The sequence below is a fragment of the Sciurus carolinensis genome, chromosome 9 (genome assembly GCF_902686445.1).
Source record: "Sciurus carolinensis chromosome 9, mSciCar1.2, whole genome shotgun sequence".
In the NCBI taxonomy this organism is placed as follows: Eukaryota; Metazoa; Chordata; class Mammalia; order Rodentia; family Sciuridae; genus Sciurus; species Sciurus carolinensis.
The window spans coordinates 56,296,610-56,368,698 of record NC_062221.1 but is presented as its reverse complement, the minus strand read 5'-3'; the positions used below and the strand labels follow the sequence as shown (position 1 = coordinate 56,368,698).

At 41.1% G+C, this 72,089-nt stretch overlaps 1 protein-coding gene across 2 annotated transcripts; it reads left to right on the top strand.

The window, feature by feature from the left end:
• Positions 1-13,581: 13,581 nt before the first annotated feature.
• Positions 13,582-70,883, top strand: Etv5 (ETS variant transcription factor 5). Of its 2 annotated transcripts, none has more exons than XM_047565163.1 (13): positions 13,582-13,737; positions 16,801-16,899; positions 17,026-17,113; positions 17,247-17,294; positions 17,388-17,438; positions 40,618-40,747; positions 41,633-41,920; positions 52,047-52,306; positions 54,929-54,988; positions 60,775-60,843; positions 61,018-61,187; positions 65,954-66,055; positions 68,363-70,883. In XM_047565163.1, the coding sequence occupies exons 2-13, from the start codon at positions 16,855-16,857 to the stop codon at positions 68,582-68,584; spliced, it is 1,533 nt and encodes a 510-aa protein (XP_047421119.1). In that variant the 5' UTR covers positions 13,582-13,737; positions 16,801-16,854; the 3' UTR covers positions 68,585-70,883. The 2 variants fall into 2 exon arrangements, with proteins under 2 accessions (XP_047421119.1, XP_047421118.1); XM_047565162.1 differs by having other exon boundaries at positions 16,781-16,899.
• The last annotated feature ends 1,206 nt before the right edge of the window (positions 70,884-72,089 follow it).

Genomic DNA, 72,089 nt, shown 5'->3' with positions numbered 1-72,089 from the left:
TGAGAGAGGAATGCAATGTTTCAGTGTTCCCTTAGCCCGCGCGGGCCCTTATAAGTAGGGGCTAAAAAAACACACTGTTATGGAAAGTTGATGTGTACAAATTAAACCATGTATTAAATGCCCAAAGAGAGGTGGTTTAAGATCCCTGCCGTGGGTTCTGAAAATTTAACCCAGGATTCCCCCTTCATTTCCATGTTCTGTAAATTCAAGTCTGCATCAAACTGTCCTGAAGTCAGGAGCACCTATTTAGAATTCTAGGTTAAGAACAAGCCTCAGGGATTTGGGGGTACAATTCAGCAGTAGAGTGCTCACCCTGCAGGCTGCCATTTACTCATCCTTAGTTTGTGTTTGAATCCTCTCAACAAATTGCAGGTGAGGAATATTAGTGTCATCATCTGCTTTGTTTTTTAAATGGCGTATCTTACAAAGTGAGACTCAGGTCAAGGAAGACAGCCTGCATGTTACAAATAACATTCCTATTAGTTTGTTATTCAAAGTAACTGCCATTCTCTACCTCATTAGATACCCTATTTTTATTACATATAATTTAATTTTAAAACCACACAATACTAACCAGTCAATTCAAAAGGCTTTTTGAAAACTTTTTTTTTCCTTTGAAAATAGATTGTCTCTCAGATTCTTCCATTCCAAAGTGGAATTGCAAGACCTCTTTAATGTGTTCACAACATTACTGTGCTGAGAGTTATCCAGTCTCCCAGGAGCCAGATTAACAGTCTTTAGCTCACCCCTCCCTGTGACTGACAGCTGTCATTCACAATGGGAAAGCTACAATCCTCATCTGAATAGGCAACAGCAGTTGGCCAGTTCTCTTACAGTTGTGCTTATACTAACACACTCATACACATACATACATACACACGCACACACACACACACATTCACTCACATGAACACAAAGATATTTATTCATTGTAGCAAATTGGGAACAGCCTAATACTCAACTCCAGGAAAATGATTAAGTACATGATATTATAGCCAAAAGAAGGCATATTAGGCAAATCTTAAAAGTGGAATTTACAAAGAGTGTTTAATACCCTGGAGGCATGCCTATGATATAATGCAAGGCAAAAATTCAAAGTTATATATTAAAAAATATCTCCATTATGTAAAATAGCAAAGAAAAAAGACAGGGAGGAAATATGTTTAAATGTTAACAGTATTCATTTCCAGGATGATGGATGCTTGCTAGTTTATTTTTAATCACTTTAAAAAAATTTCCTAATTGTACACAATGGGCGTATAATGTTTTCGTAATTTGAAATGTTTTAAAAACTTTTCAAAATCCAAACTCTCCATTTGGGTAAAATAAGAAGACTGGTTTAAAACAAAACAGAAAAACCCAATTTTGGAGAAACTGCAAAAAAGTAACGTTATTAAATATCTGAAACCTCTCTGATTGGGATTAGGCCATAAATTCAAATTTTTTAAAAGTACCATGATAGATAAGCATGCCTGCCAGTTGAAAAAATAATTTTCACTTCCGATCCCACTCCCTTACAAGTACTGTACCACGTCTTCTAAAATAACAAATGTAACAGCCTGCAGGATTCTGTTACTTGCTCTGCTGTGGACTTGGACTTAGACTCAGCTTCAAAATGGCTTGAATGGATCTCTACATTTCATGTTCAGCCCTGATGAATGACTTTTGGAAGAAAATCTTGGTGGGGGTCAGGGAAAGGGTTAAGGGAGGGGCAGATATGAGCCTCCACTGCTCCCTACTCCCCCCTCATGTGAGCCACTGGCGTGGACTCTCTCAATTACGGGCTGAAGGAACTTCAAGCTTTGTTCTTTCTCCTTTCTCTGAGCCAACACACAGAAAGCAGCAGAAGAAGGGCAGGCTGGGTTGCTTCCAACCATTCTGAGGCACTCAAGAGAGTCGGTAGCCCACAGATGGCTCTTTCCATTCATTCTTCTTGTGGCCCTTGTCCTGTTCTCTGCACTTTGAGGTGCACTAGGCCAGGACAGGGAGGCATCTGAAGAAGCCTGTTTCTATTTTCCCTACGTCTGCTCTGATGGACTTCAACCTGCCCCCCATACTCATCAGATTTGTTTTTCTCAAATAGCCCCTTGACACTCCGCTACTTTAGAACTTATGAGGTTCCCTCTTGCTGGAAGAATCAGACCCAAATTCCTCAGATCTCCAAAATGCAGTCCTAGCCAACTCCCTCCATACTCACCGTCCTCTGCCCTAGCACTGCCCCACTCCCAACGCTGTCCCACTTATTCCCACACCCTACTTCCAGCCCCGCCCTCCCCATCCTGAGGCTGCACATCAGTGATCCACAGAAGTTCCATCAGCTGGAAAGAAATGTTCCCTCACTAAAAGAGAATAATGGAACCTTGTCCAAATTGTGCTCAAAGATACAATTTTGCCAATGTTAAGTTTTTCCCATCAATTTTTGTTAAACCTTTGGCACCAGCAGCTCTGCCTATCTCTTGTGAGAACCCACAGATGGCAAAGTGAAGGAACAAGTCCCTGGTGAATAATCACAGAAAAGCCTCAGGGACAGCCCATCACGTGTCCTTCCACAGCTTGTTTATTTCACAGACACGTGCTCATGGTTGTGGTTTTGTATGTGCTCATGAAATAAATTCCTATTTTCTACTAATAAAATTGTGCTTGGTTGATACAACAGAATTAAATACCATAGTCTTTTCTAAAAAAGCAAAACAAAACAAAAACAAAAAACCCTACATATGGCATTATGATTGCTATGAGAAAAGGCACTCTGGTAACCTTGCAAACAATTGTGTTAGGCACATTACACACCAGTATGTCACATACTCACACATTTGTGACTTTATGGTACCATTCTGTCCATAATCTCCATGCCTTCTTCTTTGCCAACAAATATTTTAGCATTGTGCAAGATCCCATCTTTCTGCCCTCTGTACTGAGATCTTAGAAAACTCCTTCAGTTTCATTGGAAACCAGTGAAGAAACACTAGACATCAGAGAAAAGCAGCTAAGAAGATAACACTAAGTGAAACCTATAAAAGAGGAAGCGACAAGTTGAGAAGGAAGTTATGGGAACTGCTTAATATATTGCAGAGGACATTATTGTGGATCTTATTAAAAAGGCCAGTAGTGGTCATGAAAGGTTAATACCTAGTGGCTGGATTCAACCAGAGAAAAGACGAAGGAACAAGATGTATTTTGTTCCCACCCTATGCCAGACACTCAATTTATTCTCCTCAGGAACTTTAAGGTTTACTTTATAATCCTTATTTTACAATGATAAAACTGAGGCTATGAGAAATTAAATAAATTGCTCAAGTTCATCCACTAAGCATGATGGAAACCCAGTTCCATCATCCACCCCTGCGAGGAGCTGGACATCTTTGTACAAACCACCTCACTGAACAGTCTAACAGCTCTGTGAGGCAGAAAGTATTATTCTCATTTTTTAGATAGGAGACTGACGTGCAGAGGAATAAAATGGCCTACATCAATGGTCACCTAGTAAGTAATGATGAGTTGGGATATGGAGTGGGGCTCTGGCTCAAGTTCACAGTCTGTCACATCCCAGATGCCACAAAGAAGCACAGATACAATTTAGCATCTTCAAGAGAAGGTGAGAAGTCTGGGAGACAGAGGTAACTTAACCCACTGAAAGTCTTTGAATAACTAAAGAGTTGCTTCCAGATATGAGTCTAAGGAGCTATTATCATATTACCATATGGATTACCTAGTTAACATTTACCTTTACAAGGTGTACACATAATTGTAGTTGAAATGTACTCACATTCCAGTCAGGAATGCGTGGGTTGAAACAAGTAAAACATGGATCCTGTAAGGAAAAATTACATCTTGTCATTGGAGGCAGTTTAACATATAGGGAGGAAGAGGAAGACCATATTTAGTTTTTATATTCTATTGTGGCAAAGACAGACCCTGTCAGAGCAGGCCCTGAGGTCAGCTTTCAGGTTTCAGATGAACATTCCTAAGTGGGAAGGTCCAGATGAAGCCCAGATAAATATATAAAGCAATCAGGTTATGCAACGAGGGGCAAAAAGAGTGTGGAAAGATTTCAAAGGTGGTTCAGGCCAGAGGATATATGAAATTCTCCCAACCAGGATGTTACTTGATGAAGAACATTCCTCAATAGTAAACCAGAAGAGAAAGTTTATCTTTCTCAGCTGCCTGGAGGAGCACCCCCCAGGTACACTGGGGTCTACCCCAGGAAAACCAGCAGCCCAGGGACAAGGAAGATGTTCTCCTTTTGGTCTCTGACGCTCCCTACTCTTTCCAGGCCAGAGGGAAAATGGAAATTGATCCGTTCAAACTCTTAGGCATGGCCCAGTCCCAGTGGGTGAGGGGATGCTGCTGGAGGGAGAATGGGGGACACAGGTTGAACAAGACAAGGAGGAAGCAAATCTATTCCCTCCAAACAAGGCTGGGTTTTCAAACAGGGAAGTGGGAGATTTGGGAATTTTGGTGCATTGTGAAATCCTGTTAGTGCTATGCCTTGAGTTGAGGCTTAAAATCCCATTAAGCTCCAGGCCATCCCAAATCTAGCCAAAATGAAATTCAGTGTCCCAGAACCCAGGTTCTGCTGTTAAGGAAATGCACCTGAGCTATGGCAGAGGCCAGGTTACCATTTCATTTCTCTCTTGACACACGGGAAGGGCAGGAGCTAAGTACCTATGAAACCAAGTCCAAAAAGGTTAACCCAGCTGCCCCTTTTCTCAGTCACAGTGTTTGCTGTGTAATACAAAATGCTATCATTCACATAGTTTTTCAATCTTTGGTGACTATCAGCTAAGTACCAAGTGATATGTTCAGGAATGAAGGATTCAGACACGAACCTGACAGTGTCCCTATTAGAGGAATTAGTACCATGGGTAACACAGATGCATTAAAAATGTAGTGTGTGCTTGAATCAGGAGCATCACAGAGGATAGGATAGTTGGTTGATTGTTTTTTAAGCGTCTGTGAGATGTATCCTAGGATTATACAATGTGAATGCTCATCTGTCCAATGATGGTATAAGACCCCCAATGTCCTGTCCCCAAAATTCCCATTCTAGCCCTCTCTCAGTCATGTCTCCTCCTAGTGGCAATATCCTACAGGTTAGCCACACATGAGCAAGCAATTGACATTCCCTGGACATGCCCTCTATTGCCAAGCCTGTGTGTGTTTGTTGTGCTGTTACCTCTACATGGAAAGCCCTTCTTACCTTAATCTGTTCTGCAAAGTTCCAGTAATCTATCGCTCAAGGGCTGACCCAAATATCAGCTCTGTTTCGAGTCTTCCTTGACCTCACAAAAAGTACTCACTGCTTCTTCATTTGCACTCCCAGAACCCGTCCACACACCTCTATTACAACACCTGTAAACATTGTACAATAGCTACTTGTTCCTGTGCCTTCCTCCTGCCTCCTATCAGACTGTGGGCTCTTTTCCAGGCAAGCTCCAAGCTGAGGACAGCAGCCACTCAAATATTTACGAAAGTGGAAATGAAATTTACTGCTCTGTAAACTCCCATGTGTCTTACCTTCAAAAGGACCTATAAAAAATGACAACCCAGCCCCCTCTGAAAGAAGGAAGATCCACTCACTGCCACGGCCACACACTCCTTACCCACTTATTGTTGGGATTCTGCAGTGAGGGAAAAGGGGGACCAGGAGGAGGAAATACTGAGTATAGTAAAATCCAGTTTGTGGTTTTTTAAGGGCTATAAGGTATACACTTAAATATGATTGTCTCGGCAATAGAAAATACCAAGAATGATGTATAAGAAACTATTAGTAAATTATGATTTTGGAGAATGAGTCCAGGCTAGGAGGTGACATAGGAGATTTGATTTATCATTGTACCTTTTGATAATGTTGAAATTTTTGTCATGATTCCCTACCACTTTTTGAAGAGATAAGACATTAAAATGAGTCCTGTGCCTATATGTATGCTATATGCCAATAAAAGTAAACAGCACATAAAATAGGTCAAAATTGAGATGCCTGAGCATTACCTCACACTAAGCTGATAATCCCTCTTGGGAGTTGGATGCCGACCTCTCGGCCTCCTAGACATTCAGCAATGGGACGGCCTGGAGATGGGGCTGAAATGTGGTTCCTGTTGGCTTTGTGAGCACCTGTGTTCTACCATGGGGCAGGGAGGAACAGACAAAGGATCTGAACACCTCCACGGTGCCAAGCAGCCAGGGCTGTCCTCAGATGGGACGCTGCTCTCATGTTTTGCATTTTTAGGCATTGCTTGGCTTCTCCATGGGAGAGAGTGCAGAGAAGGGAAAGAAGCAAGGAGTGGGGATAAGGAGAGATTTTCAAATGGTTCTGGTTTAAATCAAGATTGCCTTCTGCCCCAGAGTGAAGGGTCACACAGACAGATCATTAGCAACATGATGGGGAGAAGAAGGATGAGGATGTACTTGTTTTTGAACACTGTGGTGTTTGGGTTTCCAGTGGTCAGACTGCCTTGGGTTGAAAGACTAGTCTGGGGCTGGGGTTGTAGCTCAGTGGTAGAGCATTTGCCTAGGATGTGTGAGGCACTGGGTTCAATTCTCAGCACCACATATAAATAAATAAATAAAAATAAAGGTCCAACCAGGTGCAGTGGCATACGCCTGTAATCCCAGCGGCTTGGGAGGCTGAGGATCATGAGTTCAAAGCTAGCCTCAGCAAAAGCAACCTAGTGAGACCCTACCTCTAAATAAAATACAAAATAGGGCTGCGGATATGGCTCAGTGGTTGAGTTCCCCTGAATTCAATTTCCCATACCCACATGACCCCATTTTAAGACAAATGATCAAATTTACTGATGGGATATTTCATCTGAGGGTTTAACTACCAGTTGGTCACTGTTGATCTTCCCTTTGCCCAACTCAAAATAAATACGACCCCCTCCATAGGCCCAGGAGAACCTTGGTGGAGGTGGGAACTTGCAGACCAAGCCAAGAGCTGAAAGAATGGCCTGCCTTGCCAGGCTCTCTCCAGCTGCTACACTGAAGCAGGCCCACGGGGAGAGAAGCACATTCCAGCTCTACCAACCCCTTCCGGTGGGGCTGCTGGGACAGGCCAAAGCAGGGCCTTTCATAGCTCATGGAGGACAAATTCTGAATTAGCCAGCTCCTGTGTTGGAAGTAAAGCCTAAAGATGTAACAACAAAGGTTAACCCCTGGTCATATAAAACTTGCCACCAAGGGCATAAAAGGAAGCAAAAAGAGGTCCCTGAGCCATCAAAATAGATTTTGCAGCGTCTACACATTCAAGTTCCTCCACTTCCTCCTTGGAGTGAGCTCTTCAGCTCTTACTCAGAATCCACGGACTATTTCTCTAGGCCCATTTCAAACTCATCTGGCTGCTGGTTTCCAAGATGGCAGATCAGAGGCAAAAAATTATTGTGGATCTGAGGGGCTAGAGAAACCATGTTCTTAATGCACTGAGAAGTTCTGATTGACAATCCAAGATTGAAAAGAAGCAGGAAAACTCTAAAGATCAGACATGGATCCACCAACAGCCCAGAGGCCTGAGGATTCCTTATGTGAGGCAGTCAGTTCCTCATGGGCCTCAGAGGTAGAGCAGGATAGTGGCATGTGACTGGCCAGGAACAGGCAGCTCTGTCCCTGTATGACCAGCTCAAAGGTCCAGGGGGCTCTGGAGAGACTGCGGGATCAACACTCCTATCACAGAGCTGGACTCGGTTCTTAAAAAAAGGGGAAACCATGAGAAGTTTTCAGATATTTCCATCCTTTTCATTTTTGTTTGTTTGTTTGCTAAGGTTTTGGGTGTAAGGAAGAAATCCTTCAGCCATCAGGAATCCAAATTCCTCAAGCTACTCTAGGTTTTCTTGATAGTGGATGTTTCATAATCTCTAACATAATCTCTAGTTCAGACCCAAAAGAGAATATCTGAACTCAGGAAATGAACTAGGAAAGGAGTTGAGACTCCCAGATGCCCCATCCCACCCTAGGCTCTAAGGGTCAGAGGTCAAGAACATGAATTTGATGCGACTTGATCAGTCTCAGACATGTTTTTAAAACCCCAGACTTTCAACCTCAGTGTTCATATCAGCAAATTGGGTACTATCACTACCTCTGAGAGGGATTCGGAGACATTAAATAAGATATCGTATGTTAAGTGTCTAGCCCAGAACCTAGCATATAGGGGATGCTCAGTAAATGCAGTAAATGCAATTTCCATTCTCTTTCTAAAGTGGCTTTCATGAGCTGCGCATGATGTCACACACCTATAATCCCAACAACTCAGGAGGCTGAGGCAGGAGGATCACAAGTTTGAAGCCAGCCTCAGTCATTTAGCAAGATCCTGTCTCAAAATAAAAAAATAAAAAGTGGCAGGGATATAGCTAAGTGGTAAAGTGTTCCTGGGTTAAATCTCCAAAAGAAGGAAAAGAAGGAGAAGAAGGAGAAGAAGGAGAAGGAGAAGAAGAAAGAAGAAAGAAGAAAGAAGAAAGAAGAAAGAAGAAGAAGAAGAAGAAGAATAGGAGGAGGAGGAGGAGGAGGAGGAGGAAGATTACAACGACAAATCCTTTCTAGCCTGGAATAATAATCAGAAGTTTGTCTGGAGTTTCTGGAGCAAGTTTCCAAGGACACAGTCTCATCTGGAGTGGTAGGTAGCAGCCATCCCCAAAGGGATGAGACCAGGTAATGAAGTGAGAGATTATAAGGACTAAGGCAACACAATAAAGTATTAAACAGCAAGAGCTCTGTTCAGGATTTGCATTCAACTCCTGATTTCAGTTCCTCCTAGGTATGGGACCTTGGGCAAATTTCCTAACTTCTCTGTGCCTCCGTTTTCTCATCCATAAAATGGGGAAAATAAGCTTAACACAATGGTGTCCGGCTATAATCCCAGCAATTTGGGAGGCTGAGGCAGGAGGATCTTAAGTTGAAGGTCAACCTACACAACTTTGTGAGACCTTGTCTCAAACTAAAAAATATAAAGGATTGAGAATATAGCTCAGTGGTAGAACACCCCTGGGTTCAATTCCCAATACCAAAAATAATAACAAAAATAAGTAAAATGGGAATAATAATAGGATCTACATCATAGTGTTGTTAAGAGGACCAAGTAGGTTAATAAACACGAGCCCAACACAGGGCCTGGCAGAGTGAGCTGCTTGCTCTTTCAAGGCTGGCAGTTGTCATTAAGCACACACCAGACCTACTGCTACATTTCTCCTACTATGTGTTAGCTGTGTGACCTGGAGCAATTTATTGAATCTTTCTATGCCTAAGCTTTCTCACCTGTGAAAAGTGGAGGTGATAATAATAGTACCTCATTCAGAGGGCTGTTGTTGGAACTAAGTGTTCTAACACTCGTAGAGTTTAGCACAGTGTCTGACTCCTGTTAAGTTCCCAGTATGTGCCAGGCTATGAGGAACCCTGGAGGCAATGCGGCCCCTATTTATTTAGAGACTTTGAACCCGTAAGATTTTATTTTCTTCTTCCATTTTTTAGAGTATTTATTTCTGAATTTTAAAAAAGAAAACTAGAATTCTTTATCTTTCTCTTAAAGAGAAGAAAATATTTTCACACCTTTCGGGCCTATCTTCAAATCCCTTTCTCCTACGTATAAGAATGGAAAAGAACCTTGGGGGCCATATGCCTGCACGCCAGCCACTAAGTAGGCACACGCTCATTGCAACATCTCTAACAGAGGAAAAGGAGGCCTGTTCCCAATGCGAGGGACCAAGATCATGATGTGGCCACATTTCCCATCACACTGGTGACCAGCTCAAGGCAGGGTTGCTTGCCAGGCTTATACTTTAACTTGCTTTGGCATTTTAGGGGAAACTTCAAAAGCAGCCCTCTAGCTGGAAACAGAAGCTGTCAGGTTTAGGACAGGATACTTTTTCTTTTTCTTTCTATTCTTAGACATTGCTTCCCTAAAGACACAGTGTAAACTGAATGTAAACAACAAGGGTCTAGGCTGGGTGTGGTGGCACATGCCTATAGTCCCAGGGACTCAGGAGGCTGAGGCTGGAGGATTGCAAGTTTGAAGCCAGCCTTAGGGAGACCCTCAGCACCTTCATAAAACCTTATCTCAAAATACAAAATAAAAAGTACTAGGGACATAGCTCACTGGTAAACCACCCCTGGGTTAATCCAGAGTAACAACACAATAAAAACAAATAAACAAACAAACAAAAAAACAGTCTAGTTTTCTTACTGTGATTGAGTTTTGCTATGACAAAAGACAAAGGCCAGATTGACACTAGATGAATGTTCTAGAGGAGTCTTTCTTTTTGTTTTCTTTTCCAGTTCTCTCTCTGTCTTCTGGAGGAGGAGGAATAATAATTAGGACACATGCCTACAAAACCTCCAATGTAAGTAATGTTCTTAGGAAGAAAGCCTAAATGTACTAGACATAACTTTTCTAAATACTGACCCTTAACTCTCATAAGGCAAAGATAACAAGAGAAGGAGGGTGGGATGAAAACGGATATGGGAGCAGTAAATCATGAGGAGAAGGAGAAGGAGAAGAAAAGAAGGAAGAGGTGTGGAGGGAAGATAGTAAATAATAAGGGACCAATCCTGGGCCCAGGTGTTGGTCTGGAGAGATAGGTTATCATGTGCTGTACCCCCATTTCCATGCTAGAGCTAAGATGGCTGTACCAGGGCCAGACCTCCTGGTCCAATACAGGGCTCTAAATTCCCAGAATCATAGCCTTTGAGAGCAGGTACAATCTCCAGGGTTCATCTGTCCTGACCAGTGCAGTAGTAGTCCCTCCGCACTACCCCAGATTTTTCTGTGTAAATGCCTTCTTTGATGGAGACTCATTATCAGCTATGGGATTCTGTTGTTGGATCATTCTAAACAGTCCCAAGTTCTTAACACTGTTCTGAGACCCCCTACGACTTCAACAGATTTAGTCCTCTAAAACTGGTGGCCTACTGAATAACAACAAAGGGATGTGTGGACTCCAGAGTGTGACCACCTTGGTTCTTACCCAGGTTCAGCAACAAATGCACTAGCTCTGTGGCCATGAACAAATTAATCTTTCAGTACTTCAGCTTCTCATCTACAGAATGGAGATACAATAGTACTGACCACTTTGGTTCCATACTGTGAGCACAAAATTAGATGATCTGTAGAGAATTATATAGGCACAAACAGGTCATGTGTTCGTGCTCAGTAAAATGTAGCTACTGAAATTTTGCACTAGACCATGGGGTCATCCAAGACAAAAACTGGGTCTTATTTATCTCTGTAACATTTTTTTTCCCCAGCACCGGGTTGGGCTGAATATTTTATACAAAATAAATGGTTACTGGATTCTAAACAATTAATTGACAATAGCTGTATTCAAGCATAAATCCCTGTACATCATCTTGGGTCTATGACAACTTTCTTATAAAAATCTATCACTGAATTCTTCCCCTGTCCTCCATTTAGCCACTGTTTGTTGCTACTCAATCCAGAAATTTCCAACCTCTCTTCCCAAGGTGGGATAGAGAATCTTGGCTCAAGGCAAATGCCCAGGTATCAAGACCAACCCTGTAGAGAAAGTCACCGTGAAGTTCCCGCACTGTTCTCCTGCACCCAAAGTTATAAATTGGGATTGGTTTGCTCTGGCTTATGTGGTGATCACGTGTGGCCCCATGGGCTACAAGCCTTCCGGAGGCCTGGGGCCTGAGAGACTCAAAATGAAGAGAAATAAGAAAACTCTGGGAGAATCAAGATCGCAGAAGGTTGAGAGGGAATGAGGTAGGGGAGTGGAGGCAGTGGGGAATAGACAAAGCTGGAAAGCAAGAGGATCTGGACGCTAAGCGGCCCTGCATCTAAGGAGACAGAACCTGCAGGAATGTCAGCAATAAGCTGGAAGGTCCAGCCACCAGACAGAAATGGTGCTGCCTGTGGAATAAATAATAGTACTAAGAAAAAACTGGAGAAGGAAGCACAATGCTCAACCAGGAAATTAAATATCAAGGAACTGCTCCTTAAAAGTTCAGAGCACTTCCCCATACATCAGCTCCTGCCTATCCCATTCTCTCTGGCAAAGTCAACTGTTCAGTTTAGTGGCTGCTGGGCTCCCATCTCAATCCCATTCCACTTTTCCTTAGGACTCAAACATTTTAAGGGCTTTAATCAACACACTAAATGCCCACACTGATTGATATACCAGTGGAGGCAGAAAAAAAGGTGAGCAAATCTTGACTTAAAAAATAATTTACCCGCCCCCTAAAAATCCACACTGCACTCCCCACCACGGGGGATGGGGAGTGCAGTGAACTCCCTTTACTAGGGGCTCTCTCCTAACATTGGTACCTTTCTTCCCCCACCTCTGACACACGGGGTGAATGGCAGGGCACACCAACGGAACAAGAACAGAAATGCTCCCTTATAAGCCCCCAGCATCCTGGGGAAGAGGAGAGAGCTGCCCCAAGCCTTCACAGGAGGAGGTGGAGGGGGCGGGGTGGGGGGGCGGTTGTAGATTGCTTGTTTGTTTGTTTCCTGGAACACCCTGTTAAGAATCTCAGCAACTGCAGTTAGTGCCCTATCGTTTGGCAAGCAGAGCTGTTTCTCGTCGTTCCCAGCTGCACGGGATCTAATTCGCAAATACACCATCTTGCATTCAACACTTAAATGGTAAACAAGCAGCCCCGGGAGGGAGACAAGTGGTCTAACTCTGCACGCCCTTTCCGAGGGATTTGTGTTTCAAGGTCCTTTGACTAGCTGGTGCCGGTTGCAGAGAGGATTTCACAGAGCCACGATCCTCTCCTCCTGAACCCACCCCCGCGAAGGTTACGAGTTGCAATTAAGCATAAGGAGAGAACGGGATTTGGTTGGGCCTTAGGCCTTGCCAGACAAAAACGGCAGCCAAAAGCTGTGAGAGCTCAGATTTTAAAGGGAGATAAGTGCTTATTCTTCCCACTGGAAACCTGGTTAAAAGAAATTAAGGCCTGTCCTAAAGGTAACTAAGATTAGAAGGCTCGATTTCCGTTTTCGGTGTTTCTGTGGGCCGAACGCCCAGGTCGGTCAGCGAGTTTCTCCCTGTGGAATGACGAATTCCTCTCGTCTGAATTCTAAAAAGATAACTTTGCTTGGTGCTGCAGCTGCGAACGTCTGGCGCCAAGCGACCCAATCCTGGCCGTGGCGTTGCTGAGGGAGAAGTGGGGGCGAGGGGAGAAGGGGGAAGAGCCGAGCTTTGGTGAAAAGTCCAGAGAGCTGCAAGAGGGGAAGTAACGGCGTCTCCTCCCGGCCTCGGCCCCTTTAAGTGCTTCACTGACTCAGCTAAGCTTCCCCCTCAGGTCGCGTTTTTTATGAATGAAAAACGTCCTTACATTCATTATATAAACAAGCCAAAGCTGATTGGCCAATGGCCCCCGGTGCATAAATTATGTAAAACAGACCCCTGAGGGGGTGGAGAGAGACCAACCCTGGGCCAATAGGAGGTGGAGTTGATGGGGCGGCTCGGCAGGATTTGCCCGAAGACAGGGTAAACAAGCGGTGATGGACAGCCGCGGGAACGGCTTCAGGCCAATGGGAACGAGGCTGGGCTAGGGCCACAGGCCAATGGCGGCGGGCGGAGCAGCGGGCTGCTGGGGGCCGGGCCAGCGCTCCAGCCTGGTTGGCAGCTGCCTCGCAGAGTCCAGCCGCTGGTGTGCGGAGCGGTTCACCGTCTCCGGAGCGGCTCGACCCAGCCATTCGACTAGGCGCCCAGGCCCGGTGCGCGCGTGCGTGAGCGCGCCTGCGCCGCCGGGACCGCTGCAAGGGGCAGAGAGCAGCAGCCTCAGGTGAGGGGGCGTTGCAGGGGCAAAGGGGCATTATAAGGGGTGTCTTGCAATGGGTCCGAAAGGCCCAGCCGGTGAGTGCTCATGGGCCGATCTGAATTCTCAAAGTCGGGGTGCACATCTGAGGTGAACCCCGGGGACTGATCGGCCCCTCCCCCCCGCGGCCCGGTCCGGTTCGGTTTCTGGGAGGCATCGGGCGGAGGCGGCTAACGGTTCCGGAGCGCGAGCCGAGCGGGTTTCCGCATGTTGCGGGGGAGGCTCGCCTGAGCGCTAGGTGCGGGTGCGGGGCTCGGGATGGAGGTGGGGGAGCGCGGAGTTGCGGGGCTTTACATTCTCTGGAGATTTGAGAGCCCCGAGGGGACTAAGAGGCTCGCGAGAAGAGAAGCTTGGCGGAGCTTTGCAGTTAGGAGGAGGGGGCGGGAAGCAGTTCGAGGCGGAATGTTTGAGAGGTGCTGCGCCCCTCCAAATCAAGAAGGGTTAAATGACACAGGCATGTGCAGCCTGCGGGGTTGGGGGTCGGCCAGGAACTTACGCAGCTCTTGCAACTTTCAGGTTTTGGAAAGGGGACACCCAATCCCCCACTCCAACCCCTAGCAGGGTGAGGGCACCGGGCTTCGCGGCGACTCTTGAGAAAAATCCGGGAGCGCCAGAACTGCGGCCTGGGGATGGTAGGGAGAAACCCAGTGCGGAGCGGGGAAGGAGAGATGCTGGAGCCTCGCGCTGGATTAGGGGTCTGGCTGCATTTTCAGAGGGAGGGGGGAACCGAACTCCTGGTGGAGGATGGGGTGCCAAGGAGAGATGTTTGGGCTTGGAGGGGGATAAATTGGAGGCGGTGGGTAGCGCACGGCCCCGCACCTCGTTTTTATGAATGTGGGTGACTTTATGAATGAAGCGGGTTTCTTTCGTTGGCTCGCGGCTCTCTGCGGCTTTTTTTTTTTTTTTTTCTCCTCCCTTTCCCTTTTTGTGAATGAAGCATCTAGCTTTCTTCCTAAAACGCTGGGGTGAGGGGCCTGCGTCGGAGGCTGGGCGTGCGTTGGGAGTGGGGGCGGGGGCGCAGCTGAAGGAGTTTTCATGAATGGGGAAGGCTGGGAATTGGGTGGAAGTGTGTCTTGTTTTGTGAATGGGGCCCAGCGCTAGGGATCCAGTTACAGTCTCTACCTGATGTGGCGGCCGCGGCTCGCTTTCCCATTCATAAAACCAGGCCCGCTGCGCGCCACCGGGGAGGGGCCTCCATCGCGCCGCTGCACTGTGTTGAAGTTTTCCTGGGGGCACCCGGGAAGGGGGTGCACAAAGGAAGTGGTTTAAACTCCTGGATGAACTCGAGCCTTCCCTTCTGGCTTTAAAAAATACTTTGAACACGATGTTTCTAGTCCTTGAACTCTGAGGGCTGCTTTAAAGATCCTCCGTGCTGCTTTTGGATTCGCTCATGGCAGTTTCTTTTATTAGAATTTTAAAAGAAAATTTTGCTCTCAGGGTGAAATATTTCATCGTCAGACTCTGAAAATACCTCCCCATCTCCCCCTCTGCTCTTCTAATCGTTGTCTCCCTTCGCCGACAGACATTTACAGAACTCCTAATGCCACGACTTACTCAGACATATTTTCGAAGGCGACAGAGAACTCTTTTTCATGCCCATCAACTCACTGCTAAGATTTCTCAGATTTTGTATACGGGTTGGTGACATTTGAGCAAGACTTTATTCTGAACGTTTTTGCGCTGTTGGGAAAGCAAGCAGGCAGACTGGCGGCAGTGTTTTTCTAGAAGTTATGAACTGCTGTTTTGCTCCTTTCTTTCCTTTGACTTTGAAAATATCTGATTACTTGGGCCAAGTGCTGAGAAGGCTGGCTGTGAAGGGTTTTCTTGTATCCTGCTCACTTGTGAAAATTTGATAGGCTCCACATTTTGGATGGAATTGCCCATTGGGAAAAAAAAACGTTCTCCACTTAATTTGTATACAAGTTAAAAAATTATTCACTAAGTGTTGCTTAGGTCTGGGGTGAGTGAAATTAATGTTCTCTATCTTTTTGTTGACCTAACTGCATTTTTTATTTGGAGAATAAAACCAAGTAGGAAGATGGCACCTTCCTAATATTGCTACTTTATTCCTCCCAAATTAGGAAACATTCTCTCATCTTTCTTTTGACCCCAACCTTTCTCTCCAACCTCAACACTTACCAGGAATGAAATGAACTTAATGGGGGGTGGGGGTGGGGATAATGTCTGGGAAATTTGACCTCACTGTAAGAAAAAAATTTAAATTTTCTTTCTATGGATCTTTTGCTTATAATGCTTTTTAAAAGGCCTTTGGTAAAGATGCATTAAAAATATGTACAGTGAAATTGTTTCTTTATCAATTTCTTTTCATAGATATTTTATTCTTTTAGACATTGGAGATACCACAGATATCTCTATAAGTTGCCATGGAGATATTTGTGACATTACAGACATACACCTTGTTTGGACAGGAGGTTTAGGTTTTAAATAACGAGTTGTGTCTGAAGATGAGTACACTTCTGATCAATTTTTACTTGGAATTATACATAGTGTTTTTACCACTGACCTATAAAATACTTTTAGAAACACCACGTGTGTCAGATTCTTAATTGCCAATAATTTAGAATACTTAAACCCAGTTTCTCTACTTCTGTCACTGTGTTTTTAAAATCCTACTACAAATGCTCTGGAGTATCTTCTATATCAGAGAATCAGGAGATCACCTTTTTATAATGAAAATAAGGTTTGGGGTTTTTGTTTTGTTTTGTTTTTGTTTTTGTTTTGTAGAGGAAAGGGAGTACCGAATCTATAATCTTAATGATAAAAAGAAAGACAATAATGACTAGGTAAATGGATTTGGCACTGAGTACATTGTGAACTTTTGATACCATTAATCAAGCCCAAAGTTGGTCTGAAAGCTTACACATTGAGTGGGCTTTTAAAGTACTTGAGAGAAGGGTAGTGATTTTGTACAACCATAAAGAAAAGAGTAGTATAAAATTGCTTCATTACCCTCATCCCCCAGTTAAAATCTCCCAAATTCATATTACAGGAGGATCTCTTTTCCCCCAGAAATTACTCAATGCTGAAACCTTTCAAAGTGATATTAGAGACGTTGGAAGCACCATGGATGGGTTTTATGATCAGCAAGTCCCTTTTATGGTCCCAGGGGTAAGTTTATATGACTTTTAGGTTTGTTTTGTCCTCCCTCTTCAGTGAGTAGTCTTCTCATATGTTAGTGGGTCAGCTCCCTTTGGGCCTCTTTACTTAAATCTTTTGTCTGTTGGCCTCTTTCAGAAATCTCGATCAGAGGAATGTCGAGGACGGCCTGTGATTGACAGAAAGAGGAAGTTTTTGGACACAGATCTGGCTCATGATTCTGAAGGTAGTGAAGCTTCCCCTCCTTGGTTGTGACTTCCTCACGTCACTCCCAGTGACAACAGCATGTAGACTCTTCCCCCTCTTCTCCTTAGTGGAAGTAATAGCCTCATTCTGGGGTCTTCTGTTTTTAATTCCAGAGTTGTTTCAGGATCTCAGTCAACTTCAAGAGGCTTGGTTAGCTGAAGGCAAGTTTCTTGGCTGTCCTATTTTCCATATAAAACATTTTACTGTGCCTTTTAATAAAACTTAAAGATCTAAAATAAAAATCTCTTTTTCAGCACAAGTTCCTGATGATGAACAATTTGTCCCAGATTTTCAGTCTGATAACTGTAAGTACCTTTCTAGTGAAGACCCATTTGTTCTGAAATTGGTTGGTTTTGGATCATCAAAGTCTAGAATACTCTTTTTAGCCATACCAAGCCAATTTAATAATTCATGGTTAAACGGAAGCCTTTGTTCCATTTCTTATTGAAATTATTTCTGAAGTGCTTCTACTCCATCGCAGGCAAGATTTATTGAACATGATTTCATCCTAAATTTCTTTTTTTCTTTTTTTTGGGGAGAGGGGGAAGGGGAGGATACTGGGAGTTGAACTTGGGAGCTTGCACGAGTTAGGCAGACATTCTACCATTACATCACCCCCCCCCCCACAGCTTTTTTTTTTCCCCCAGCACTGGGGATTGAACCCAGGGGTACTCGATCACTGAGCCACATCCTCAATCCTTTTTTTTTTTTTATTTTTTGAGATAGATTCTCACTAAATTGCCCAGGCTAGCCTCAAATTTGCAATCCTCCTGAGTAACTGGGATTACAGAACGTGCTACTGTAAATTTACTGGCCTAAATTTCTTTTTAAGAATATTGCAAAGCTTCAATCTCAAAAATTGTAAATTAACTGACATATAAGATGCTGGGCCAAGCAATTATTAATCATCTGATTTCTTATAACCTTTTTTTTTTTTAATACATTAGGCCTTTGATGCAAATGATGATGAGTCTGGCTTTTTTTTTTCTTTTAAAGATGCAGAAGATAGTTAATGGGAAATCCCAGTTAATTGTGGTTTCACTCAACATGTTAATTTTGTTTCTGCTAAGCTATCAGAGGGTGTCACAGAGTGACCTGATTTTATTTTTCTTGCAGTTGCTGTGACTTTACCGTTCATAGACAAGTAAAACCTTTTTCTTAAAATGGTCATTAAATGCTCATTACTTGAGATAATAAAATGCAGTGTGTGGCTCCAAAGATGGCTCTAGGTGCTGACAGGAGCATGGTTAGTTTTGACCTGAAGTTTAGGGGCTGTCCTCAACAGGTTTGGGAGCTTTTATGGTCCAGGCAGAGCTATCAAGGACAAAGCTAGCTGATGAAATTTGAGCAGCACAGGGCTGCTCTAGAGAGCATTAGTCACTGGCGAATGAGCAGATTTAAGAGAGGCCTGGAGAAAATGCTGCCTCTCTCGAGAGTTGCATCATAGAAAAATTCATGTCTCTTAGTCATAGTTTATAATAGCAAGCACCTGAGCCAGGCAAGCTTTCAATTTCTCATTTTGTACCAAGATTCTTCCCACCTTTTTTATTCTTTTTGAGTGTGTGTGTGTGTGTGTGTGTGTGTGTGTGTAAAAATGCCACTGGGAGAGAGGGTATCTTTGAGTCTAAGTAAAAGCTGGGTATTCTAAATCTTTTAAATGAAAGAACAGAGGTACCAGCTAAACATTCTTTAATGATAGGCCTTATGTCCAAGGCACAATGCCATGAAACTTTAAAAGGGAATAGACTGTAATGCACAGATGCCTGGTTGCCTTAGCTTTGTTGCAGCTTGCTGTGGATGTTTTCTATACGAAAGGAAATGCTTATTAATTATTGCCCTTTGATTGCTTTCAAGTGATTGGGAAACTTGCCTCTGAAAGGCTAAACAAAGATAATCCAAATATTGTGTGTGTGTGTGTGTGTGTGTATGTGTGTGTATGTAAGATGAAAGACAGAATTTATAATCTAACTTTGTTCTGTGTTGACGGTTTGGCCCAGTCTTTCCATTTCTTGCTCAGAGCAACGTAAACTATAGTCTGTTTGGGAGGTGGCTTTCTTGGCAGAGGTTCTTTGAAACATTTTTATGACACTTTTGTTTGTTTCTCTGTAACCCAAAAGAGTTAAAAGGGAGGTAAGATGACTGCATTCAAATTGATTGCATGTGCTGAAGCAAAGGTCTGTTCATAAGAGAAAGATGTCAGCAAATAGGATTTGTTTTTGAAAAGATATTTATCTGGAGGAACAAGCCAAAGCAAAGAAATCAATAAATGTGTTTTGATTCCTTAGAATTAATTCCTGCTCAGCGAATAAAATGTGCTAAGTTCACTAATCAAAATACCATACCTTAAATGGAGGTGTTTTGGGAGATGTCCCTGCTTACCAAGTGTGATGTTTTTTACTTTCTTTGCTTTTTGCTTTAAATGTTTAAGATTGAGTTTTTCTGTATTTTAAGGATAAAATGGATGGTTGAGTAGCCTAGAAAAGCCTTTAATAATTCTTTTCCCCTCTGATTCTTATTTCTTGAGTTGGAGCTTAGGGAAGGATAGATTTAAATAGGTTTACTTGTTGAGAGGTTGGGCAAGAGTACCAGTGTGGGGCAGTGTGGCCTTGAGTTGTTCATTCAGACTGGTATGTTTGACTGTGGTTCAGACTGACACAGAACCCCAGAGCTGCCAGAGCCCACAGCCGGGCAGGGCAGAGCACAGCACCCTTACTTTTCTCTGGGAGGACTTTCCACAGCCTTGTGTGGAGGCCTCCACTCTAGTTACCCGCTGGAAGAGGCCATGATTATTATTTCCGCAGGGGAGGGAAAGAAACATATTCAAATTGAATGAAGTCTTACGAGTTAGTTTGAATCTCCCAACCAGTCAATGAATTATATAAAGCACACTTATAATTGCCAGGAAAAGCAAACCTTTTTCCTACAGCATCAGAAACATTTATAATAAATGTTCTTGCCAGTGACCACTGTTAGTGTCAGTTTCCTCTTAAAATGATATATTTCCCTTCTCGTATGAATGAAAGTGTGTGTAGGTATGAAAGAAGAAATGCTAAGTAATGTGAATAATTATTTTTTTGTTTTGGAATATCAGTACTGAAGATTATGACTTTTCGATGGGGCAAGTAAACACTATGAGCTTAACTTCTAAAGAAATTATGTTTTGTAAGTTTTCCAGATTTGGGTTCCCTGCCCATAGATATCCATCCACGAGTTATATGAATAAGTGAAACCACTGTAAGTCATATGGAAATGTCCAGTTTACCTCTAGCTATGCAGATTTTACCTCTACCTTACAGATATAGACATTAATGAAGTATCTCTTACTGGAAATTCCTAAAAGTCAAATTCAAGGAAGCAGAAAGTATAGGCAATAAGCATTCTGCCCAGTACCTTCCATTGTCCCTTGGTCCTGCCTGAGAAGTAAACCTAAAAATCCTGAACTGTTCGAGCTGGAAATCCCTTGTAGAGATCATCTTGTTTCACCCTCCCATTTTACAGAGGAGATAATATAAGGTCCAGATAGCTGGAGAGACTGACCAGTGGTTTGGAGGCAAATAGAAAGAGTTAGGTGAAATGAGAAAAAAAATCTATAATTATATTCTTTAAGAAGCTCTCACAAAGCTGCAGAATCAGGCTACTAGCATGCTCAGTGGATTTAAGAGTCTCCCTCACCATTCAGATACCTGAGATGACTCTCAGGAAAGCCTTAGGGAGATTGTCAGCCATTCAGTCCAACACCTCAGTTCTCTTCCATGATCCTGAGAAAACCATTATAAATTTTAGTGCTTCAAGTTTTTCCATTTAGGATTTGGAAGAGAGCCAGAAATTATGAAACAAAACAATATTAAAACTGATATGTTTCCTTAAAGACATACTGATGTGTATATAGATAAAAATTCATGTTTATATGCCCTGTTTATAAATAAACATGCACACATACACAAGCACGTGTTAGTATATCCATATATACACATTTTACAACACATTTTTACAGAATTAACAAATCAAAGTCATAGATAAGATTGGTTTTCAAGAGCCCTTCAGTGTAGGTGTGGGGTACATGTTACATTCATTTTTTCTGAATTGACTCCTTAGGTATTTAAGGGGATAATACTAGATTTAGGCATATATAAATAGTTTTTAAAAATGCAGACTTCAGTTCTGATTTTTTAAAATATCACTCATTTATTTCAATGATGGTATTGTGAATACCACCATTAGTATCTTGAATAGCTAAAATATTTAATGCTGAGGAGAGGGCATGATAAAATCTTACTTTAAAATCATAGCCTCAATACCAAATACAATTTAGAGATTTGTTCTAAAATTCAAATGACTCTATTTTCCCCTTGAAGTGTTCTTTTTAGACCTGTATTTCAAAAAGAATGGAACTACTGAAGGAAGTACAAGTAATTTCCTAAGGACTGACTAATTAACTGATAAGATCAACTTTTCATAAATACATTGGAGTAGATGACTAGGGAAATAGGATTAACTGTTACGCCAACCCTTGAGTCTAAAACACATTGATCTTAATCCTGTGTCACTGTGAGATTATTCTACAGAACTTTTTTTTTTTCTTTTAAAATGGGAGGCAAATATAGTAGAAATAATCAGTTCCTTTCTTTTGGGCAAGACACATCTTTCTGACCCAGATGGGGTGTAGCAAAGCTCCACATTTACTTGCTGTGTGGTCTAGGCCATTTCCATTTGAAAGGATCCTCCTAAAGTCTTTTTAACATTTTTCGAAGATAAGAAAGAGAACAGCAGGCACTTTACAAAGGAGAGGCGTAAGGAAGTCAAGGCTATTGGTTTTTACTTTTCAGGAGCCAGTAGTTCTGAAGGTAGGGAAAAGGAAGAAAAGAATGCTGAAGAAAGCATGAGGAAAACTTAGAGGAGAGATGATTTCGATTTTACAGTGTGACTTTCAAAGTCTTTGTTAGGCAGCCCACTACCTTGCCTCCGGAGAGGGTGCTAAATGATTTGAAATCCTTCCTGTTCTGAGAGCCTCTAACTCTTAAGGACCCAAGACCTAAAGTACCTATTGATCTAAAAGAGCCATAAGTTTAACAAAGTCTGCTTTCTTCTAACTTCGATTCAGTTAGGCTTATTTAAAACAATGGAATCTTCTACTTTCTATGTCTCTCTTCTCTTGGTCCTCTAATAAAACCAGGTGAGGAAGACTTGGAGAGATAATCTCTATCAGGCAGATCACCTGTGCAGGTGGCCAAAGCAACAAAGTCCTGGCATCCATCAAGAAGCCACCATTCATCCCTTTCTCCTTTAGCAGTCTTAAGTTTTACAAGATTAAGATATAGGTAGTGTGATAAAGCCAAAGATTTGTATTAACTGCTATTTCTACTATGTAAGAGTAGTGTTATGATTTCAGTTACTGGGAGTGGGGTGGGTTTGGGTGCCTGATTACTTACCTAGAGACTGTTTCCTCCAGCATTTTGGGGTTTTAATGATGGTGAAGCATATCCAGCCTCAGAGACTGACAGCCCCCTCTCAGGCATACGGCTGCCCTTGAGGCAGCTTGGGCCCCATCTGTACCCTGGCACACAGTGCTTCTCTACTTGGATTCCAAGGAGCTCAGAGTCTTGTCATGTTGCAGCTCCCAGCTCTTGGATGAGTGCCAGGCATGCTGATGCCATTACCGGATTAGGTTGCTTTTTTAAAAATTCATTTTGTGAACTCATCAAACTCATTTAACAGAGGCTTTGGTAGTCAGTTTCTATCATTGTCCTAGTCCTCTAGGCTCTGCTAAAAGGAGTGACAGGATACCAAGATACTAGGCCCCTAGTTGTGTGTGTGTGTGTGTGTGTGTGTGTGTGTGTGTGTAAATCATAACTATAATGTGTGTACACCTTTGGGCCTGGTGGGTAGATGACAATGGACTAGTAACTCCGATGTTAAAGGAAGAAGAGCCCCACATGAAGGGAACCTGCCTAGCAAATAAAGGAGGTTCTCCTGATTAGAAGGAACAAGCCTGTAAGGAAAATTGCAGCAGAGGATGAAAGATTCCAAGGAGCAGGCTTAAATCTAGGTATTAAAAAGCCAGGAGTTTGAGGTTGGTCTGCTGAACCACCAAGGAATGGAGTAGGGATTCTGGTCAGAAAGACCTCAGAAATGTGGACAGGCAGGGAAAAGACATAAACATCAGACATTTGAAAAATGGCCAAATGTGTTTCAAAAAAAAAAGAAAAAAAGAGAAAGAAACAATCTGTGAACACAGTTATCTCCTGGATTTGATTTTCATAAAGAAATATGCTTTTCCTTGAAATAAAGTGTGGTTGTCAAACCGGCTCCATCGACTCTCCCTTGGGGCGGTTATTAAAGGTTTGGAAAAAATCTCTAAGAAACCAAACCAGTTTTTGGCTTTGTACTTTTGGAAATCTTGGAGTAAATTTCACCCTCCAACCCCAGATTTGCACATTCTTCCCTTTTAATGTCTCCTGGGCATTCAAAGGGGTGTCCCAAACTCTTCAAAACCATGCCAAAGCCAAGAAAAGGAACTGTGAAACTGTCCTAATAGGTAGCTCACAGCCCCTTTCTCTGCAGCCAGAGAATCTGTGTCTCCAGAGTCCCTCTCCCCTGGGAGGAAGCCAGGTGGCTCCCTGTGTAGCTACTGGCAATGAATGGGAAAGAAAGTCTAGAGAGGCAGGTTTCCAGAGAGAGCCGTCTCCTAATGCAAACCAGCTCGCCCAGGGGCAGGAGAAATACCAGTGCAGTCTGTTTTTCTCAGCTGGAAGCTACACTTGGTTTCTGAACAGGGCTGCACATGATAGTTTTTCTTTTGCCTTTCCCCTTTTGCCAGAGGGCACTTCCCGACCTCACTTATAGCAGATTTGCACACCCTTGCAGATTTCAGCAATGGTCTCGGCTATTTAGATCCTAGGGAGGGTGCAGAGCAGGCAGGCGCCCCTGCAGTGTCTGAATTTCTTACATAAACACAGCGCACTGGGCGAGCAAGCGTCCCTGCCCCGACAGCTGGGCGCTGGGCACTGTTAGGTCTGCCCTAGCTAGCTGAGCTGCAGACTCCCCCTTTTGCCTGAATGGAGCATTCCAAATTGGTTGTGAATGGAGGGCGGGGCTCACTTGCAGACTTTTTCAATGAATAACCAGACCCCATTGTGCAGCCTGTGGAAAAACAACCAACTCAAACAACACTGGGACTGTTAGAAATATGCTTGTGATTGGCAGCTTGGAGAGCCTCCAAAATTAGTTTCCTTTGGCTTCCCTGCTGCTCCCTGTTCTCCAAGCCTGGGCTTAATGGAGTTTGAGTTTTCTTTTAAGTGCTGTATTTAACCCTCAAGCTGCCCTGCTGATGGCCTGAGTTTATGGGGAAGGGCTGCTCCTGCTCAGGAGACCATGAGTCCTCTCCCTTTTGGCCCCACCTTGTCTCCCTTTTTAGACTAGCTGTCTAAAGGGCAGGATAATAGAGAAGAGGGTGGTGTAGCTTCCCCTGGAGAGAGGTGTTGAGACTTGATCTGAGGATATTATCTCCTTTTATCTCCTTCCCTGGAGTTGTGGCTTTAACTCCCCGTAAAAGATTCCTGCCTGCTCTTGGGCTCTGACCTCCACTAGTCTCCACTCCAGGCCTGAAGAACTTAGGTGCTCCTGCCACATGCAGGTATTTATTGATTAGATTTATTTATTTTTATTTTAATTTTTATTTATTTTTGTGTGCGGTACTGGAGATCAAACTTGGGAGTGTTCTCTCTCTGAGTCACATCTCCAGTCCTTTTTATTTTGTTCTGAGACAGGGTCTTGCTGAGTTGCTGATGCTGGCCTCAAACTTGTGATCCTTCTGCCTCAGCCTCCCAAGTTGCTGGGATTACAGGCATGTGCCACTGTGCCTCGCTTCTTGCTTAGATTTTAACATGGGATTGACAAAGCTGTAATTATTCCTTGGCTTTCTTTCCTGTTTAATTTCCCACTGTGACTGGATAAGTGTCATTTTATGAAGACATTTCACAAACTGCTACTCAACTGTTGGAGAATCTCACTATGGCTGCAGTTCTTACACTGGGCACTAATCAAATACTTCGCCTCCCAAAATGAACATCCTAGGAAGTACCAAAAAGAACCCAGTCTCTGATCAAGCCCCAAACCAGAGTGACCTCCTCACACTGGAACCATACCAGGATCTAGGGCTACACACACCTCAGAAGCATCCACTATTAAACATCCTTCAGTATCTTCAGCTAGTTAAGACTCACAAAAAGCTGTGTGGGCTAGCCCAGGGCTGTGTGGCAGCATAAAAAGAACAGTCAGTTAAAAAGCAAAACAAAACTTAATATTAATGCAGTGATGTGTGATGCGATGCATTTTCCTCAGGATTTTACAGAGCCCTTCTTATTGCTTACTCTTCATCTTCATAATGATAATACAGCCATTTGCACTTGTGTTTTGTCATAAGGTTTTCTCCCTGAAAGATTCCCCTTGCTGTAAATTGATCTTGTAAACATGCTTTCCCTTCCTTATTATAATAAGAACGGGCCTGAGCAGTTTGTCCTTTGTGAGAGAGTTTGAAACATGCCAGGAGGTGACCCTAGATATTGGTTGTGCGGGATGAGGCTGATAGGGGGCTTCTCCTCTGGAGCTGAGGAGAACTTAGCTTACATAAACACTTTTCAGCTGAGTGCCTGGAAATGCTTTGTAATGGCCTGAAAGAGCACTTGACAAGGATGTTTTATACTTTCCCATAGAAAAATTAGAATGGAAGGGGGGATGTCTCCTGCATATAGTCACCCTTAGTGAAGAACAGATCCTAAAGCCCACCCCAAGTTTCCTAATTTGAATTTTAATAGAAAATAACTGAATGAAGGTAACTGCACTGTGCTGAGGACTATCTTAAGCCAGAAAGTTTGTTTCTCAATTTTCTTTTCATTTCTTCCTTTCCCGACCAGCCATAGAATTTTATTTCTTGAGAAACATGGAGAAAAGCACATAGGGTCTTAACACATTCTGTATCTTGATGAATATTAAATTTAGTCCCTGCTTCTAATCTCATTCCATTTCTGTTGAAATAGGGAAAAAAATGTTTCTAAGGTTCCAAGTGTCTCCAAAAGCAGAGAGGCCCTATAGTATATTTCTTTATATCTAGCTCAGCTACAGCAACCTGCTCTGCACACAGTCAATACCTACTAAATGTATTTTGCACATGACCACATCCTCTGTTCTTTCTTCCCATTCCATCTTCCAACAGGCCTAACACCAGCCTCTTCACTAGAAAGATTGCAACTTTTGGGGTCTCAAAACCTGAGTTCTAAGGGTCCTTGGGGTGACCTTGGTAAAAAATAATCTATTTCTCATTTTCCATTTCTTCTTTTGGGTGCTTACATTAGCCAGGTGCTCCTTGGTTGCATTTAAACTTTAAGCAGCTGATACTTAGGCTTCCCAGTAAAACTGCATGTGTTCAAGAACAAGCACAGTATAGGCACCCCTGCGCACATGCTGAGTTTCTGCTAGTAGGAGGACTAGAGACAGAAGGGAATGGTTTTGGAAGAAGTGATTCCTCTAGGGTTTGGATTTTCTCCTGTCAGATTTTAAGGATGAATTTTAAATTTGAAGTTGAAGATAAGATTTTTCCACAGGGTTTAAATGCTATTTCAAGTACTGTTATATTTCATTTTAGTGCCAGTTTAGAAGAGAATTGTATATTGGGAGTAAAGTGTAGAATGGATGATAAAGCTTAAGGTTTGGTTTCGCTCGTTTTTTCCTTTCAGGAAAAATGCTGTTACCCTAATCCAGGTGGTGTGTTCCACTGTGAGCAGCCCTTCATGGTCTGCCACAGCAGCAGAAGCCATGCTGTCATCTCTGACCACACTGGAGTGGGAAGACTAGGGCTCTCTAGTTGTCTATCATTGGTAAATGTTGAATATTAAAATTCTTTGAACAGCCACCCAAGGAAAAGTCGTAAGTTGGTCTGAAGGATGCTCAGATCCTCATTTTGATGTAATCAGACCAGCCACATTTTTTTGCTGTCAATGCCATATGCACAAAAGTAACCAAACTCCCCAGGTGGGAGCAGCTCTGTGGCCGAGGTCTAAAAGCCCCAGCCCATGGCAGTGGAAGGTGGTAGTGTATCAGAACCCCAGGGGAGCCTCTTATTTTTATCTTGGTTTTTCTCAGTTAGCTCTGTACACGTGGGGAAGCCATTTACTTTAAAACTATTAAATGCTTTGGTTTCTCCAAGGCCCACAAGCTCTGGGATGTGATTCTTATTTAGAAATAATCATTCTGTACAAAATATTTTTTATGGAAGAGCCCCATCCACATCTATTGACACATGAGCCCTACCTTAATCAAAATTGACCCTGTTCTTTTCTATACTCCTTTTCTGCTCTTTAATTTCTCTTATATTCAAGCCCTCGTGAGTTCCCATTTTTAGAATTCTAAAGCAACAATCCTAAATGGTTAGGACTGTTAGGACATGTGTCCTTTGAAGGAAAGGTACTGCATAGATCCAAAATGTTTCAAGTATAATGCTGTTGGAAAGAGTGTGAACTTCAAGTAAACCCGAAACTAGTTCATCTAGGTGTTAAAAAAAAAAAGAAAAGAAAAAAGTCTCTGCTACCATCGGCATTCAGTTTTCTTCCTTATTTGATAATAGTTTTTCTGTTTGGAAATGACTATTTAAAAGATGCAGTTTGTACCAAGAATGAGAAAGCACTTCAGTGCTAGACAATTATTCTTACCATCTGTGAGTCAGGACATTCCTGATTTAGTACATATGTACAAAGTGGGCTCTTCTTACTTCCAGGACCACTTCTCTGGGTGGAGGAGAGAAAGGACATTAATACAAAGAATGTTTTTCCTTCTGTTCAGCCAGACTTAGAATAGAAGCCTTTGAAAATCACCTGTCATTATTGTTAGTATTGATAGAGGTGAAAAAAGGACAAAGCCAGTGTCTCAGAATCCTCCTAGCAACCCGCCTTCCTAGATGATGCCCAAGGACATGACTTGCCAGCTTTTCTACCCTGACAAACTTGACCCTGGAATGTACATCGCCCTCGTTACGCTTTTACTCTGCAGACTTGCAGTAGATCAGTGTGTGCCTCTGTGCAGAACCCATTACCCTGAGCTCTTCCCTGGGCGTTCTCCACCTTTGGAGGGTAGAACTAGCTGCTAGCCTCAGGCATCAGGAGAGAGATAGCTTTGAGGAACACTTGTTCTTAGCCAAGCTTCCCTTCCCCATTTGTCGCACTGTCTATCCTTTAAGGCCAAGTGGATAATATTAACCTGGATAATATTTCATATCTCTGAAGTGGGAGTAAAGAGGGAGAGGTACACACCTGTAATCCTAGCAACTAGGGAGGCTGAGGCCGGAGGATTGCAAGTTTGAGGCTGACTTCAGTCACTTAATGAGGCCCTAAGCAATTTGGTAAGATCCTGTCTTAATAAAAAAATAAAAGGGCTGGGGTTGTAGCTTAGTGGCAAAGCACCCCTGGGTTCAAGCCCCAAAAATAAAATGGAAAAAAAAAAAAAGAGAGAGAGAGGTGGCAAGCAGGGAGTGGGAGAGGAGAGGAGGGAAAGGGGAAGTACTGGGGACTGAAGTAGAGCAAATTGTATTCTATGCTTGTATGATCATGTCAAAATGGACTCCAATATCAAGTATAACTATTCAATATCATGTATTATTTTTGTAAAAAGGGGAAACCTTGAGCTTCCCCTGGAGTTTGGAGTGCCCTCTACATTTTCCTGGTCAGTCTGAGTGGTACTGTTCCCCCCCTGTTTGGTTGTAGTTGTACATAATTCAGAGACATCTTAAGCTGCCTTTCATGGGAAAAATTGAGGTTCCCATCTTCTGAGTTGATAATTTGATTGAGAGGTGTCATGTGCTCCAGCTAGCTGCTACTATTGCTTGAAGAGGCCGTGAGAAATGGTGGAGGGAAAGAAGGGAATTTCTTTCTGGATGTGGTGATCCTTGAGCTGGGCCTAGCAGAAGCAACTCTCCCAACTGCCTTCCCTCCGCCCGTGTTAAATGATATCACTGAATAGTGTAGACACCGTCGTTCAGATGATACGATTCCAACAGTGTAAGAAGGCTCCCAGAGAGATTCCCGTCCTGTAGAGTACATCTCTTCCCACAAAGAAGTTGAACTGCCTTTGTGATTGCAAAGCCACCATTTTCATCTTTTCCTGCTTTGATCCCAACCAGAAAGGTTTTGTTCTAGGGTCTAATGGAAGCTACAACCTGGGGCCCCTTAAGTTTAAATTGCTGATGTGCTTTGGCACCTTCAGAGCTGGGTTTCTCCATAGTTGAATCTATCTTGCATTTCATATAGTTCACATTCCAAGGAGCAATAAGGGCATAAAATACTGTAACACTGGCCTTATACAAACAAAATTAGAAACGCCCCACTCTCTAGAACCAGCATTACACCCTGCAGTACCTATCATCAAAGCACAATTCTGTACACAGCCAGCATCTTCCCAGAGGAGTGATGTTCTACAAACCCAATACTTCATACATGTCACAGCTTAGACCCGCAGTGCTGTTGTCGGCTGAAGTCCACAGAGGAGATTAAGGGTGATCTGAGGTAAACTGGGAATGGGAGAGAGGCTTATAGAGCATGGCTTCGTGGACTTAACCTCTTCAGGGTATCAAGTATTATCTAGTTTTAAACCTAGGTGGGGGAAATTTTATCACTAACTCTAAGTTCCTTTATACTGGGAGAAATTCCACTATCTCTCAGGGGGCTTCTTGAAAAGTTAGTCCAGTTATTTTCTAAGCTCCTTTTCCTTCCTTTAATTTCTAACTCTTACATTCAGGGGCCCTGGGTTTCCTTTTTCAGAATGCTAAAGTAATCTTCCAGTGTTCCTGATTCCTGACAACTATGTGTTCCTGCCACCACATATAAAGCAAGAGTGGGTTCTCTGGAGAAACAGTCCCCACACTGTCTTTCAAGCAAAGTTCTTAGCTTTTTAAATTTTTTTGTGGTGCTGGGGATTGAACCCAGGGCCTTGTGCATGTGAGGCAAGCACTCTACCAACTGAGCTATATCCCCAACCCAGTATTTTTTTTAATAGTTCACTAATAAAATTCCTGGGCTTGTTCCCCACCCCCCAAATCCAGTTCTGGTTCTTGAATTTCCAACACGGAATGATCTCATCGACTCTTAGGTATAAGAGATGTCTCCTTACCTCACTTCTGTTCCCACTGTAGCAAGACCTGGCTCTGGTATTCCCCAGCTTTTTCATGTAGGGTCATCAAAACTTCAGAAACTTGAATCTTGATCTTAGGTTAGTCCTATTCCTATGCCAGTGTAACCCAACTCTTTCTGTTGGATCTGTCTTTTCCCTTGCCCATTTCATGATATTAAGTTCAAAGCCTTTCTCCTTGAGCTGATTATGTTACCCAAATTTCTGGGACTAAATCCTAACAATAGAGTGGTTTTTTTTGGTCCACACACCAATTATCGAAGCCTCTTTTGCTGACTAGTTTTTTTTTTTTTCACACTGCATAGGAGAAATCTGATTCCTGTAGCCAAATGTTCCAGGAACTAACTCCATTGGTTCCTAATTTGTCTCATGGGTTATTTATTGTATAGAAGGTAATATTGGCCATATAGGAAGGACTTTAACCTCATGGTTAATCCTATACTCTGGGGCCCTGAAATATACCACCAGGGTCCATTCTTTTGGTCCTCACTGAGAAATAGGACAAATTGGAAAGAATACCTGGAATAATCAACATAATAACCTCTTCCTACCACCATCGTTAATCACCAATCTAAAATCCTGAGTATTGCAGCTGTACCAATCCTGAAGCAATCTTTCTTTCTACCTACTGATTCCCTGTTGCAGAGTAGAAACATTGCTTTCTTTGTGTAGGACTTTGCCTAAGTCAAGTACATCTGTTCTTGAAATTTGAGATTGCAGAATGAACCTGTCCTGAAATCTCATGAGGTGTGTCTACCTAGTTGTTGACTATACCAGGTTTGTCATGTCTCTCATAGACATTTATTCCACCCCATAGTCCTGCTGCCATCCTTAGATCCTAAGGCATAAATGGACAAGGGATTTTCCAAGCCAGCATGCTTTCTTGAACACAATTTAGATCTTTAGCTCCATATCCCTTTCTGATTCCCCATCCTGATAAGCTAGTTTGTGCCAGTTGGAGCCTCAGAACATCTTGTACCTTTCCCGCCTAAGGCCCAGCAGCAGAAACCTAGGCCACCCAATTCAAGTTCTGTTCCTTGGCCTGGCCCTAGTTCTGTTCAGCCATTATGGACAGAAGGTGCCAAGCCTGCTGCTTAGGGGATGAGAATGAGGGAGAACCTCAAGAAAGAGCCTTCCTGCCAGCCTTCACAGTTGACGATGACTATATTTTGCTCTCCAGAGGACTCTGGAGATAAAATCTATTGCATTGTCTAGCTGTTCTGATAATGTTCTAAACTTGTGAATGTATATTCACAAAGAATGAAAAGTCTTTATTTTTTTCCCAAAAATGCTTTGTTATATATCAATAATATGTATATGGAATTACTGATAGGTGTTACTTTGGTTTGTCATTTTGTACTTACGCAGTTGTCTTTTTACCTAGTAAAGTGCTGAGGGCAGGAATTAGTCCCAGTGGGAACAGTGGCAGTTTTTGCCATCTCGAGGGTGTTTTCCTTACCCTTTCTAAGTGGGCCAAGGCCAGCAAAATATTTGAGAACCACGGGCTTAGACTTTAGAGTATGACCAACATTTATCCTTGTGTAACTTTATATTCCCAGTGCTGTATTATCCTTCCAATTTGGTTACAGGCCAAGGGTGGCTTTCTTCATGTGTGAATGCATGGGTTTGAAGTTCTTAACACTTCTACTTTTGACATGTTAGTCAACCATAAAATGAAGGATTTTTTTCCCCTTTCAGTACTTTTTCTCCATTTCTTAGAGGAAATGGAATATAATATCTGTCTTATTTGATTTATTTTTAAAGCAGACTTCTGCATTTACTTCATTGATTTCTGTATAAGTATCCTTTTTTTCCTTTTGAAATATTTGAAAGCAGATTGCAGACATTATGACATTTTACCCCCCACATACTTCAGTGTGCATCTGCAAAGATTAAGGATATTTCTTCCCTTTATCCTAAGAAAATTACATGTCATTTGGTGTAACACTCAGTATTCTCCAGTTGTCCCCAGCAGTCTTTTTTGGCTAATGTAGATATTATTTTTCTTTTTGTTTGTTTGTTTTTTTAACCTAAAATTGAATTAAGAATCACACTGCATTTATTTTATTCCTCATTTATCTTCTTTAATCTGTGATAGTCTCCCAATTTTGCCCCTATAACACTGACTTTTTAAGAGTACAGATCAGTTATTTTATAGTTGTCAAGTTTTTTAGGATACGTTTTAAAAGAATATGTAGAAATGCAAATAGCACTCAGAAATGCTGATCTCAGGCCTGGAAATCCAATATATTGTTGATTCTCTCACTTTTCACATCCACGTATGTGCTGCCCTTAAAAGAACAGAGTGAATTCCTTTAAACCCATCACAAATAATTTGAGCATATTTGGGGCGAGGGGTTTTGGGGATACTTATTAACAGTTTTTAGCATAGCTTTGTCCAATAGTTGATTCTACAATTTATGGATGATATTTCACTATATTAAATTTGAGAATTTATGCTTACAAAGGTTCACCATGTTAGATATTGAAATGGCACTTTCCCCTGTACCTTCTCCAATTCTGCTTTTAGAACTTGTACCCCCTAACTAAAATTGGTATTTCCAGTTTTATTTTTGGAAACTATTGCCAGGCAGGATCAATGTTAACCATTCAGATGTGTTTGAGCATGCCTCTTATTGAAATGGGAAATCTTAGACATCTCTTTTTCCACACACTCTTTTTTTAAACTGCCAGAAACCATCCACTTATTTGGTGCTATCCTTCTGATCCTTGTTGTTCCCAGAACAGGGTATTATCTACTTTCATTGTCATTAATAGTACTGCTATGACGATCACAAAGAATATGACGATAGTAATATATTTTATGTCTGAAATGAATTTCTACTCAGTGCTAAAATAGAGAAACATTTCTGATCACTTCTAGTAATATGGCAGAACTTAAAAAATAAGCCCATCCCAACTGCCCATTTTTTTTTCTTGCTAATTAGCTGTATGAGCTTTGTCTTACAATTCATCAAAAATGGCCAGAGCTAAGAAAAGGCAAGACTGGGTTAGAAAGTAGACTTTTGACTTTATCTTGATTTTTCAAACTGCAGACTCCAGAGTACACTCCTGGTCACCAAAATCTCTCTGGTCTTTGCCACTGGGATGTTAGACAAGTTAAGGGTAAATCAAGGAAGAACAGACCACACCTGTTGTTTCCTGTTGAGTCCTTTGGTTCTGTTTTCAGTGTCATTTTTATATTCACATATCCCTCTGCTTGGTATCCTTTCCTACCTTCTTTCCTTATGTTCTCTGCAGTTAAGATAATAAAAACATAGTATGGTTAGATGCCTTGACTTCCCCACCCCCAATTCTTGACTAAGCAGCACATGGTTCTTCCCCTAGAGGGAAATGAGTGGCATAGGAGCAGTCTGAGAAGCAGTGAGCCAAGGCTGGTAGCCAAGATAGTAGTGTGTTTAGCAATAGGCCTCCACTTTAGGATTATGGCTGTGGAATCCCAATGATATCTGGCCAAGACTGTTTGAGTGCACTCCACATCACATTTGTTTTGAAGTGCTATGGGAGACTGTGGAGCAGACACTGGCCACCTGAGATGCAACCTCATGGGCATGTCATTCAGAAGCAGGTGTTGGTGTTCTGGTCAACTTCCATCAAGAGACAGAACCTTCCATGTAAAGTAAAGGATCATGGCTGTTGAATGTAACCAAATAAGGGCCTCTCCCAAGGTCAGGCTTACACAGCTGATTTGGGAAAGATGAGTGTCCCAGATGAAGGTAATAAAAAACTGAAGAAGGGAGGAGGAAAACCCTAAAACGAAATCTAAACAACACCTGGTGGAAGGCAGGCAAAGCCCGTGTGTAGAGCAGGAGAAGTCAGGGTGGGTTTAATCCTTCTCCCCACTCAGACTGCAGTCTAACTGATGAGCAATTTCTTTTACTCTCCATAGCTGTATAGATGTTTTATGTATTCTCAACAAAGTCTGTGGCAAATTGAAACTTAGATGATTTTGAAACACTAAAGTAAAGCCTTATTAGTTAAGGTGGGGTTTACCTTTTAAAAAAATCCTTTTGAATGAAACTGTCATTCATTCTAACATTTAGAATTAGTGTTTTCCCATGCTCTGGTCCTCTTGTGGAAATGGCGAAGTTTGCTATTAACTTGTGTGGGGTAGCTGCCTTAGACAGAGTCCACAGGCCTGTACTTGTGGACAGGAAACAAATTTTGTCAATGGAGAGAATTATTATTTCTTTTCAATGAACAAGCTTGTCTTTTTTTCTACCTTAAAATAATTGGGTTATGTTTTGGAAGATGGTTTTTCTACCATCACAAAAGAAAAATTTTCTAAAATTTGAGGACTCTTAGTATTGCCATTGGAACAGGCCAGAGCTGCTTTTTTAAAAAAGTAGAAACTTAATGGAAATAACTTAGAAATCCTAAGGGTACAGCTGCATGATGAACTTTCATGTAAGCATTTAGATGAGGAAACAACTTATCAGAATACAAGAAGTTTCTTTATGCCTTCTTAATAGGCACTGTCCACTTGAAAGTAACTTCCATCCTTGTTTAATGGATTAATTTTATCTCCTTTTGTACTTTACAAAAATGGATGCAAACAGTGTGTAGCTTTTTGTATCTGGATGCTTTTGCTCAGCATGTATGTGACATTCATTCATGTTGTTAATGTAGTTTTAAATTATTCATTCTCATTCTGTGTAGTGCTAAGATTTTGTTTGGGGTTACACTGAACTTATAGATAAACTTGGGAACAATTGATCTCTTTACAATATCCATGATGATACATTTGAGACTTTAATTTTTCTTAGTGTTTTGTAATTTTCAGTATAGGCATCTTACATGTTTTTTATTAGATGTGTTCCTAGATATTTGATGTTCTTGTTGTTAGGAATTATTTTTTAAATGTCACATTGTTTTGGTTACTGGATATAGAAATAGTCTTAACCTTATATTCAATGACCTGCAAAACCAGACCGGTTCTTAAATTTTGTGAATACTTCAATATTTTCTGTATACTCAACCAAACAATCTGCGAATGACAATTATATTTCTTCCTTTCTAATGTTTTTGCCTAGTGTTTTTTTTTCTTGCCTTATTGCATTGGCTAGGACCGAGCCTTTTTTTTTTTAATAATCATCCCTGTGACAGAAAAATTTTCCAAGGAGCTCCCTAGTCTAGTATAAAGAACAACTAGGAAGTTATGTTGGTTCATTTGTAAACCCCATACCCAAAGTTATTTATTTATTTATTTATTTATTTTGACTGTACTGGAAATTTAACCAAAGGGTGCTCTACCCCTGAGGTTCTACTATAGAGTTACAACCCCAGTCCTTTAATTGATTGGTTGATTGTAGTCCGGGGATTGAACCCAGGGAACTTTATCACTGAGCTGTATCTCAGCCCTTTTTATTTTATTTTGAGACAGAGTCTTGCTAAGTTGCCAAGGCTAACCTCAAACTCACAGTCCTCCTGCCTCAGCCTCCCAAGTCACTGGAATTATAGGCATGCACCACTGTGTGCCCAGCATCATTTCTGAATTTAAAATGTTGTTATGGTATAAAGCAGTCCACCATACTTTGTAGTACATACCCATAAATAAAGACTTAATTAAATTTTATCTACTAATTGCCCTTGGCTTTTCTATCCCTGAAAATAGACTTTGTGTGTGTGTGTGTGTGTGTGTAAAAAAATACATATATATATATATATATTTTTTGTGTATATATATATATATATATATATGTTTTGTATATATATATATATATATATATATACATATATATATATATATATAAATTTGGCATGGATCCTTAATAGAATTCTTGTCAAATAGGGATCAGATAGCTCACTCAAAGTGTTCCTGCCTCAGAGGTAGTATTAAGAGAAGGTTATTCAGAAGCAATGTTTAGGGAAGGGCAGGGTTTCTGGTTTAAGAGACAGTATCCAGCCAATGGTATGGAGTCTGGTTAGTTAGTGACCATTTTAGAAGATAGCAGGTCTTCTAAAATGCCTGTAGTTGTCTAAATGAGCTGAAGACTTTGATCAGTTTGAGTATAAAAGGAGAAAGTGACCTTTTAAGTGGAACATTAGAACAGGAGGCAAGGATTGCAAAAACTGAAGACTGTTGGAGTCAGAAAGGTTAGTTGCCACTAGGGGTAAAAGAGGATCCTGGGCATTTTAGTGTCCTACAGATATGGGAAGGTGTGCACTCTTGAGTGGAATTAAGTTTCTGAGGTGTAACCCTACTGGACAGTACAGAGACGTAAGGATCCAGCCTTGCCAGTGGTGAAAAGTAATTCTTCCATTTTCTGTTCCTGGTTTGTCTTCCGTCTCCATCTCTTTCCCTATTTCTTAATTCCTTTTTGACATAGTCTTTTTCTATCAGATTCCCTCTAGGAGGCAATATAATGGAATGGCTAAGAACTGCTTGGGCAGAAATTCCAGGCACTTCCTAGTTGTGACTGTGGCACATTTCTTTGAGCCTCATTTTCCTGTCTGTAAATGGAGACAATGAAGTAGTTTTGTTTGTTTGTTTTGGGTACCAGGGATTGAACCCAGGGGCACTTAACCACTGAGCCGCATCCCAGGCCTTTTATTTTTTATTTTGAGACAGGGCCTTCATAAGTTGCTTAGGGCCTCAGTAAATTGGTTATGCTGGCTTTGAACTTGCAATCCTCCTGCCTCGGCCTCCCAAATCGCTTGGATTACCGTATGTGCCACCATACCCAGAGGAAGTAGTTTTCTCATTGAGCTAGGAAAATTGAATGAAATAAGGTACATGAGAGCAATTTGGCACAGAGTAAATGCTAAGAGGTCTGTCCACGTGCCTCTTTGTTGGTCTTCCTTGTTCTTTTCCAAAGGTTTGTTTTTTTATGCCCATTTTTCCTGTTTTCTAGAGCACTTTCTCTTAACCAGGTGTAATAAAGTATTTTTATTTTAGTTGAAAAAAAAAAGGTTTTTCAAAATACATCCTCTATTTTAAATGTACAAAGTGGGTGAGTGGAATATATTCCATTTTTGTCAATATGGTAGAAGATTGCTAAAAGGACAGTAGGGACCCTTTACCTCCTCTCCCCTCTCACAAAGGTAGCTCCGAAACCTTGAGCAGTTCCTTCAACTCTTTTGGGTCTCAGGGGACACTTAACCACTGATCCCTATCCCTAGCATTTTTAAAATTTTTTTTATTTTGAGACAGGGTCTCACTAAGTTTCTTAGGGCCTCACTCAGTTGCCAAGGCTGGCCTTGAAATTTTGATCCTTCTGCCTCATTGGGCTTACAGACATGGGCCACCATGCCCAGCTCTTCAGGGTTCTTATCTGTATGTGTAAGGGCTTGATTCAAGTGTACTGAGGCCCTAGTCTCCCTTAACTACATCTATGAGAAGATGCTAAGAATCAGCTTATGCATGCATTGAGGAAAGGGCCATGTCTGATTCGCTTTCCATCATATCCTTAGCACCTCCAGAATGATTGGCCATAGAAGATACTCAAAGAAGAATACAAAGAGAGAGAGTGAGAGAGAGAGAGAGAGAGAGAGAGAGAGAGAGAGAGAGAGAGAGAGAGAGAGAGAGAGAAGGGAAGGAAGAATTCTCTATGATAAGGAAGATGGTCCATATTCATCAGGGATTCTTATTAGGGCACCATTGGTGTGCCACACTGTGGGCTCATCTTCTATAACTTTGAGCTTAAAATCAGAGTTTCTAATTGTAGAAGATTATCAGCTCAAATAAACACTTAACATTTCTAACTTCCTCAATAGTTTATGATCTGTTTTCATTTATGATTTGTTGCCATCCTTTATAGTCCTAGTCTCTGTCGCTGTTTAAGTCAGCTATGCAAAGGTACTCTATTTTTGAAAGCACAGGGTGTAATTATGCAACATCATGGCACCATCTGCAAGGTGCTGTGCCATTTTCTTTATTCTCAGGGCAGCATCGCATACCTCATTTTACAAATGAGGAATCAGACTGAAAGCAAGGAACATTCCTTGTGCTTCTGAGTTCCTACTTTAAATACACCACTGTCTCAAACACATGCTGCAGTGGGGAACTCCTACTGCTGGTCCAGGAACTTTGGGGAGCTGAGCTTTCTTCCTCACCACTTCTAGGATCCCTAAGAACTCTCCTTTCGGGGTGGATCTGTGAGATTTTCCATTCTCCTTCCTGCCGTGTTCCATTGTCCTTCAAATTGTTGATTCCTGGGGGGAAAAAACTGTAGATGACTAACATTGTGCCTAGACTTTCAAGGTTAAGAACCAATTGGAAATAGAATCTGTTGGTTTACTCATCACTGAGCTCAGCATTTCTTGAAATGTTGATTTCTTAACTCCCTCTTGTTTAGAGAACAGAAGATTTCACATATAAGATAGTTTCAGGTGAAAAAAATACTAAAATAACTTAGAGCCAAGATAGTATGATACACGCTAAAAGTTCCATCTGTATTTGAAGAAATAGAGACATCAAAATTAACTCGTAGTTTAGATTCTCTTTTAATATGTATATATGCTGTTCCTGAAACCACTGTAAAATTTTTCTGGGCAACTTTGGTTTGCTCTCTAGTATTAATCATGTCAGTAGAACGGATAACTTTTGTAATGATATTTTGAAAATCGCAAAACATTTCTTAAGCCAAATGAGAAAATTGAATAATTCCCCAAATCATTTACTTTCCAGACTTAGGTTAAAAAGTTATTATAAATGAATACTTTTATACAAAGTAAGAAGAGTACTTTTCAAGGGCATGTAACTTGCTTAGATTGGGACATCATTATTTTTCCTCATTAATGCTGCCAAAAACACCTATGGCAGAGGACTACTGAGAGTAGAGGCAGAAACCAGAGCCATGTGGAGAGCTGCCTCAGGGGAATGGTTTTCTATTTCAAGTCATCTGACTCTCCCCTCTCATTTACTAACAACATCCAAACAACAACAAGCTTGGCTACTTTGTGTCTGAATATCTGAAGAGACATTTGATAACAATTGAGTTTTGGTTGCCATGATGTCACCATTGAAAAATCACGAGAGACTCTAATATTAGACTTCTAAATATAATCTGCCTGTTCTCAACTTATTTCATGTATTCCGGAAAAGCAATTGGCATTATGTAAGAAAGGAATTATGAAAATCAGTCTTTTCTAGTCACTCACTGGCAGGACTCAGCTAAACTCCATTGCCTGGGGTCAGGCACAGTGGTACACACCTGTAATCCCAACTACTCAGGAGGCTAAGGCAGAAGAATCACAAGTTCGAGGCCAGCCTGGGCAGTTGATCAAGGCCCTCTCAAAATAAAAAAATAAAAAGGCTGGGAATGTAGCTCAGAGGTAGAGCATTTGCCTAGCATGCACAAGGTACTGGGTTCAATCTCGAGTATGACACACACACATGCACACACACAAAATAGTAGTTTATTTGGCTTATGGTCTAGAGGTTTGGGAAGTGTCTGTTGGTAGTTCATAACATGGCAGAAAAGCAGAAGGGAAATCAAACATGTGCAAGAGACGAGTCTGAAAAGCTGGGTTGTCTATATCATAACCCATTCGCTCTCACAGTAACATCCTTAAATCTCATCTTGGCAGCAGAACACTCAACACCACCTTAAAGCCAAATTGCAGCATGAGTTTCAGAAGGGACAAACTGCATTCAAACCATCAGTGGCACCATGTATGGAAGGACTGGTTATGAAAATCTGCCCTTGCTGGTTGGTCACTGCTTGGGCCTGGGGCAGATTTGACCACAGAGGTGACCAGGACTTCAGTATGTGTTTAGCCTTTCTTAGTTAGTCGTTCAATCTGTGTTTGATACCTTTGCTTTTAAAATTTTTGTAGTGCCCTAAAGTTGAGGGTTTCTTATGTAGAGCTCATATTTAGAATAAATTGGAGAAGGACTTTTTAAAAACCACATATATAATTTATAACTCTGTCTCTGAATAAGAAATGTATTTGCCACAGCAGTTTTAAGCCTTGGATAAGCTAGTGTATAGTGCCTATCAACACATTTTTGGCAGTTTTGTCTTTTTTGGAAAGAAAGTTCTTTGTGTCCATAACTCTTGGTGGTGTCGCCCCTACTTTTTTCCTGAAGACTCATCACCTGTAGGACTTTTAAGGGTTTTGGAACCTCTGGGATCCATTGCCAACAAGATTTTGGGGGAAAGATTTAGCTAATTAAAAGTGCCAGATGATTATTTTGATTTTAAATAGCTTTTCATCGACTTTTGACGGAAGGTCGTATGTGTGGTTTGCTTTCCTTGACGCATGACTTGACAAGAACAATCTGCATTTACAAGGTTTGCAGACGGAAGCATCAAGCTCCCTGCTAACGGGCTCTCTCTTCTGTTTCAGTGGTGCTTCATGCCCCACCTCCAACCAAGATCAAACGGGAGCTGCATAGCCCCTCCTCTGAGCTGTCGTCCTGTAGCCATGAGCAGGCTCTTGGTGCTAACTATGGAGAAAAGTGCCTCTACAACTATTGGTAAGTGGAGCCAGGGAAAGGCTTCCCAGAATGGCTCTGAAAGTAGCCAACAAGTTCAGTGATCCAAGTATTACACAGCAGACCCTGGGGGTAGAACATGCCTTTCTTTTGTGGCATTGGAACAGCTGTAGTCCAGTCCATCTGGAACCATTGAGCTACACACCAAGGGAACCATGTTCATGGGCTACCAAGCCCTGCTAGGGAAAGAGCCTGGAACACTGGGGTGTTTGACCTGTGGCTTTGAGGCAGGTAATATATACTTCTTCATGTCTATCATATGTTAATGTGAACTTTAAGCACCAAGGAAGTAATCTTCAAATCAGAGTAAACAAGAGTCCCGATGCTTTTGCCCTTTACTTAAGAATATGCAGGCCCCTGGAATGAAGCTTTAATTTTAAATCATTCTTTGCTCGAGAAGGTAAACATAGATCTGCCTGAAAGGGGGAGGAGAAGAGTTGTTCATTCAAGTGATATTACATCAGAAATTTACCTTCTGCAAAGATTCTAATTCCAGGAACCCTGGAATATTTAGGAGAAGGGACCAGAGAAGGCCTGAAGTGTAAATTCTCCCCTCACCCACCTGCCCCTACACATGCATACATACACAGAGAATTCTTTTAGAAAGAGGGAAAAAGGAAACCGGAAGCAGAGGCTAAAATTATCTTTGAGAAAAATCACTAGAAGTGTTAAACAAGTCCCTGTGACGCAGTGTGTTTGTCACTTTTCAGAGGTACAAATATTCCCTCAGGGCTGCTAGCAATTTAACTATGTTAATGCTGTCATTTCCTGGCAACAATGGGCTGCACACTTGTGTTCTGCTGGACCTATAACCATGCTGATGGCTTCATTGCAGCCTAATGGTTCCTTCTCTTCTTCTGTTCACAGTGCCTATGATAGGAAGCCTCCCTCTGGGTTCAAGCCATTAACCCCTCCTACCACTCCTCTGTCACCCACCCATCAGAATTCCCTGTTTCCCCCATCTCAGGCAAATCTGCCCACCTCAGCGCATGCCCCTGGAGCTGGCCCAGTACAAGGTGTGGGCCCTACCCCCACCCCTCACACGCTTCCAGAACCTGGACCACAGCAGCAAACATTTGCGGTCCCCCGACCACCACATCAGCCCCTGCAGATGCCAAAGATGATGCCTGAAAACCAGTATCCATCAGAACAGAGGTGAGTGCTGCTCTGGACCTCCTGAACTGCCTCCACCCCTCTCCTTTTCTCACTGGGAGAAGGGATGCAGTTAGTTGTATTTGCCAGCTACCTATAAAGTTCTTATTCCACTGAGGCATCTTGTGAGGTAAGACCGATAATGATATGACTATGACTTGTTTATGTACCATGCTGTTCCTGAGGTACTCCAGATGCTTGGTAGACATTACGACATCCTTATGAGGTAGGTAAGGGAGAGATAATTGGTGCTGCCTGCCCCCCTCCAAGCTTGAGGAAGGTTGACTTGCCCACGATGCATGATCTGTTGACCCTCTTCAAGGGCAGATTTCCTGGCTCCTCGCTGATTTTTGTCTGTGAGAGATGAACTTTGGTTTATGCTACCCGTAATTACTTTATTACCAATATTTATACATACATATTAGGGAAGCTTGCTGACAGGAGTCATTATTATTCATCTGATTTTAACACGCTTCAACAGTAGATTAACTAAGAACTTGGTTGTAACAATCTGCTTTTGAGAAGTTTCATGGTTATACTCCAGGTATTTTTCATTCCTAATCCAAGTTATTCCTATCGGATAACTTGGAGTCCTTGATTTACCAAAAAATAAAAGTATAAAGGTCCAAACTTGACTTCTTAAGTTCCAGCCTTCTAACTCCATTATCTGTGGTATTCTAGAATTTTGAAGGTTTATAGCCTGCTTTATTTAGGATGCTCTAGGGACCTGTCTTTTTTTAATCCAAGTCTCTGGGGTGCTGAGATAACAGGCAGCCAAGGACTGCTACATAATGACCATGCCATTTCATTTCTTTCTTGCCATGTATTGGGTGGGTGAGGGAGCAGAAGGAATAACGTAGAGGGTATCTTCCCCAGGCCTGGTCCAGCTCAGACACCTACCCATATTTACTTGGAGTTAACTTTCCTTATTTCTAGAGGAAATGCAGGAAAGTAAAGCTTTTCTGACTGGTTTTGATCCCACTCCTCCTTTGCTCTGACAGCCACTGTAAAGAATTGCATAACATGGCTGGTTGGTGTTTATTCCCTTGTTTGGGGCAAGGGCCAGGAACACCCATGCTGTACTAGGCCCCAGGGATGAATGTTGGGCTGGCTCAGGAGGGGCTTCCATTGGGACTGGGAGCTCATCTGAAAGAGGCAGCTGCCACCAGGCTTTTGACAACTGTTACCTTATATTAAAAACCTTGTTTTTTCTGAGATATTGGGGAAATTTGGATTTTTATGTTAAAAAAATACAGGTTTTTTTTTTTTTTTTTAAGTTGGCAACTGATTCAAATTAAAAACAACAACAACATTTTGCAGACTAAACAAAACCTATCTGTGGGCAAAATCACCCTGCAGGCCTGCCAATTTGTGAACTGTGGCTTAGACACCATTTTTATTTCAACAGTTTTTTAGTGTTATGTTTTATGAACTTCTTAACAGCTCTGTGACCAGGGCAGAGGTAAAAAAAAAAAAACATTTTACAGAAGAGAAATCAGGCGGTCAGAGCAACTAAAGGACTTCTAAAGAACACACAGCCAAATAAAAGGTCCCACATTCAGAAACCAAATGTGAACTCCTGTGACTATACTATTTGTTTTAGTTATGATTTTCTTTGAGTTACTGACATCCACTAATGGCTATGAAAGCTGAGTAAGTGACCTTGATTCCAATTTAAACTGTATCCATCTCATAATCCCACCAGAACTGCTCTCCCTCAAACTACAAAATCCCCAGTTCCTACATAGTTACTCTAAACCCACATGGTAACATATCTTTTTTGTTTTCCTCTTGTACATTTTCTGGTCAGTTGAATCAAGTAAGCCACGATTTAGATCCCTTTCTCTAGACTGCATCTAGCCATATATACTTACTGTCCTCAGTACATGTTGATAGTGATGGCAGTTTGCTAGAATCATACTTGAAGCAACTAAAATGTAATCTAGTCAAAAGTGCATTCTTAATGTTTTGTATAATTTTCGTATATAATTCTTCACAGCTCAGTTTATTTTTAGAAGATAAACACTATGTTTGAAAGCCGTGATTTATATTGATTTCCTCCCCGCAAGAAGGGGGAATACCATGTAATTTGGCATGTTCAGACATGTTCCATTTACACTGAACGACCAGCTGCTTCTCCAGGGACGTGCTCTGCCTTCAGCCAGCCCAGTCTTGCCAGGATTTTCATCAGGCTGCTCACGGTGTTTACATGTGCCGGGTGGAGGAACTGAGAGGATATTCCTGTGTTACGCCCATAGTGGTGGCCATGTATATTTCTGTCTTACTGTACGGTATCTCATTACATCTCCAGTTGAGGAAGATCAGCTGAAGGGGCTCCACTGAAGAAGTATGTCTTTTAGAATTTTGAAATACCCTGATACCCTCACGCACTTGACAATCAGAAAAGACAAAATTTAAGAAAACTCTCCTGAGTAGAAAAATCTGCTTCTGGATAGTCCCTGAGAGCATTAGCATCGGAGGGGGCGGTCACACTATCGTAGGTAGACTATAGTGGCCGAGTCATCAAAAGAAGGCCAGTTCCATTCAGCATCTTCTAGAAGAGGAAACGGCCTCACCTGTTCTCTGCCTTGGTGGTTACAGTGCAGGTCTGAAAGCTTACAGTGATGAGCTAAGTTCTCTGGAATTTTGATTTAATAGAAACTACTCATTTCTTAAAGAGTAAATAAATTAAGATATTTGATAGACTCAAGTTTTTCTTGTTTCCACTTCTTCTCTTAAGGTCCATACCTAATAAATTGCTGTTCATTTTTACCCTTCAAATTTTGTAGTTTTTAGAGAGGAGAAGACTTGACTGTGAGTCACATGTGTTGTGGGCTGACCTGAAACAAAGTGAATGTGTCTGACGCATCTCTTCTCCACGCACCCCGTTATAGCATGTTATGTATGACAGCACGGATTCACTTTGAGATTCAGACTAAGTTTCTTGGATGATTAATAGAACCTAAATAATGAACTTCTACTGTTTGGAATGCATCATTTTTTTTTTTTTTTTTTTCTTTTTTAAAAATTCTGAATCTTAAAAGAGGGCTGGTTTTCAGCATTTTACTATATTTACTGAAGGGTTGTTACTTTTTATCAAGGTGTTCAGTAAATATTCCTTCTACCCCTAGTTTACTAAAAGTTTTTTAACATGAATTGATCTTGAAATTTATCAGACACTGTTTGTGCCCCTATTGAAATGATCATATGATTTTTATCCTTTAATTATTTGGCACATTATACTGATTTATACAAAACCAACTTTTTTTTTTTTTTTTTTTTTTTTTTGATACTAGAGATTAAACCCAAGGGCACTTTGCCACTAAGCTACATCCCCCAGGTCCTTTTCTGTTTTTTTGTTTTTTGTTTTTTTAATTTTTAGTTTTTAATTTTTTTAAGAAAGGGTCTCTCTAAGTTGCCGAGGCTGACCTCCAACTTGGAATCCTCCTGCCTTAGTCTCCAGAGTAACTGGGATTACGAGCATGCATCACCTCTCCCAGTCCAATCTTGGATACTTGTGACACATTCAACACTCAATTTGTTTATTATGTGTTATCTTTTGTAAGTTGCTGAATTTGGTGAGTTTGTTTTTATACATGCTAGACAGGTGCTCTACCACTGATCTACATCCCTAGCCCTAAACTTGGTTTTCTAGTATTTATTTAGGACTTCTGCATCTGTATTCATGATTGAGAACAAGGTGTCATTTTTTTTGTTTCTTCCCTTCTGTTGTCCTTGTTGGGTCTTAGCATGGCGACTATGCTCATCAAATGAGTAGAGGATGCCATCCTTTTTCTGTATTCTGGAATATTACATGTGAAATTGGTGTTCTTCATTCCTTGAATTTTAAAAAAGATTTTACCAGTAAAACCATTTGAGCCTGACATTTTCTTTGTGGGAAGATTTTAAATTACTGGTTCAGTGTCTTTACCTGTCACAGTTTTGTTCCGGATTTCTGTTTAGTTGAGTAAGTTTAATAAAGTATTTTTTCCTAGGGATTTGTCTACTTTGTGTGAGTTCTAAAATTAATTGGCAGGAAGTGTTAATAATTTCCATTTTAAAATCTCTATAGCACTTGTAGTCGTCTCTTTTTCATTTTCGGTATTGTTTATTCAGACCTTTTTTTGCTTTTTTTAGCCTTAGCATACACTTTGTCTTTTCAGTAAGTAACATTTGGCCTTGTTTCTCTCTATTGGTATTTTGTATCTCATTGATTTCTTACTAAAACTGTTCTTTTTGCTTTATAATTATTCATTCTGTTTTTCTAACTTATTTGATTGAATGACTAGCACATCAATTTTTTTGCCCTTTCTCTCTAGAACATGAGCTTATAACCAAGTAAAATGTCTTTTGAGGCTGGGGTGGCCATAGACTGATGATTTCCCGGGTCTCTTAAGGTTCATGTCTTGTCTAGAAATAGTTTCTAGTCATTTCCCCTTCCACTCCCCAAAATGTTCCAGTTTGGACAATCAATTATTTGATCTCCCCACCCAAGTCCTGCTTTAGTTACATTATACAAGTTCCGATTTGTACAAATTTAAAAATGCAGTTACAAGTATTTCCTAACATTTCTTTTGACCTAGAAGTTGTTTACAATTAAGTGTCTTAATTTCTAATCATGAAATTTTTCTAGTGACCTGGACTAATGTGATTTTCATTTAAATGTCATCATCAGAGTATTTAAAAACAGATGTAGAAATAGTTGTGGCAACAGTAGGCCTGTGACTCTGGAGTTGAAGAGACAGGCAGAACTGGAGTTGAATCCCACCTCCGCTTCTATAGGACATTGGGCAGGCACTTCACTTCTGTAAGCTCTGGTTTCTTCATCTGAAAATGGAAGAATACTAGACACTTACTGCACAAAATCATTGTATGGATTAAATAAAATCACATTGGGGTAGAGAAGATGTTCAGTAAATATTATCTTCTGAGACAATTTTACTTAAAACATCACTTTTATATTCCATATACTTAAAAGAATCTTCCAAAACAGGTGAAGATACTACAAACTGAGAAAGTTCAATGTTAAGTTTTTTAAACGTAGAGTTCCCTTTATCCCAATCTTTTCATCACCAGGCTTATCATGCTATATATGCACAACTGATACTTGATTCATCTAATATCCTAGCAACATGTCGTCTTTGCATTGCCTTCCTCCTCCCAGAGTTGATCTTGAGAAATCAGACAAACATCTAGACCTAGGAAGGACACATTCCCCCCTCTACATCTCTCAGTGTTTAATTACAGTTTAGAAGGACCATTTTGAGTCTCAGCAGTGTTGACAGGCCTCCAGGAGTTCACAGTACTGGGAGGTGTTTCAGAGGTTTCTTGGTATGCTTTTAGGGACCATGTTTGAGCCTAGAATAAACACAAATGTGAAGTTGGGCAGCACGTTGCCACCCACAATAAAAATCAGCATCCCCTTTCTGAAAAGGGGAGAATGGATATTATAGACAACTAATAAGCTTTCTTAGTTTGTTTTGTGTTGGTGATAGTCTTCTGGCTTCTTAAAGTCTTTATATTTGCATAGCTTCTGATTTTAGCTGGGGAATTGTAGGAAAAGGTAGGGTAGTTGAAGGTTTTGTGTATTGAGAATCTAGCAGTGTGCTGGGCCCTGTTACATGTATTATATTATGCAACCTTTACAACAGACCTTTGAGACAGATACCCTTGTTGTCTGTCTTTTATTGATGAGGAAACTGAGGTTCGGAGTAGTTACGTAAATCACCCAAGGTCACACAGCTAGTAAGTGGTAAAGTTTGGGTTTCAGCCTGGGATGTTTGAACTTCACAGCCAGAGCCTCTCACTTGGCTGTGCTGCTTCTCTATTTTCCGTCATCTTCTCTTAGCCCTAACAGAAATATTCAGTGTGTGGTATTGGTTTCTTGGCAGATGGTACATACCATCTCTTAGCTGGCCTCCGAACCATCACTTCCTCACCTGGCACCCATATTCACTGTGTAGGCTTCATCGAATCTGCACTCTTCTCCTTTTTCCCCCATAAGCATTGTGTTTACTCTGTATGTTGGCAGCAGAGACTGAAAAGGAAATGCAGAAAAAGCATCTAACGGTTTTCATAACGTAAACCAAATGTTGGTAGCGTGGGTGAGCTCTTGGGAGGAAAGGCGCTATATAAATCTGACAAATAAATAAATAACTGGTTCTTTAAATAAACGGGCACTGTAAAAAGCCTTACTCAGTAGTCCATCTCCCTTTGCTCACCAAATGTGAGTTCATTATGCTTGAGCTCTGCTGGGGTCATGGGCAGCAGTGGGAGGGAAAAGAGACCAGTGAGGAACCGGCTGCTCCATCAGCAAGGAGTGCCTCCCTCAGTAAAGAAGCAGCAGCTTTGTCCGAGCTGTTTTATGTAGACAACACATTCTTAGATACTTCAAAAGCATTGCTGAGAGGAGAACCGGGTTCAAATGAAGGTCAGTGAGTAAAGTTCACAGAATGTATTTTGAGGACAAGAACTGAATTACTTTACTAATCTCTGCAAATAGAAACAATTACAGTGATGAATTCTGAGAGAATCTTTCTTCCAAATATGTTGGATTTATGACCTACCCCCAAGATCCCCTTTGCTACCCCCACTTTTTCAAAGCAAACCAGTGCTGAACAACCCCGGTTACAGAAACTGCCCTGCAGACCCCAGGCCTCTTAACTTCATGTATCGTTAGAGTGTGGGATTAGCGTGTGGCGGGTGCCCACATGGAAGTACCTTTTCCTGCAGAGGCTATCCCAGGCCAACTCTAGAGTTTCATTCTGGAAGGTGAGAAGATGAGCACTAAGCGGAAGTGGGGCCATCAGACCTGCCAGCTGCAGCGGCTCTGGTTACAGAACTGAGCGGTACAGGCCATCTTGGAGCTATCAAAGGAACTGATTTGTGGAGGTCACCTTTGATGTTGCTAAGATGGTAGCCAAGGGGAAAAAGGAGAAAAAAGAAGGTGGGGGTGCCTTGTTACTCTTCCTCCTAAGTTGCCTAAGTTTGGGCATAATAAAAATAAAGCCTTAAGAATAGCTTTTTGAGTTTCTTTTCTGAAAGAATTCCCTTCAGGCTTGCAGCATGCTGCTGTGCCTGAATTCTAAATGTCAAGACTAAACCTGAGTTGCAAGTTTGCACTTCTTCAGAGACCCTTGCAGGATTTCCTTAAATAATGGCAACCTTGAAAATCTAGTTCTTGATGAAGTTCTACTATGTGGCACCACTGTCCCTTGTGAAAGGCTGTTGTCCCGCTTAACCTTATGCAGTTACTAAAACACATTGAAGACATTGACCAAGCAGATTTGGGTACTTTTGGTGTCTGGGATAAAAGGATAAGTACATGTAAAATTGCTCAGCGATCATGTTATAAGATTACCTTATGGTGCTATGCCAAGCATGGTTGGTGCACACCTATAATTCCAGTTCCTCAGGAGACTGAGGCAGGAGGATTTCAAGTTTGAAACCAGCCTCGCCAATTTAGCAAAACCCTGTCTCAAAATTTTAAAAAGGGCTGGGGATATAGCTCAGTGGTAAAGTAGCCCCAGTTTCAATCCCCAGTATCAAAAAAAAAAAGAAAAAAGAAAGATTTATCTTGCGGTATTGCTTGCAGTGGAATGATAGCTACCCAAGAACATGTTGTGACTTGCTACCCCCTGATCTGAACAGTGTTTTATCTGCACCCAGATCTCTGCAGTTTAAGATTTTAAATCTTGATGTTCTAGAAATCTGTTGGCCACCTGTTGCCACAGACTGATTCAAATCTAAGCTACTCAAAGAATTCAAGCTAAAATAGAGAATAAGAGCTTAATGTTACAGAATTATATTGTTGATTTTATTAAAAACTCACTGAGGAACTGAGGGTGAAGCTCAGTGATAGTGTGTTTTGTATATACAAGGCCACTCTATATTCAGTCCCCAGAACTAAAAGTAAAGACTAAACCCTCTTTGAAATTAGTTGTTACAAATCATTCATTACTTCTCAAACCCTGATTCCTATTTTCTACCTGAGAAAACCACAAATGCTTCTTGGTTTGAGGGTCTCGTCCAGCCACGCTCCCAAAGCCTGTCCCTGTCTGTCAAAGATTAGGGCCGTGGCAGAAACCAGGCTTCATAGACATGATTGTGTTTCACCATTCCAGAAGCTTTGGGAGGATAGTATGTCCCCACATCACAGATAGGGAAACAAAGCCAAGACACTGCGCTCTGGCACTTCCTTAGTATGATCAGTCAAGGGTTTCAGACTTTCCCTTCTGTCGTACTGCTCATCCAGCAGGGAGAGGGCAGTTGGCACGCAGCTGGATTTATCTGACAGCTTAAAAAGTGTTAAGGATGCTCATTGATGAATAACCATGACAAAAGTCTTTTTTATTGTCATCTTATTATAAAAACAATGCATGTTTATTATTAAACCATAGATGAGCAAAAGAGGAAAAATCACCTAAAATCATAATTACCCCAAGGCAAGCAGTGTTAATATGCAGGTGTATATCTTCCCACCATTTTATGTGACCACCATAATTTTTTTTGTTATTTTAGTAAAACTTTGTTCTATGTATTGTTTGGCACCTTGCCTTTAATACATAGAAACTCTTTCCAGGTTCCTATGCATTTGCATAGTACATTGTATGTAATGGTTGCTTGCATCTAAGTGGCTGTATGTATCACAATGCATTTAGCCAGTTCCCTCGTCAGACATTTGTGTGAGTGACCATCTTTGTAGCTCTCTCTAATCATCTATGATTCAAGTGATACGTATGTGCCAGACACAGACTTATTAGCTGCCTGCTTACCCTCCAAATAAAAATATTTCTTACTTTGTACTTTTTTGATTACTAGTGAAATTAAAATTTTCATTTGTTTATGACCATTAGGGTATCTTAATGATTTTCCTGTTTATACCCTTTATCCATTCTTTTCTACTGAAATGTTAATCCTTTATTGGTTTTTAAAAGCTCTGTCAAAAATATTAACATTGTCAGTTAGAGATTTTTCCCAGGTTTTAAGTTTGATTTGGTTTTGATGTTTTCTGACTATTACATATGTTTTTCCACCGGTTTGATGTTTTTCTCTTGGTTTCATTTTTGCTGGTTTTTGGCTTGTAGAAATGTATACAGTGAGGAATAGCCATGTTTATCTTCATGGTTTCTGCTGTTAGTATGATATTTAGAAGTTTCCCTCACTACAAAATTATTTAAATTTTCATATCTGTTCACTCTAATATTATGGTTCCACATTTTACATTGAAATCTTTTATCCATTTGAAATTTATTTTGGCATGTGGAATTAAACAGAATCTAACATTTTTCCCACTAATTTGAAATACCAACTTTAACAAGTAGTAAATTTTGTAATATACTTGACAGATTTTGACTTTCTATTCAATTCCTTTGATCTATAATCTATTTTTCACTCCTAGCATGACTGTTAATTATTATAGTTTTATGATTTGTGTCAATATGAGTAGGTCATTATTTCCCCCAATTTTTTAATCTTTTATATAAAGGCTAGAATAGTTTTGTGAAGTTGATTGGAAAGGTATTTACTTTTATGGAATAATTTGCAATGAATCAACAACTTCAAAGTCCTAAATATTTTTCCTTTTACTTAGATCTTCTATCTTTGCCTCAGAAAACAATTTCAAGATTTATTCTTATGTGGTCTGCACATATGCTGCTTATTCCTAGAATTTTATGATTTTGATTGCTGATGTGACTGAAATTTTCTTTTTTTTTTTCTTTTTTTAAAATACATTTTTAACTAGTTAATTTATACTCTTCAATCTTCAAAAAAATTTTTTCTGTATGTGAGAGAGTAAATGAACTAGTGAAAAAATATACCTGTATTAGTGGTAATTGCAAATTCTTGGTCTTATATAATTAGATATATAATCTGGCCTATAATCTGTACAGATAGACTATACAGTAAATAAATATAGAAACTAATCACATCATTGTTTTGATTGTTGTTTTGCCTCTCACTGACTCAAGATTGGAAATATGTAATGTGATTTTGGGAAGAGGGTAAAATGTCTAGAAATAAGCATTAATAAGTAATTTCATTAATCTGAACCTCTAGTCCCCAGTACTCTGTCTTAGTAAATATCATCGTGTCTTAGTTAAACAATATAACTTCTTTTTTCTCACAGATTTCAGAGACAACTGTCTGAACCCTGCCATCCCTTCCCTCCGCAGTCAGGAGTTCCTGGAGATAATCGCCCCAGTTTCCACCGGCAAATGTCAGAACCTATTGTCCCTGCAGCTCCCCCACCCCCTCAGGGATTCAAACAAGAATACCATGACCCACTCTATGAACATGGGGTCCCTGGAATGCCAGGTCCCCCAGCACATGGGTTCCAGTCACCAATGGGAATCAAGCAGGAGCCCCGGGATTACTGCGTTGATTCAGGCAAGCATAAAAGATGCCATTTGTTTCTTTGTTCTCCTATTTACCTGTCTGTTTGTTATTAAGTGTCTTCTGTCTGTAGGGTCCTGGGAATAATAACTTCATAAGAATTGCCTTTAAGGGCTGGGTACAGTGGTGCACACCTGTAATCCCAGCACCTTGGGAGACTGAGAGAGGAAGGTTGCAAGTTCAAAGCCAGCCTCAGCAACTTAGTGAGGCCTTAAGCAACCTAATGAGACCCTATCTCTAAATAAAAAATAAAAAGGGCTAGGGATGTCGCTCAGTGGGTCCCCTAAACCTTCTGCTCCAGAGAGTCAAGTTCTGTTCCTGAAGCACCCCTGGGTTCAATTCCCACATGGGAATTGCCTTCAAAGACTGGGAGTGTAGTTCAGTGGTAGAGCATGAGGTCCTGTATTTGATTCCCGGCACTGAAAAAATACAAATAAAAATTAATTGTCCTCTGTGAACTTATGAGTTAGTAAAGCAAACGTGGTTATGCATAATTAGATACTAAACAAAACAGAATAGCAGTGCTGATGGTAGGAAGTACAGTAGACATTCATAAGTAGTGCAAAGTGCACCTCTGAGTCAAGCCTTGAGATTTCTGGGGTATGGTCTCCATTTAAGGCTTATTAGCTATAGGCTCACTGGACACAGGGAACACTTCCTGTATTTTAGTTCTGTTCCTGTGTTTGTTTTTTAATTTAATAGACTCATTAAAATCCCAATGTAACTATAAGAAAGAGTGTACATTTAGGGCATGGTTCTTTCTATTCTTGAAATGAATGGTGTGCTGAGAAAGCACTTACTATTTCATAGCTGTTTCTTTTCTTTTTCTTTTCTTTTTTTTTTTTTTTTTTTTTTTTTTTCAGTGCTGAGGATTGAACCCAGGCCCTTGTGCATGTGAGGCAGGCACTCTACCAACTGAGCTACATCCCCAGCCCTCATAGCTGTTTAGAGCACTGGATATACCATAGAAAAAACTGTTTTTTTGGTTGCTTCATGGAATTCATAGCTCTGTTGTAGCCCTTGCAACTAGAAACTGTGTCCTTCAGTGGAGAGATGCAACAGGAGACCACCTATTTTTTTGATTAGAGGATACCTCTTGCCTAGGAACTTCAGCATATAAAGAAGTTTAAACTGTACATGGAGAAATTCTTCCTCCCCTCACAACTCATTTAATACCATGTCTTGTAGGTCAGACATATTAGATGAGACCACTGAGGGAAAGGAGAATTGGAATTTTGTAGCTTACACATTTAGGAACTGTTTCCTCCTCATCATTTCCCCTTCTCAGAAATTACTAAAACTTTTTCACTCTTTTTTTCTTGCAGATAAAAGAATCTGAGGATAGTTGGTGTGTTTTTAGCCTTTCCTTTGAGTGCTCTTCTTTTCTTTTTTGAACCGGGAATTAAACCCAGAGGTGCTCCACCAATGAGCTACATCCCAACCTTTTAAATTTTTTTATTTTGAGATAGTTTCAGTAAGTTGCCCAGGCTAGCCTTGAACTTGTAATCCTCCTACCTCCACCTCCCCAGTGCTGTGATTACAGGTGTGCGCCACCACACTTGACTGTTAGTATGCTTTCTTAAGACCCTGGGGAAGGTCAGGCAGTATGAACTTGAATAGCTTTTGCAGATGGAATGGGATATAGAATTTGCCCTTGGTCTTCACTGCGATAACATAGATTGCTCCATTTAAGCTGAAATTGGTTAAGGGAAAGGCTGTGAAGGAAGGCAGAGAAAGACATCTGTTGATTTATGACAGAAAAATTAGGTAGTGATAACTTGTAAAAGTGTCCACTAGCATTTCTCTTGAAGGCTTTGAAGTATTTTTCTCAGGAGAAGGCATAACCAGCAACCCTTTTCCCTTTGGGATTGATGTTTTAATCTATCCTGACAGATTTTTCACCATACCCCACTCACTTGAAGCAAGACACTCAACAGATGTTACCTTATCTATAATTCTTTGATCTGAGTGGTGGTGTCCCTGGGTGAAGGCTTGTCCCACATGGGCACAGCCCAGTTCACTTTCCTCTCATGGACTCCTTGATGTACCACGAGGCTTGAAGAAGAGATAACCTGAGTATGAGTGGGTTTCAGTATAACAGACTTGACATGGCAAAAACAGGCTCACCAGATTGCAGTCGCCACCCCTGCCAGTTCTCATCCTGGCTTAACTTTGGATCCCCAATCCCTTTGGCCCAAAATGCCCTCACCCCTTGGAACTGAATTGGTCGTGACCATCAAGAGTAAAAGGGAGCAAATTGAGAAAGATCTAAAGCAATCTTCCCCTACTTTCCCTAAAGCCTAGGAGATAAAGTTCAGCCTTTTGAAAGTGAATTTCTTTTTCTCCCGTTAATTCCCTGGCCATAGTTGATGTTAACTTGTTTCTAAAGTGAGTGGATTAGGAGGCTAAGGCACCATTTCTTTTTTGCTGTGATTCTTGAAGAGTGTCCTACTTTCAGATGGTGGGTTGAGTGTTTCCCATGTTACTTATTGGGATGGTACCACTTTCCCAGCACAAGACCGGAAGGTTTAGGGACTTTACTACCGCGCTGATTCTGTGTGCTACTTTTCCTGCAGAACCTATTGACAGGAATTTGTGCATCTGTTTCCCTTTCAGAAGTGCCTAACTGCCAGTCATCCTACATGAGAGGAGGGTATTTCTCCAGCAGCCATGAAGGTAAGGAACTTTTTTTTTTTAAATACACTAAACTTAAAATTGCTGTTTCCAGGCTGAGATTTGAGATCATAGGTTAAACTTTCCTTAGCTAGTGAGTATGAGTACTAATTGATGATAATCTTCAGTTATTTTGCACATAGGGTCTGAGGCATACTCCTAAGCACTTATGAGGGCTGCCATCATTTTTTAATAGTAATGATCCTAACTTTTAAGAGTTCATAGGATTGTGAAGAAAAAGAGAACTTTGTTTATTTCCACATTTCCAGACGTATCAGCCTCAACTGGAAGTGAATAATTAGGTCAGTGAGGGTAGTCCAAGGACATCTTAGAAAACAATTTTAAAATGTGTTTCTAGGTTTGACTTAGTTTGGTGGCTAGCTCTTCCTTATAATTATTACATGATAAATGGTTGCTGCTTTTAACGTGGGAGGGAAATTTGAGGTATTCTCGGCTGATCTCAGAGAGGGCTTCTGAGGAGGTGAGCTGGTCCCTAGTGGGCAGGAGGCTGATGAGACTACATAGAGGGATATTATGTACAAAACACTCTATAGAAGGATAAGAGACAACTGTTTTCTAAAAAAAAAAAAAAAGAAGACAACTGTTTTCTAATTGGATTGATTAAAGATGCCTGGAAGGAGAAACATGAGAACAAATATAAAGCATCTTACCCACAAAGCTGAATTATCACATGTCCTGATAATTGTATCATGGTTTTATGTCAAGGCAATGCTGTCTATTCAAGTTCTTATGCCCAGTCTCTTTGGGATCAACTATTCAAGTCTCTGAGATAAACTTGCTATAATTAGGAGCAAGAGCAGTGGGTAGGGTTGAGCCTATGACTTTGCCTTCATGAACACTGACCTAATTGGTATAAAAGTAATTTAAAACAAATAAGATATATAGATGTTCTGTAGCATATGGACCAAAGAAGTGGTCAGAATGAAGCTAGAACCTGTTTCCGGGAGGAGTTTGCTTTTGATCTTGTTTTGTTTAAAATGTAAACTTTTATAGCTTCTATATAAATAAATGTTAGTTACACAAGTAATAAATGTTACACAAAATTTTAGCAAATATAGACAGGCAAAAATATAAAAAATAAATTTCATTATCCAGAGATAATCATAAAATTGCTATATAAAATCTCCCACTTTTTTCTTTGCATACACAAATATTATACAGATCATACACAGGATTCACCATTTTATACTGTTCTTTCTTTTAACAATAGTCATTAACTCATTGAATGCTTAATGTATTTCAAATCCTGTTTTAACTTCTTTACATGGTTTGGTTTTAGTCATTCAATCTTTATGATACTCCTAGAAGACATATATTCCTATTAGCCCCATATTGCATGAAGAAACTGAGGCTCAGAGAGTTCAAAACGTTTGCTTAAGGTCATACATCTGGGTACGTAAAGCCCGAATTCTGAACCAAATCTTCTGGGCTCCAGGACCCCCATTCTTCATCTCCCTCCACAGTGTATTCCAGTGTGATTGCTGCAGCATCCAGCGTTCTCCTTGATGGCCTCTGTAGTGGCTGCACAGTATTTATTATGGGTATGCATTTAGCTGATCACCACTTGCTGAAAACGTACATATTTCCAGATTATTTGCAAAATAACCAGAAATAAACATTAATCTAACTAAATCTTTTCACATTCTCTTGATTAATTCTTGAAGCTAAATCCCTGAAATTTCTGGGTTAAAGGAATGACATTTTCAAGGCATCTGGTGCCAGTTTTTGTGAGGGCCTGTATTTTGTTGTTGTTTGCTTTCAGTGTATCGTCACAGATTTTTTTTTTAAATTTAGGATTTCTTTAAAGGAGTAATGAGGTGGGAATGCAGAGGAGGAAGGGGCCTTTTGTGGGGGGAGGATAATTGAGCTGTCAGAGCTGCAAGGAGCACATGCTGAACAGCTCCTGCATGAGTGGGTGACAGTAGCAGTCAGTGGGCTCATCTGGTGGAAGGAGCACCGTTGAGCACTGAAGTCTGTGGGGCATGAAAGACCTTCAGGGGCAGGCTCGGGGCTTAAAGTTACCCTTCTAGGTACTTGGTGGTAGGCTTCAGATTTCTCTTCCAAACACTGAAATAGGGAAGATTTTTTTTCCTTAAAACAGCTTCCCCAGAAGTGTGTCTTGTTTTCTATTAGATAATGTTTCCTCTTAAACATGTAGATCAGTGTATTATTCCCCAAACCTGTGGCATCTGCTTCACCTAGAACTCATTGGAAACACACATTCTGAAGACTTGTTTTAGATCTATTAAATGAGAAACCCCAGAGTGAGGCCCAACAGTCTGTATTTTCACGAGGCCTGCAGGAAATGCACCTTCAAGTGTGAGAACTAGAGTAGTGATTCTCAACTTGGCTGCATATTAGAATCACCTGGGAAGCTTTAAAAAAAAAAAAAAAAAAAAAAAAAACTGGTTTTGATGCAGTTAAATCAGAAATTCTGGGATGGGATGGGCACGGTGGCACACACCTGTAATCCCAGAGGCTCAGGAGGCTGATGTAGGAAGATCACAGGTTCAAAGCCAGTCTCAGCAACTTGGTGAGGCCCTAAGCAACTTAGCAATAGCTTGTCTCAAAATGAAAAATTTTTTAAAAATGACTGGAGATGTTGCTCAGTGGTTGATGCCCTTGGTTTCAATCTCTTGTACAAAAAAAAAAATGCTAGGTGCGTTCTGGTGCATGTAAGATTCAGATCTACTGATCTCTGGCATTTTTAGATAGAAGATCTGATACCCATGAAGTATTGACTGATTTTTAGAATGATTAGTTCACAAGAATGGTTCCTGTGGGTAGCTGTTTCCCGTTGGTTAGGTGGGAGACCCAAGTGCTTTTCCTCTGGTCATCCTGTGAGGGTCCAGCCCTGCCAGGGAAGGACTGACTACTGAACCACTGGCTGTGATGGACACAGCTGTGCAGGGTTCTCTTCCAGGTTCCTGAATGTCTCTACAGAAGCAATTGATGTTTGCAGCAGGCAAAGTAGGAGGGAGTGAGGGAAGAAAGGGAGGAAAACATTTTACATAATTACGACATTTAGCAAAGAGCATGCTCTTAAAGGAAATATTTTTAGTAAGACACTGGGTTGCTTACTATACACAGACTATCTGGTGAGTTTATGTGTGTTTTCCCCCACTCTTTCCCTGACCCAATGCATAGAAGTTTTTCCAAAGAGACCAATATTTTTAATTGTTCTAAATAACCCTGACATGGTTTTTCTAGCTTCTTACACATGCTTGACCACAGATGCCTGGGAAACAGTTAGCAAAACAAGTGTTTCTGATTGGCATCTGTGATTGCTAAGATAGCCTTCCTGCCTTAAGCTTTCACCTGGAATCCTTGCAGAATGTTTTGAATCTTTCATTTCCACTTTGCACCTCAAACAGGTTCTTCCTTCCTGCCACCTTTATTTGAGTGATTAGATGGTTGTGGCCACAACTGAAATAACTGCTGGTACAAATTCAACTGACATAGATTTTACTTAAACCAATAGCATCTTCCAGATGTTTTAAGGACCACATGTGGCAATAACTAGAAACCACAAAATGATACTCCTTACAGGCAGTCCTTCATCAGATTAGTTTTAAAAACCAAACCGAGAATTTAATCTAGGTCTGTCTCTCTCACTCTCTTGCTCTCTCTTTTACATACACACACACACACACACACACACACAGAGTAAATGTATTATTCTTAACTTAGAGGAAGAAAGGTTCTAAAAATTAACATGATAGCTTTGACAGATGTATAAACTTTGAAGTAGTTCACTTACAATGACTTTATAATGAAACCATTAAAACACCATTTTAATTATCAAAACATACATGGAAGGTCAGAAAATATATAGGTTCCTAGCAGCCAGGGTAAAAAAAAAAAATCACGCAGAAGAGATTGTCTAATTGATGATGTAAAGTATACCAACTTGTCATAAAAGTCAGAAAGGTTTTTCTAATACCAAATTGGAAAATAAATTTATCAGGACTCACTAAATCTCTGACTTAAAGGTTAGCATTGTTGCATTGTTTTCTTAAATCTTTTCCTTATTGGAGAATGTAGAATCTCATATTTATTCAAATATTTATGGAGCACTTCTGATCTTCAAGGTGCTCTGAGGACACTAAAATACTCAGGATGTGGTCCTTATTAAGGAATTTCAACTTCATTATAGAGAACATAAGAGAAAGCTCTTATCCTGTCCAATTAATTTTTTTTTTTTTTTTTTTTTTTTTTTTGTGGTGCTGGGGATCGAACCCAGGGCCTTGTGCTTGCAAGGCAAGCACTTTACCAACTGAGCTATCTCCCCAGCCCCAATTAATTTCTTAATAGTAATTATCACAATGTGCAATTATTTTTTTAAAACTATCGTTTATTATAGGAGCTATTCTTGATGTTCAGTTCTAAAGAAATAGATCAATATAGACTCTATATTAACTCATTAAATTCTCATAACAACCTACAGGGTAGGAATTATTCTCTTCCCCAGTATTCCTTGATGAGCTAACTGGAGCCCAGAGGGATTAATTTATTCAATTAATTGGGGCCCACCAGTTTGGCTGTAGGACCTGCACTTTCATATTGTACTATGTCTTGTTCATTTCTTTTTATCCTTTTTGTCCGTTTTCCCCAGTTCAGCTATACGTTCCATGAAAACAAGGACCAAGTCTGTATTGTTCTAGCTACTTAACCACTTCTAGTGTAGTGCCTGGCCTAAATATTTAGTGGACCCAACAACAAATAAATGTCAATAGAATATACTTCCTTTGATATAGTTAAGCAACAGAGAAATCATGCCCAGGGCTAAGGAAACAAAAATAAGTAATAAAAAACTCAAAACAGCCTTTAGTTTCCTCCAAGTTGGGCCAGGATTTTCCAGTCCCAACCTCTTTAAACGGTGTTTTAGTCCTGCCAAGGAGCTACTTGATTTGGGCAGATTGCAAAGAAGCAGAGAATAGTGGAATCATATGTTGGCTCCTTTACCCATAGATTTTTCAAGTCACAGTGAATCCCTTTCTGATTCTAATGACAGCCCTTTATCACAGAGTGCTTTCCTCTACCTGTCCTCACTGCACATCCAATACATATACCTATACCTGTACTATATGGTCAGGTGAATCCGCTGAGAACCAAACCCAGAGAGGCAGGAGCTCCTGAGGCTTGCTTCTGAGAAGTGTGGTAAAGGAATGAACCCCACAGGCCCAGACAACTGGAGGGCGGGATTCCTTCTACTGTCTGGTAATTCCGCCCACTGGCTTTGCAACTTACACGTCTTCATGATCCTCTATAGGCCCTGGTCTTTATTTATTGAACCATGTTCTTTACCCTCCAGCGACGTATTTGAGATGTTTAGATAGCCTGGACAAGTTTATACAGAAGGTTGAAATTAATATTAGTTAAAGGCAGATGATAAAACTATGTACAGATATAATAAATACATCCAAAATAGATGTCTTTTCTGATCTAAGGGCACAGTCACAGCAACATTGACCCATGCAGACCTTATAAACAAGATGTGACAGAACCTACTGGTGACTCAGCGCTTCCCTTAGTCTTAGCTCTGATAGCAGGAATTGATGTTGCTCTGACTGAGGCTCAGGTGATTACATCAGAACTCAAATGCCTTAAGCCCTTTTGAAGTCCCCCAAAATTCAGTGCAGCATAGACATAGCATAGGGCTTATGAGCTGAAATGATGGAATCCCATTTTAGTTCTCAAATCCATAGTTTTAGTATTACACAGAGAATCTATTAAGCAACATGTCCTTTCTCTTTCAACTCCTTCAGGTTTTTCATATGAAAAAGATCCCCGGTTATATTTTGATGACACTTGCGTCGTGCCTGAGAGACTGGAAGGTAAGTAGCCCACCCACAGTTTGATGCTAAATGAGAGAGGGTTGGAGATGTCAGAATTCCTCAAGCAGTCTCACCAGTTGAAATGATTAAATCAGAATCAAAAGCTTTTTTTTGTTCAGATTTTCTGAGAAATTCTAGACTAAATTTTTGGATATATGTCTTTGTCCCAAACAGGCAAAGTCAAGCAGGAGCCCACCATGTATCGGGAGGGCCCCCCTTACCAAAGGCGAGGCTCCCTCCAGCTGTGGCAGTTCCTGGTCACCCTTCTTGATGACCCAGCCAATGCCCACTTCATTGCCTGGACAGGCCGAGGCATGGAGTTTAAGCTGATAGAACCAGAGGAGGTAAGCACTGGACGCTGGACTCAAATGAGTTTTGATTTGCAGTGGTTGATGTTTGTTATTTAGATCTCCACTGAGGCTTTTTCCTATGTTAAGTAAGCTCTTTATTCTGGCCTGGGCAGTGGGCTTGGCAGTGCCCTTCTTGTTAATGAAACAATTTCTAATACATGGATAGCCGGAGTTCTCTACTGTAGAATACATGAAAAGAATCTGTAACATTACTGCAACATCAAGGAGTGAGGCCATGAACATGTACATCCGAATAGGATGTGTTCTGACTCTCGGAAAGTCTTTTCAAATGTTGTTTCAACAGCACAGGCTTATTTTGGTGTCAGCCTTATATGTTGTAGCCTATATCTGAGGTTTATATGAACTTGTTGTATGTTATTTCAGTCACGTGATTACCCTACTATTTTAAGTGTCTCTAACCCACAGAAATGATCGGAGATGGGTCAGTCTTAGGAACTTGAATTTCCTTCCTTTCTTTCTTTCTTTCCTTTTTTTTTTTTTGTACTGGTAATTGAACCCAGGGGTACTTTACTCATTGAACCACATCCCCATCTGTTTTTTTGTTTGTTTGTTTTTTTGAGACAGGGTCTTGGTAAGTTGCTGAGGTTGACCTCAAACTTGTGATCTTCCTGCTTCAGCCTCCTGAGTTGCTGGGATTAGAGGCATGCACCACCACACCCAGCAGGAACTTGGATTTTCTTACAGTGTATTACATAGCATCACAGTAGTTGAAGAAATGACACAAACTGCCATTATTTTGTTAATAGAAGAAAAAGAAGGAAAGAAACTTTTTGCCAAACACTATTAACAGAAAGACCTAGGACAGAATCAGTATCCTTTCTTTAATAGAAAAGACATACCATAAGAACTTCTTTTGGAATACCACATAACAGAATATATTAAATCAATCTCTCAATGTAACATATTTCAAAGGGAGGGGGTGTTTTAATTTTGTTTGGTTTTATAATCTAGAGAGATTATAAATGGAAAAGCAATAACTGCCACCACCCCAAACTAACATTTCAGTAGCATGAACTTTTAGGCTATATAGTTAAATCAGCAGAGTAAAAGATATCTTTGAGTTGGGTATAACTGAAATGGAAACAACACTCTTGGAAAGCATTTGAGCAAGGACTGCAGTTTTAGATGTTCAATTAACTCCAGGGCTCACTTTAGCACACTAAGGGGATAAGCTGGCACCAGGGTTAGCAGCAGGAGGTAACAACCAGCACTTGGTTTGGAAGAAGGAAATGATCTGAAAGATGAAATGGGGAAAGGGGGGGAAAGCATGGGTAGGAAACATGGGGAAAATCCTGATTGGTAGGAGAATAGGCAGGCTTCTTTAAAAGCAGTTATAAAAGATATGTGTATGGTATTCTCTGCCTTGTATTCATTCACGAGAATGGATGTGTGTCCACATTGGATACTATAAACAGCCTGTAATTAGGCTCATTCTACCTTCAAAGCCAGAGCTGGTACCGCTGTGTTTTCCCAAGCGTTTCTCTCTGGCTAAGTCATGTGGAAATGGACCACGTTTTAGGCTTCCAGCCCTCCTGGAGAGCCATCCGCTGCTTATAGGCCCATCCTTCCCCTCCCTGCCTTCCTAATAATGTGGCCTGGTTTATGTGAGGTTTGAGGAAAGCGAGTTACCTCAACTCACCAAGGCTTTTTGAAAGCAAGTCTGTCATGTGGGCAGCCTTATTGATTTATCTCATTTCACAAACAGGAGCTTTTATTACTTTATTGCCACTGCCTCAGGCCTAGCACAGGCTGTCCAGCTACAGGTAAAGCTGGTTATGACCCTCTGTAAAGCTGTTATTGAATCTTCTGCTCTCCTGCCAGTGGTAAAGAAAATGATGAACAGATGGCAAAGGGCCCCTGCTTTCTTAATAAATAAACTAATATTAATCCAGAATGTTCGTAAATGCCAACCAGCCGAGTCGCGTATGTGAGAGGCTTGTGGCAGCCTTAAGCCTCTCTGTGTTGATTGGGCAGCTTTGTTTCTTCACGAATTGCCCTTCCCATCCCACCTGGAAGTTCCCAAGCATTCCACAAACTCCCAGTACTCTGCTCCCTTAACCCTAGACTGACAGAGTTCCTTGGACGTACTGTTAGCCTCAGGACACATGCCATTGTTGAATTTCCCCCTACTCCTTGTGTAACTGCAAGGGCCCTTCTCCTTAATGTCAGGAAGATACCAACTCCTGGAAAAAGCTATAAGTCGTCGTCATGGGGGAGCTTGAAGGGTGAAACGGAGGAGGAAGCTGTTGGGGACGTAATTGTAGGCAGCTGTGTGGCTGAGTAGTGCACTCTGGGTAATTATCCATAATATCCATTACACTGTGCATGGAAATTGTGGTTTTAAAACTGCGTTTTGGCAGGCCCCCTAATCAAATGTCTTTTGATAGTCATCCAGCTTAGCACCCTCTCAATTATGACTGACTCGGCTTTAATCTGGAGCCATTTTAACTGTGAATCTGCATTAATGAATATTTTGGGGGGTAGGGTTGTTTGTTGAACATGTGGCAGATAACTGATGCCTTGGGAGGTTTTAAAGGATGGGCTGCTAGAAAGAACCACTCCCTGTGCTGCGGCTGTTCTCTCTTTAAAGGAGAGGCGGAGATAGGTGGATTTTTTTTTTTAACTCCTTCAGCCTCAGTCTTTAAGATGTGTCCTCCCTAAGTAACTAATGGGAGATGTGAAAGAAAGAGCTGGTAATGATCTGTTGCCTGCTTCTCCCACTGCAGAAGAGGGGCAGCCCTCACTTCCAGCTGCTCTGGAGCTGTGCCGTCACATCATGCATTACTATAGAAGGAGCACAGTGGTGAGGCCACTGAATCACAGGGCTCTGGCCTGGGAGGATGAGTCAGTAACTATGGCTACCAGAGCTGCTTTGAAATCTGTGCATATACAAACCCTCTCTCCAGTAAGCTATTGCATATGCAAGTGACAGCAAAGAGAGGTCACAAATGAAGTTGAAGAATATTCAAAATTGCTTTCCGTCGCTGAGCATAATAAAATGATGAGGCTGGGATTCTTTTCCCATGTCACTTGTGGCAGACAGTGGTTAAAGATTAGTTTCAGAGAGTATCATTTCTGTTGAATAGAGCAGAAGGACTTAGATTGATGTAGCAAATTTTCCTTAACCACTATTTTCCTTGCTTTAAAATACTTATTCTCTGACCAAGATGTATTTTTGGTTTATTTTGCCTTTTGAGCTGTTTTTAAGATGGAGTTAAATGGGTGTGCAACATGGGAATGGTATATGTGCCAAAGGGTCATGAAGCAAACAAATGAAAACAACTTTCATGGGGTTGTCTTACAAGGCAGAGTAGACTCATTACTACTGAACTATTCTGGGGTTCTTTTTGTTTTGTTTTGTTTGTTCTCTTAGGCACCAGGGATTCGAACCATTGAACTATTCTAATGCAATTAGGACAAGTGCATTCTTCCTTATAGATCATTTTTGGCATTTATTTTTTCAATTTTGTGGGGCTGTTTTGCTTTATTTTGCTTTGTTTGCAAAAAGGGATTGAACCTAGGGCTTCACATGTGCTAGACAGGTGCCGTACCACTGAGTTACACCCCCACCCCTTTTTATTATGAGACAAGAATGATGCCCAGCCTAGCCTTGAACTTACAATTCTTCTGCCTCAGCTTTCCAAGTAGCTGAAATTGCAGGTGTGTTCACTGCATCCAACTCTTCTGGTATTTATTAAAGGTTATTTTATAATCATGAATTCAGGAAATGTTGCTTTCATTCTGTCAAAATAATTTTTAAAATACTTTATGTGAAATGGTTAAAGGAATATAGTTAATTTTTTTTTTTTAAGTTACCACAACTGACCTAAAATGTTCAAAACATGATCTGATTTGCATGCATTTAGAGACTTCTAAGAAAGCCCACATTTCCAGGACTGTTTTTCTCCTGCTTCAGCAGTTGTCCTCATAAGTAAAATTTTGGAAGTTGAAATGCTTAAAACCAGAAATTGCTTGACTGCCCTGATAACTGGGTAGACTGTAGTAAGAAGTTTTCCTGCTATAATTCTTCTTTGCCCAAAGCTCCAGTTACATCCCTCATCACTGTACCTCAGGTGGACTGGGTTAGATATAATGCACTTCAGAACTGTTTGTGAAGCCCTGTTAATTTTTCATTAAGTGGATAATGGTGCTACGTGCTTTAACGTCCATTCTGCAAGTCTTCTGGGAGTAGGGGATTGGATGGCAGAAGGCCGAAATGATCTGATTCCCCCTTAGTCCGTGAGTGGCAATAAGTAAACATCTCCCAGCCCCTCTCCAATCTTATTAGAATTGAACTTTTGCTCTGCTGGCCCATTAGCAACTCACTAGCGTGTTTCTAATGTTTCAGGAATGACCATTCTAATTATTCCTTATTGACTGCTACAGAAACCATAGCACTTAATGGCAACATGTTAATGGTCTATGGGTATTGGTCAATAATTCATACGTGGAGAAACAGTAGAGAGCTTGCATCCTCTGGGACATGAGCCAAGCCCTCTGCAATCTTAAAGTGCTAGGATTCTTCTAGGTCTCACCCTCCCAGCAGTTGTGACTGAATCATCAGCTTTGTTCAATGTTTGGTCTGAAGGGAATTAAATGCTTTCTTTCCCTTGCAGGTCAGAGAAATGGATCATTGGCCAAAGCAGACAGGTTACAGAACTGGTGCTCCTGGGATTGGGAGAAAACTGTAGACCCAGGGAATGTGTTTCCATTGTCCTTTGCTCTCCTTGTCTCTTTAGGTTGCTCGGCGTTGGGGCATCCAGAAGAACCGGCCAGCCATGAACTATGACAAGCTGAGCCGTTCTCTGCGCTACTACTATGAAAAGGGCATCATGCAGAAGGTGAGCAATTACAAGAGACTCAGGCCACTCTGATCAGTTTCAAAGGAAATTTCTAAGGCTTCTATAATAAGACTGTTGATGATGGCTGAAAGAAAATGTTAGCCTGATGAGTAGTTCTGTAGTAGGAAGGAATATTGAAAAAACAAGTAAGACAAGAACCAAGTAGGTGATTAAGAGCACCTTTAATTTTCTTGGATTCAAAGGTGGCTCAGTGGTAGAGCACTTGCCTAGCATGTGTGAGGCACTGGGTTCGATTCTCAACACCACATATAAATAAGTGAATAAAATAAAGGTCTATCAACATCTAAAAATAATGAAAAAGAAAAAAAAACAGTAGTTGCTTATAGAAGACACAATAAGAAAGTTAGCCTCTTCTACTTTGTTTAAACGGCATGCTTACTAAGATGTCCACACTGTCGATTATTGTGTCCGTAAAGGGGCACATGAGGGAATCAGTCCGAAGATCTACACTCCCACAAGAGCTTGGTTGAATCCGAAGATCTACACTCCCACAAGAGCTTGGTTGAATTCTTCAGTTGTTAAAACTCTGCACCCTCCAAATCTGGTGGTTCAGTGCTCTCCAAATTGTTAAAGAAATAGGAAAATCTTATTTATTTTTCAGAACCTACGAAAACTAAAACTTAAAATCCAAAGTTTATAAAATGGCAACTGAGTCACCCAATAGCAGGTTGCTTTTTGCAGAGGAGAAGACAAGGTATATTTTGAAGAAGCCAGGCAATACAAAATTCTTATTGGGATAAGTGGTAGAGACCATAATCCTAAAGTCCCGTGGATAAGTAGAAGATAGGAATGGCAAATCTTTCTTAGCCACCAAATTTTATACAGCACATTTCCCAAAATTCTGGCATTTATACATTTAAGCAGTCTACATTTTGTAGATTGAGTATCGCTTATCTGAAATCTAGGGACCAGAAGTGTTTTAGATTATACAGTTTTCCAGATTTTGTAATAGTCACATGAACTTTACTAGGTGAGCATCCTTTATCTATGCAACAATCACCACAATTTTAGAACATAACCCCCCAAAGAAACCCCATTCCTGTTAGAAATCACTCCCCATTTTCTTCTGATCCCCTTTCCCTTTCAGTTTTAGTGTCATCAGCCTTGCCTGACAATGATCTAGTAGTATCACCATCTTGCTCTCACGCCTCACTGCTCCACACAGTGGACTCTGGGGGGAAAACTGTGGCTTAAAAAACCAATGGGGATGGTTGATTAAAAGTTGCTTTGATGAAGACCGTAGCCATCCAGCTTCAAATAGTCTGATTCCTGATGTTTGGGTTCTGTGGAAAATTGGTGCAGATACCACATTCTGGTGACTAAAAATACTTAGAAGTGTAACTGAAATAAACCTTAAGACCTGTTGGCATGATTGTACTGTTACTTACTTCTGCAAGCTTCTACTGGAGCCACAGACTTCTTAAACCCAAGATTTAGAACCAAAGCCATAGTTTTTCAATTATTTGCGACTTATTGCAGAACGATAGAAGGGCAGGATTAAACTCAACAATTCAGATTTTTCTTTTAGTCTAAAATGTTTATTTTACCAGTAATGATAGCAGTCTTTCCTTGCCTCTCTGCACTACCTGACACCAGGTTTGATTTCAGGGATATGTGCCCTCCTGCACTGTTGTTGCGTGACCAGAAGAGAGTGGGTGATTCCTTTGACCAGATTAACTCATCAGCTACATGATGAGTAAAATAATCAAGGCCTTCTCGTTCCAATGATATTACAACGTATAAAGTCCATACCAAGGCAGCTGAGCTCCTGCATTATAGCAGAACCATGTAGTGAGTGATTTTTTTAAAAACTGCATTTATACCAAAAGCACTTCTACTTGACTTTGGAACATCCTTAAAATCTTCACACAGATTCTCCAAATTCCTCACCCTTCAAAGTAATAGATCCATCCCATGAAGGCAGTAAACTTTGGAGGTACTGAAAATGGGGTCTGGCTTATGCATTACACCTTTCAACCCTCAGACCTTGGAACCCCAGGCAGCAGCTTCAGCATACACAATCTTTCTAAGTTTTCCAGGCTATCAGGATCTGACCAAAAATGAGGATTTTCTTCTGGAAGAGCCTATCTGCTGTGAATTTGGAATTGAAATATCATCTGTTTCAACTGCTGACTTAGGTCCCCAAGATTACTCAGATCCCAATGATTTGTATAATCGACTACTAATGAGACCTTTTGATTCCCTGAGAGGTTGGGCTTCAAATTATGTCCTCTGACCCCCATTCCCTGTTCCAGCTGGGCCTTTTAAGGTGTGTTTCTCTTGCAGGTGGCTGGGGAGCGATATGTCTACAAATTTGTCTGTGACCCGGATGCCCTTTTCTCCATGGCCTTCCCGGACAATCAGCGTCCATTCCTGAAGGCAGAGTCTGAATGCCCCCTCAACGAGGAGGACACCCTGCCACTGACCCACTTTGAAGACAACCCTGCTTACCTCCTGGACATGGATCGCTGCAGCAGCCTCCCCTATGCCGAAGGCTTCGCTTACTAAGTTCCTGAGTGACTGAGCAGCCAAACCCTAGAGCTAGCAGTTCCCATTCAGGCAGATGAGGGCAGTGGTTTTGTTTGTGTTCTTGGCTGTTCTAAAGCTTGCCCTTTGAGTATTATCTGGGGAGCCCAAGCCGTCTCTGGATTTGTCACCCTGAAAGACAGATACCTTGGCTGGGGAGTGGGAACAGGCAGGGACAGAAAACCACCAAAAGGTTGGTGCCTCGACACTGATTGATTCTGATGAGGTTTCTGGGAAGAGATGGAAATGGAGCCTCCTTACCACCATGGACAATATATGCAAAGCAATACCTTGTTCAGGTTAGTACCTGCAAAATGGGACTGAGTGTGTGACAATCTGCATTGATCATGGACTACTAAATGCCTTTACAAAGAAGGGCTCTGGTTTGCACAATTTATTAAAAAAGAAATCACAAGCCTATAGAAAAGTAGGTAGACTGAGTGGGGAGGCTCAGACCATTTAAGGGTTAAAAAAAGATGTTGAAATTTGGAGAGTTCTTCTAGCTCAATCTGAAGTGTTTCCCCTTGGTATAGAAAAGGGGGGAATCAGGATAGCTGTTACCCACTCCATGGTTCTCAAATCATAAACCATTGCTACTCTTGGGAACCTTCCAGCCGTGTGGTCACCAAATAGAGCAGGCCCCCTCCCTCTTCCCAGTCACATGGCTGAATGTGGATGGCTTTCATTTTAGGAGAAAGGCGATTAACACTTTTGACAGTATTTAGTTTTGCTTCAATTCGGGGGGAGGGGAGGGATTGTTTTGTTTTGGTGGTTGTTTTGGAAAAACAGTTTATAAACTGATTTTTGTAGTTTTGGTATTTAAAGCAAAAAAACAAAAACAAACCTTTTGGTAACTGTGCACTGTGTCCCGTAGGCAGGGCTGTGCCAACTTATGAAGAGCTGCAGCTTGAGAGGGGCTTTGCTGGGGCGTCCCCTTAGCCACGGAAAGCCCGCTCTGTGGCCTGCTTTGTGCTTTCTGCACCTGACAACCTGATGGAACATTTGCACCTGAGTTGTACATTTTTGAAGTGTGCAGGGCAGCCTGGACACAAGCATAGATTCTATATGTATAGCTCCCCGTGTTCACTAACGTGCCCTCTCTGGGAAGCAGATGTACATACTACATGTCATGTCCATTTGAAACCTGGTCACCTGGTGGGAACCCTAGGGATTCTTCCCTGGGCATGACTAATGACAATTTCCATTTCATCTGTTTGTTTTGTTTTCCTTTTTCTTTAAATCTTGGGCTTTAAACCCTGCATAACAGTTCAGTGGGGTTTGAGACTTACATGTGACCCTGACAGGTGAAACAGTGCTAGCGTTCTGGTTTCCTGCCACTTTTTAAAGTTTATTCTAATTGCTGTATTATATTGGGAGAGTTTAAAACAACCAAGCTAAAGCTGCGTAAAAGTTGAGCTCAAAGTAGAGGAAAGTCAACAGAAGGTGGTGGCACCTTGCTACCTGTTCCAGTGATGGAATTTTGTGCTCCCCGTGTCACTCAGAACGTTCAGAAGGACTGTGCTGTTCCTCGTGTGGAGGAGACAGTGCTGAGTCCGTGAGAGGGAGGCACATGCTTTGAGCTGCTTTTCAAAAAATGGATTGCTCCATGATCCCCCTTATGACCAACAGCACATTTGTGAAGCGCTTCACAGGGATAAAGGTGCGTTTTGTAGTTATGGAAATATGAGATTTTCCTTTATGGGAAATTAGCCCACAAAGGTGTCGAGCTTGTATCTTGGGTCATAATTAGCATTGTACTCTAATCAAAGGACTCTTCTAAACCATATTTATAGCTTTCTAATCTACACATAGTCTATACATAGATGCATATTTTACCCCCCAGCTGGCTAGAGATTTATTTGTTGTAAATGCTGTATAGATTTGTTTTTCCTTTCTTTACTTATCCTGGTTTGGGATTTTTTTTTTTTTAATGAATTTATGCTGTTTTAGCAAGTATGAAAATAATCTTCTGTAGCCTGAGCTGCCCCTCCCCTGCTGTAACCACGTGGCCTGTGCTGTCACGAGATATAGGATGGTGGCATCACCGTTGCATTCCCATTGGACTCATGCACCTCCTGGGTGGTTTTTGGTTTTTTTCAGGGTTTGAGGGGGGGGTTTGTTTGTTTGTTTGCTTCTTTTCCAGAGTGTGGAAAGTCTACAGTGCAGAAAGGCTTTAACCTGCCAATTGATTTTAAATACTTCCCCTGCGCAGGGCTGTATGCATCCTGCCAAGCTGCGTTATATTCTGTACTGTGTACAATAAAGAAGTTTGCTTTTCGTTTAACAAGTGCCTAAAATGCCTCTTTCTTGCCCTCAGTGATCTAACTTTGAAACAAGCGAAAGCCACATGTCTTCCTCTATGTCACCTACCCTTACACCTGTCTTGCAACTGTTTAGCCAATGGGTGGTAGTTCAAAGTAGTTGAAGGAACTATTACCTGGATATTCTGGCTAAAAAAAAATCATTCAAAGGGGTGAGAGATAGACAGATCCTTTTCCTAGCCAAAGGTGAACTGAGATCACCCCATCCCCTGATCCCACTTAGTCACCAACTCTTGGTAACTATTTTTTAAGAGCAGAGTTCATGTTTGGACCTTGGATTGTGTGAAAAGATTAACTAGACTAGGATTTTTGAGTCCCAGAATGATTCTATTTCAAGCCCTTAGACAGATACTTTGAAAACCAGTAAAAGCTTACAAGAGCATTTCCTAATTTTCTCCCAACAAGTTTTGCTTTTGACAAGTAAAAATTTTACTCATTAGTAAAATTTGATCCCTTTGGAAAAAAGAAAAAGAACTTGGCTTGTTGTGTTTTCTTTCTGGCCATGCAACGGTGGATATCTTTCCTCCAAGTCTCTCTTTCTTGTGTTTATCACTTGGGAAATCCATGGAAGGAAATAAAGTTTGCAGGGTTGTTTGCGGTATTGTGCCCTTTAGTGTTCTGCACCTTTAATTTAGGGTTTTCAAGACTCCTGTTACAGTGGAGAAATAAAATGGAGCTTTTTTTCAAGTCTACAACAGAAGGCTTTCTGTAAGTTTATCTACTATCTTTCTTTCACTGGTTTACAAGCCTTTAAGTGTAGAAACATCGAGACTGAATCGGTGCACAGCCACTCTATTTGGAGCTTGTGGGGAATGAATGTCTGCCACATAAAACCCATTAGCTTCAACAGATTAAGAAAAGATGCTTAGGGAGAAGGGGCAGGGGTGCAGGACAAAGGGGCCCTCCTCTCAGCTCCACCATGATAAGGCTTTGACAGTCAGCTCCCCCATTATTCACGGGCTCATTATCCAGCCTGGGCCCAGACCCAGATCGTTAACCTAATGCGGGAGGTCACCAAACACTGCTGCCCTTCTAGTGTTGGGCGCTAGGATAAGGAAGCCAGAAAATGTGAAGTTTATTCTTCATCAGAGTCCCCTTTCACAAGCCATGCCAGGGGAACAATGCTTATTCAGTTGTCAGATGACAAAGAGGTAGTGTGAGGGCAA

Bases quoted from the DNA above. Each gene is read 5' to 3' on its own strand.
- Etv5 (XM_047565163.1), top strand. From the start codon at position 16,855: ATGGATGGGTTTTATGATCAGCAAGTCCCTTTTATGGTCCCAGGG. The intron at 60,844-61,017 runs GTAAGTAGCCCA...TGTCCCAAACAG, and splicing joins CGTGCCTGAGAGACTGGAAG to GCAAAGTCAAGCAGGAGCCC. The intron at 66,056-68,362 runs GTGAGCAATTAC...TTTCTCTTGCAG, and splicing joins AAAAGGGCATCATGCAGAAG to GTGGCTGGGGAGCGATATGT.